Raw genomic sequence first — 72,089 nt, forward strand, 5'->3', positions numbered from 1 at the left:
TTCTGGGATGTGTATTAGAGATTTCCAGTGTTGAGTTTCCGATAGATCTGGTGTCGATAGCGATGAGTGATGTCTGTGTGATAGTAGGTATAGATTGGTTTAGCCAGTTTGGAGCTGTGATTGACTGTGAGTGTTAGATGGTGACCATACGAGACCCTAGTGGGGGAGTACTTACTGTGTATGGTTAGGGGAACAGATTTGGATCAGCTTTCTGCTCTGCCGCCAGGGCGAGGCAAAGTCTACAACAGGGCTGCATGGGCTATTTAACATATGTGATGGATACGAGAGTTGCTACTGAGAGGCCAAGTTATATCTCTGATGTTTCGCTAGTGTGTGAGTTCTCCGATGTTTTCCCTGAGGAATTTCTAGGTGTGCCTCCCGAGAGGCAGGTGGAGTTTCGGATCGACTTGATTCCGGGTGCAGCGTCTATTGCCAAGGCACCTTATCGCCTTGTGCTGCCCGAGATGCAGGAGTTATCCTCGCAGCTCCAGGAGCTTCTAGAGAAGGGTTTTATTAGACCGAGTAGCTCATCGTGGGGAGCGCCGATCCTTTTTGTCAATAAAAAATATGGTTCACACTGAATGTGCATCGACTACCAGGAGTTGAACAAGCTGACGGTTAAGAACCGTTATCCACTACCGAGGATCGACAATTTATTTGATAAGTTGTAAGGGGCATCTTGGTTTTCCAAGATTGATTTGAGATATGGGTATCATCAGATGAGAGTTTAGGAGGAGGATATCCAGAAGATGACCTTTAAGACTCGTTATGGGCACTACGAGTTTGTAGTGATGCCTTTCTCACTCACCAATGCACCGAAAACGTTCATGGATCTCATGAACCGAGTGTGCAGGCCCATGTTGGATAGATCAGTGATCGTGTTCACCGATGACATTTTGGTTTACTCGAGGTCTAGGGAACAACATAGGGAGCATCTTTGGGAGATTTTTGAAGTATTGAGGATGGAGAGGCTTTATGCCAAATTATCCAAGTGTGATTTATGGTTACGAGAGGTCCAGTTCTTAGGACACCTCGTTAACCAAAATGGGATTTTGGTCGATCCGGCCAAGATTGAGGCATTTATGCCATGGGAGGTGTCGGGATCCCCATCTGAGATCAGGAATTTTTTTGGCCTGGCAGGCTACTACCGGAGGTTTATCATAGATTTCTCTAAGACTGTTGTTCCTCTCGCCAGATTGACCAGGAAGGGGGTTACTTTTGTTTGGGAGCCCGAGCAGCAGTCTTAATTCAAGACTCTTCGCCAAAGATTGTGTGAAGCTCTAGTGTTAGTCCTCCCTGAGGGAGTGGAGGGCTTTGTAGTCTATTGTGATGCATCTATATCAGGGATGGGTGTCGTGTTTATGTAGAGGGGACACGTGATAGCATATGCATCAAGGCAGCTGAAGCCTCACGAGACGAGGTATCCCGCCCACAATTTGGAGTTGGGGCGGTGGTCTTCGCCCTCAAGATTTGGCGCCACTATATGTATGGTGTCCGATGTAGCATATACACGGACCATAAGAGCCTAAAGTAGCTTATGGATCAGCCCAAACTAAATATGAGACAAAGGAGGTGGTTGGATGTAGTAAAAGATTATGATTGTGAGATTTTGTATCACCCTGGCGAGGCTAATGAGGTAGCCAATGAGGATGACGGTGATGACTCCAGTCTAAGATACCATCCGAGAGGCCCAAGTGGTGGCCGTGAGACCAGAGAACTGTAAGAGAGAGCGGGCAATCGCGCAGGTTTCTGAGTTTGAGACAGATAGTCGGGGACTTATGACCTTCCGTGGGCGGATATGGGTGCCATATACAGGTGGATCTTAACATATTTTGATGGAAGAGGCCCATAGGTCGAGATTCCCGATCCATCCGGTGGCCACTAATATGTATTTGACTTGAAGATGGAGTATTGGTGGCCCTGTATGAAGAGATATGTAGCATGGGTAGTGGAGAGATACTTGACCTGTCGTCGGGTCAAGGCGTAGCACCAACGTTCTCATGGTCAGTTGCAACCGTTAGAGATTCCTTTGTGGAAGTGGGAACATATTTCTATGGATTTTATTACCAATTTACCGAGGACCGCGTGAGGTGTTGAAGCGATATGGGTGATTGTAGATCAGTTGACGAAGAGTGCTCATTTTTTGTCTATAAGTGACAGCTCTTCTACGGAGATATTGGTCGAGATCTACGTTCGAGAGGTGGTGGCATGGCATGGGGTTCCCACATCGATAGTGTCATATCGGGATGTGCGTTTTACTTCCAGGTTCTAGAAGAAATTTCATACGGAGTTGGGTACCCGGTTGCATTTCAGCAACGCATACCACCCACAAACAGACGGGAAGAGCGAGCCGACGATTAAGACGCTCGAGGACATGCTACATGCATATGTTATGGACTTCGGTGGAAGTTGGGACACTTAATTTCCCTTGGCTGAGTTTTCATACAACAACAGTCATCACTCCAGTATCGGTATGCCTCCCTTTGAGCTTTTATATGGGAGGGGTGTCAGACTCCCATCTATTGGGAGAGGTAGGGCAGAGAGTGATGGGGGACATTGAGATAGTGCTCAAGACAACGGAGCAAATCCAGTAGGTCAGACAGAGGTTACTTACGGCCCATAGTCATCAGAAGAGTTACACAGACCGGCGACGTTCAGAGCTAGAGTTTTAGGTCGGAGATTTTATCCTCCTGAAGGTATCCCCATGGAAAGGGGTGATCCGATTCAAGAAGCGGTGAAAGTTGGGCCCTAGATATATCGTTCCATTCAGAGTGACCGCACGAGTGGGTAAGGTAGCTTATTGATTAGAGCTGCCTGCAGAGTTGATCCAGATTCATAACACCTTCCATGTGTCCCATTTGACGAAGTGTGTAGCTGATGAGATGGCAGTGGTCCCTTTAGAGGACATTCGGGTTGACGATCGCCTAAACTACATTGAGAAGCCAATAACGATCTTGGATAGGAAGGTGAAGGTCTTGAGGAATAAATAGGTGTACTTGGTTCGGGTTCAACGACAACATCAGAAGGGATCCGAGTGGACTTGGGAGTCGGAGTCCGAGATGTAGGAGCAATACCTAGAGTTTTTTCCAGAGGATGACTTCGAGGGCGAAGTCTGATTCTAGTGGGGGAGAATTGTAACATCCCGAATCCCAAGTATGATATTTAATTAATTTATATTCATGTTGTCATAGCAACTTGATGAGTTTGAGGCCCCAACTCGCTGAGAGAGGGTTAAAATGGTCGCGTGACTTTTAGAGTCTACTCGACGAGTTGGAGGACCCCAACTCAACGAGTAGGAGTTGAGTGTGAAAACCCTAATTTTTAGGGTTTGTGCCCTATTTAAAGGACCTTAAGCCTTCATTTCCACCTCCTTTATCACCTTGACACCCTGAGAAAAACCCTAACCGAGCTGTATTCATCTGTAAGAGAGAGATGCTAAGATTTTGTGTTCTAGTGCATTTTTGGAAGGAGATTGAAGAGCAAAGCATTTGGAACGAGAAGAAGGCCTTGGATCCAGTGTTCTTTCAATGCTAGCTATTGTTTAGAGGTAAAAAGCTATCACCTTGATCATTGTTTGGTTAGATCTCTTCACTAGGAAGTTATGGCTATTTTCCATCTTTTCTTTGGGTCCTTAAGTTGTTTGAGCTTACCATGGAGTTGAGACTTCAGATCTGGACAGTGTGAGGTCCCTTGGGCCAAAAGATTCAAGCTTTATCAAGATAGAGGCCAACTTTCATGCATTAAACCCTCTTTAGAGCTTGTTTTGGCATTTTGAGCCCTATATGCCATGCATGGACGTAGAGCTTGCAGCGTTAGGTGACATTTCAGCCTTAGGAAGCTATATCTAGAGTATGAGGCCTTAGTTCTGCTTAAAAACATCTGAATGAGAGAATGGACTAAATGGACTCGACGAGTGAATGAACAAACTCGACGAGTTGGCTAGGGTTTTCCCCGATAGTATGGACGTGTTACAACTCGGCGAGTTGGTGAGACAACTCAACAAGTTGAGTTGGATTTTCTCGATACTTCATAGAAAACGAAGGAACTCGACGAGTCGTATAGATGCACTCGATGAGTTGGGTCAACATGGACTATTGACTCGGGTGTTGACTCCCGTTGACTTTTAGGGATTGGTCAAGACATGAGTTATAGAGACCATGGAGGGGTAAAATGGTCTTTCACCCTTTCTGAGAGTTAGAGAAAAGGGGTTAGCCTAACTTTTTAGTGTTGTGGTTATAAAGTGTTAATTAGAGATGATTATGATATGTAGGTAGAGTCTAGACCGTTCGTGGAATACGAGACCTACTTGTTTACTTACGAGGTGAGACTTCTCACTATATTTACCAGAGTGGTAATACTGTGTGACTGGAGGATCTTATTTGAGTTATCGACCGGAGGGTCTTATGTGCTTATACTGAGTTATGTGATATTATGCATTTTATCTTTGTGATTTATGTTATATATTATTTTGTGCCTTACTAAGTTTGGACCGGAGGGTCCAAACCGAGTTGTGAGACCGAAGGGTCTTCACTGAGATACATGACCACGAGGGTCCAACCCGAGCTGTGAGACCGAAGGGTCCATACCGAGTTGTGAGACTAGAAGGTCCTCACCGAGATGCATGACTGGTGGATCCATGCCGAGCTATAGTCATGAGAGGCTTATTGTTTTTGTATGTGGTATTTTGAGGAACTCATTAAGATTTGTGCTTACAGTGTTGTGTGAAATGTGTTTCAAGTAGGTCAGGATCGCGGGAAAGGCGCCGATTTGATTGTACACACCAGTTAGAGATTATGTTTTTGAGGATTCTTGGATATTATCAAACATTTGTTGTCTTGTGCTTTGACAACTTATACTTTGTGTGGTTTTTTAGAAATGTGATATTGAGTTTTATGTGATTTTAAAAATGAAAATTTTGATTGAAAATCTAGAGTGTTACATTTTTGCTGAATATTTTTCAGTGTTGTAAAAATCTCGATTAGGTCCCAATTAATCTCCGATTAATCCCTAGGCGTTATTAGATCGCTTAGAGAGCGCCTAACGATTAATCCATGCATACAAAATGATGGAAATGATAGAACCCGATGAAATTTTAACACTTTGAAGAAGTTATATCTCAATAGAAACTATTTGAGGTATGATTAGTGTTGTATTTATCATATTAACCTATTTTGTTATGATATTAATGGTATTTATAAACTTTTATATGATATTAGTCATATTTAATTTTTTAAAATCTAACAAATTAGCAATTAATTGTACCCGATTATTCCCCCGATTAATCTCCACCTAACCGATTTATCCATTGACCCAATCCATCAACTAGTTAACGTCGAGTGATTTTTACAACTTTTATATTTTTATTGTTTCAAGAAATAATATAAAAAAAACAATATTTATTTATCTTAAATTCGTTGTACGGATGTTAAATTTCCTTATATGGTTGTTAGATTTTGTAGAATATGACAAGAAAATACATGGTTTTGTGAGAAAAGATGTAATTTTGTAGGTAACATATGCTTAAAAGGATTTCTTAGACAATTTCACTTATGGATATTGGATTTTATAGATGTCATATTCGAAATCCTCACCAACAACTAGAAATCCGTTCTTTTTCCCCCTTAAATGGTAAACACATTTTTGAAGATGACGTCATTACTTCCAAAACGGTTTCCTAATTTCTAAGATACCAGCTGATGACTATTTTAATGTGGGAAGTGATTCGTACACAATAGTTTTTCACCATATACAACAATTCATGTATTATATAGTTATATAATACAACATTTTAAAGCATCAATTGTTGTATATGAAGAAAAGTCACAATAGTTTTTCACCATATACAACAATTCATGTATTATATAGTTATATAATACAACATTTTAAAACATCAATTGTTGTATATGGAGAAAAGTCACAATAGTTTTTCACCATATACAACAATTCATGTATTATATAGTTATATAATACAACATTTTAAAGCATCAATTGTTGTATATGGAGAAAAATTGTTGTGTACTTAGTATAATCTTTAATTTTTATTTAAATCTTGAAAAGTTAATATCATTAAAAAAATCTTATATATTTATTTTTTTCCTGATTAGACCTAAAAAAAACTTTGCAATTTTTTTATTTTTTTCCAAGAAAACACTGAACTTTTTATTTCTTTTTCCCAAAGAACCGTGGGTTAAGATTTTTTTGTTCGGAAAAAACGTTATATTTGACAAAAAAAAGTTTTTTTTGGAAAAATGGCTAAAAAGGTTAAAACTAAAAAATAAAAATGTAAAAATTTTATTATAAAAGAATTTTGAGACTTAACCTTTAACAAAACTATAATAGCATATCTACATACTCCTAAATTTTTTGTTTCCATGTTTAATCAATAATATGGTATATTTCCACTAATTTATTTATTTTTGTTTAAAGTTGTAATACATCTCATCACATCGCGTATCTTCAAAAAGCAACTCCATGTCCAAGCCTTTTACAACCTGGAACTTTGGCAACAAGATGACATATTTGATGGATCTTAAATCCAAGTATTAATTTGTTTTTTTCTTCCCCAAGAAACATAATGGCATCTCACAGTATCAATGTAAAATATAATGATGCGCAGTGCAGTGCATATTTTAACCTTATTAGAATTTGGATCCACAAAAGGTTAAAGTAAAGGCATGTGATGTGAGAGTCTATTTCATTTACATCTTTTTAAGCAACTATATTCCCCCCTTGCCCCCCTTGAGTCCTTGAGTAATCAGTCTTTAATCTATATTTTAAATGCATTAATTAATTAATCACCCTTCATGTAGCAACAACACAACATTAAAACAAGTCATGATCCCGGTTCATCAAAGGCTAGCTTCTTGATTTGATCAATGTACGGAGGTGACTCATCACAAAATCATTTTAGTACTTAGTTTTCTGTTACAAATATTAATCCAATATAAGAATTAATATAACTTGTAAGAATGAATGATCTTTATTATAAAATGTACGTAAACGCTTAGAATATTGATTTGAGTATAACTTTTTTTTTTAATGGTTGGAGAACATATATATAATCATATTGTAAAACTGTATGTGAAATGAAGCAAGATATATAGTTTTAATTCATGTTTATAACAAGATTGAAGCAATTTGGGTAGTGGGTTTTTCTAGCCATGTGAATTCGATGTAGACAAATGGTTTGAGGGAACGTGGGAATGATTGAATCAGATTCAGAATTTCTTCACCCTTGTGAATGGATTTATTTATTGATATAAATCAAATAAAAAAAACAATAATAATAATTAAACCCCTCTCTGCATTCTCTACTTGCAGATTTACATGTGATGCTGTTGGGTTGGTCCTTATTTAAGCAGCTCTTATTCTAATCCTCTAAACCCATCGTCTTCCTCATTTGCTTCATCTCATCTCTGCACATCAAAAATGGCGAAACTTTGCTTTCTCTTGCTAACTGTTATCTACTCTCTATTCCTCCATGTCCATGCACTTACCCCTTCGAGATGGACAAAAGCCCATGCAACCTTTTATGGTGAAGCCGATGCTTCCGGAACAATGGGTATATAATTATATATGCTTCTTCTAACTAGCCAATGATGAAGCAGCCATTATCGATCGGAGATTGTTACTGATCTTAACTTGTTTCTATATATGCAGGTGGTGCTTGCGGATATGGTAACTTGTACTCCACCGGATACGGAACAAGAACGGCGGCATTGAGTACTGCTCTCTTCAACGACGGCGCTGCTTGCGGCCAGTGTTACAAGATCATTTGCGATGTCAAGACGGACCCAAAATGGTGCAAGAAAGGAGTGTCGGTGACAATCACCGCCACCAACTTTTGCCCACCAAACTTCGCTCAGGCCAACGACGCCGGAGGGTGGTGCAACCCACCGCTACAGCATTTCGACATGGCTCAGCCTGCTTGGGAGAAGATCGGGATTTACAGAGGTGGAATCATCCCCGTTATCTACCAAAGGTCCTACGTCTTTCCTTCTTTCTTGATCACTGTATATATACAAAATTACAAACGTAACAACTCCATCTTCTGGCATTTGACTGATTGTTTTTAATCTAATTACCTGTTTGTTTCAGAGTACCATGTAAGAAACACGGCGGAGTTAGATTCGCGATAAACGGGAGAGATTACTTCGAGCTTGTTTTGATAACGAATGTCGGAAATGCCGGAGCTATTAGGTCGGTGAAGGTGAAGGGATCAAAAACCGGGTGGATGCCGATGTCGAGGAATTGGGGAGCTAACTGGCAATCGAATTCATATCTCAATGGCCAATCTATGTCGTTCATGGTAACAACCAACGATGGTATCACCAAAACGTTCACAAACATCGTCCCTTCAAGCTGGACATTTGGTCAAACTTTCTCAAGTCGTTTACAGTTCTGAAAGAAAGAGATGAGAAGACTGTGTGCTTCAGTGTTTATTATGATTTGGATTTTTTTTTTAAGGGGGCAGCGGCGTGCTTTCTCTTTTTATAGAAGCAGCCCGCCGGGTTTTCTTTTTCCGGGCGTTTTCTTTTTATATAATATAATATTATATATAATAAGTATATGGATATGGATTTGAGGAGCGAAAGGTGTTTCCCTAATTCTCTAAGGGGAAACCCTACTAAAGTGTGCTCGTTATACTTGTGTATTCTTCGGTAATTATGTAATAAGAAGCACTTCATTTCTTCTTTCTCTATATATTTTCTTACATGGGTTCAAGTTCTTTGATTAATATGAATATGAGTAAATTACAAAATGAGAAATTAATGACACAAAAACCTTATAATATTTCCAAAATTGGTAGGATCCTAAACTTTTTTTATTATTTTATGGGGGTATAAATCCAACTAACCTAATTCAGCCGGTGGAAATTCCACGTGCAGGGCAGACCAAATGGTTGAATTTTTTTACATAAGATATGGTTAAAATTGGGTTACCTTTTTTTTTTTTTTTTTTTTTTTTCTAATACACAAGGCTCTCAACGAAAATTTGAATTTAGGCAATTAGGCTTAGAGTATTGGGGCACCTCCTTATTTGATTGACGACATAAACAAAAGGTTGCTGGGAAGTGGGAACAAGCTATGTAAATGTTGTCAAACTTGTCAAAGCCCACTAGAAAGCATTTGTTTTTTTTATGCTAATTTAATTTGCGTCAAAGGTTTTATATTAGCATTAATGTTAATTAATTCACATAGTTTGTTAAAAATAACAGTCTATTACATAGCTTTGCCAAAATTAAGTGATTAAAGGTTAAAATGATCACGCTTTTATTTTTATTTATTTATTATTTATAGTATAAACTTATATTTCAAATAGAATTAATGTATTCAATCTTTTAGGCCTTGTTCCTAAGGAGGAATACGGATGGAAATTGAGAGAAAGTGAGGGACACCGAAGGAAAATCATATTCCTAAGTTTCAAATGGAAGGAAAGTGAGTGGAATGAAAAGATTTTGAAGCTATATTTGTCTTTCAAATTTTTCTCTCAAATTGAACGGATTTAAGAAGAAAGTTAGGAAAAGGAAAATCTTTAAATTTATTTTCTTTTTACTTTTATCTCAGGAACAAAAAAACTTAAAATTTCTCTCATTTCCTCCGAATTCAGAAACACGGAATAAAGAAAAATTTTCTTTCTCTCTCTTTCTTTGTATCATTATTTTCCTTCCCTTTTATTTATTGAATTTACCAAAACATAAATTTAAAAAAAAAAAAAAAAAAAAACACCCTCAAGAACAAGACGTTAAAAATTCTATGACAGGTTAGTATTTGATTATGCTTTCTAAAAAATTACAAAATACCTCTACAATGTTAAAAGTTATGTTTTTATACAATTAATTAAAGGTTATATAATTTTTATGTTTTATGCCGGTCGTTGGAATCTTACGTAGCATTAGATATGCTGTGTCGTGATTTATATATAATATTTATAACAAAACATATTATTTGTAAAAGCAAATTATTATGATTCAACCCGATTATTTTGACCATTTTAACCGACACAATCATATAGTGCCACCAGCAAAGAAAATTTCTAGATCGAGCCATTGATGGCCACATAGCATATCTTTCATTCATATTTCAAGAAACCAAAAATCCATTTCAAACGAACAAAAACCATCTAATAAGTTTCAAAATTTATGATGTTTTTGTCTAATATAAAAAAATTGCATACCGATTCTACCCATACATATATTCAAATTACTCCCTTCAACACCTAGTTGATCAAAGGAAACAAAGAATACACCATCCTTCTACCTCCAACACAATTTTTTCTGGGGTTTTCACCTCACATTAAACCCCATGGATTGCCCCTTCCAAAATTGTTGTTCCATTAATATTAAGCAAGTTTTAGTTTATCGTCTATAGACAGGGGCATCAAATTTAACAGAATTATTATGGGTATACCTTCGATAATCAATAAAATAGTCCAATAGGTTTGATTCTTTCTTGAAAAGATAAAACCCGTACAAATCCTTCAACCAATCACCTAATATTTATAATTCCTCTCACATTCAATCGTCTGTGTCAAATAGCCTCAACTCAAAGGATTCTTTTTTCTAATTTCATTTTGTACCATTGTAGTTCTCATATTTCTTATTTACCCATAAATCCATCTCAAATTAATTTTTTTTTTTTTGCATTATTTGCTTGTTTTGTCGACTTGTATTGGTTTGCTACATTAAATTTGAAAGACTTTTTTTTTCTTTTTGTTGTTTTGGGTTTAAGATCTTTGAATGTTTGTTGTAGTGTTACTTTAGTGAATAATAATGTGTTGTATTTTTTTTTTGGAATTGAGAAAAGTTTTAGTTAATGATATTTTTAGGGTCTAAAAGGATTGGAATTTATTTCACTGGCTTTTACTAATTATCAAATTGCTTTTAAGTATAAATTTTGTTTGTGTTAAAAATTGATGCAAGTGTTATCTATTGTTTTTAGAAAAAAAAAAAATTCTTATAGGTTTTATGCAGGTAATGAGGCTTTTTAAACCCATTGAAGCATACATATTTGTATAAAAAAATACATGAAGGCATTTTTTGATTAAGTTTTCAAGTTATTGCTTATATAAATTTTGGTATTATGGATATAAAGAACATCTTGTTTATGTTTTTAATCCCCAACACTCCAAACTGGGGATGAGTTGCAGTTTGAAAGTTATTATGAAGTTAAAGCATTTTTCACTGAATTGAATTAGTACAATGCCATTGTGAGTTCCCCATTACAAGTTCATTACTATTCTATAACATGTATGTCATAGATATTGATGTTGAATCATTGCAAATACAACTTAGGTCTTCACTTTTTGATGGGTTATATCATGAAGTAATACTCCAGTTGATGATGTTGTGCTATAGGTCTTCAGATTTATTTTAGTTTCCGTTTGTATTGATAAAATATTGTTAAATTAATTTATTAGTTTAGTGTTATTTGTTTCTATTTGTAAGTTGTTCAGTTGTAGTTTGCTAGTTCCCGGCTAAGTTGTTTTTTTTTTTCAATTTCTGTCAATCAGAAAACAAAAACAAAATGAATATTGTTCTTATAACAAAAAAGTTTTTTTATATTGCTATTTCATGAAACAATGTCTTACATTCATATATTTTGACTCTATTGTGAAAAAATGGGGCATTTTTATTTCTTTTTGCCCAGGGCATGAGAATTCTATGGACCGGCCTTGTCTATAGATAGATACATAAATCAAGATTAATTTGATGTACCACTATCACCTTAAAGGATCGATGAATCATGACATATGTTATGAGTTCCTTAAAAATAATGGCAACTGTTTCAAAGAGATCAACCGAAGAAGGAATAGACACTGCTAGATCTGCTAGAATTATTCGCTCTTGGGTATAAGCATTGCCCACTACTAGAAAAAACATTTTAATGACAGACGAATTACGATGTACTACAGTTTTACGATAGACAAAAAAACTTTTAATAAAAGTTCTGTCATGATATTTAGAATATAAATAAATTACGATTTTTTGTCTAAACTTACAAAAAACATTTGAATGAAAATGACAAACGACCTTATTTAAAAAAAAAAAAAAAAAAAAAAAAAAAAAAAAAAAACTTTCACTCAAAGTCGTCTTCTTATAATTGATGCCCTTTCTATATATCTAACACTCAACCACAAGAAAATGAAAACGATGAAAACCACCTGCACTTAGGGTTTACTTATTGGAGTTATGATCGAGAAATCAACTCGACATTGCTTGTCACCATTTGACGTACGCCTCCGCACTAAACACAATATTGCTTCAACGATATCTGCCTTTGATTGCTTCAGAAACGAACGACTCCACAACTCTGATGTTGGGCTCACAGGGTCATTGTCATCACCGGTCACGTTGTCACGAAATCGACTGGTGTTTTAGGGTTAATCCACCGGTGTTGTGCCCAAAGCCTCAAGAAATCGAGTCCACCACTTGATTTAGGGTTTATCTATTCCCCTTAGGGATGAGCGTAGGCGGGTACCCGCCTCATTTGGTGAAAACCGGAACCGGCGGTTCCTAGAAAGTTAGAACCGGAACCTCTCTAGGCAGTTCTTAAATGTGTGGAACCAGTCCCGGAACCGGTGGTTCCAGTTCCGGGAGCGGGTAACCCGGTCGCATTAATTTTGTTAAATTTTTTCGACAAAACCGCAATTTAGTTCGATCCAAATCAAATCAATTCGGACCAAAGACGGACAAAATCGGACCAATATATTCTAAACTGGTCTAAGTAACACACATTTATATATATATATATATATATATATATATATATATATATATATATATATATATATATATATATATATATATATATATAAACCGGTTCCGGTGGGTAGCAGTTCCGAAAAACGAGAACCGGAACTGGAACCGCCTAAGGCGGTTTCATAACTTTAGGAACCGGAACCGGAACCGCTTTGCCGGTTTTGGAACTGGACCGGTTCCAAAACCGGCAATTCTGAGGCGGTTCCGGTTCCAAAAGCGGGTACCCGGTTCCGATGCTCGTCCCTAATTCCCCTACATTCAATCCATTACGAAATTGTAACAACCCGATTTTCATAAGATTTTTAAACTTTTATTTTCATAACCTCAACCATAGTAAATATAAAAATCTCAATACATATCCATGTTATTTTAAAAATTTAGAGTATAAAGAGTTAAATGTGAAAGCACTGGAGAATGCATGCCTCGTCATCAAGTAGGGCCCTTGCCCTTATCCATAGAAGTACCTGAAACATACAAACAAATTGTAAGCACAAGTTTAGTGAGTTTCCCAATCATACAAAGCATATAATTATACAATTTGCCATGGAATCCCTCCATGGTCTCCAATGGAATGTCATGGGCTACCCCCATGGTCTTATATCCTTATGTCATGGACTCCCCCCGTAGTCTTGACAAGTGTCATGGGCTCCCCCATGGTGTTCATATAAGCCCATAAATAAATCAAATAACATACCATTTCCCATATAATACAAACATATCATATCAAATAATGGACCGGCCTTGGTGCCTTCGACCCATAAGTGTGGTGAGAAGACTCACCTCAATACTTGTACGGAAGCTGACTAGGTCGAGGTTCCAATATCCGCTCGACACAATCCTAAAACATAAACAATTTCCTTAATTGCAACTCAACGTGCCCCAAACCCCATAAAGGTCAAACTTGGTAAAAAAACCAAGGTCAAAGGTCAAAATCAACGTCCTGAGTTGACCCAACTCGCCGACTGTGTCTCTTCAACTTGTCGAGTTTCCTTAATGTCTGATCAGATCGCAAAATATCCCATCAACTCGTCTAGTTCACCAATGAACTCGCCGAGTTGGCCAGGAATCCAGCCTCTTAATGCATTAAGTTGTTTCCAATGGATCCAAGGACCCCAGACCTTATATCTCTTCAAAAATTATTTCTAAAAGAGTAAAGTTTCCAGCTTTACCCTTAAGAACCATCCAAAAGGGCGTCAAACTCAAACCCTAGGTACCCATTAAGCCCTAAAACTCCCATATCAATGTCCCAAACCACAGATCTAATGTCCCAAGGTAGGCAAAACACGTAAAATTTCCAACTTTACGTCCATGCATGCTAGAAATACCCTCTAAGGGTCATTTATGACCTCATAATGGACATATTGCATGTATGGGACATGGAGACCAATAAAGTTTGCAACTTTAAGCTTAAAGAGGTCATGAAGGGGTCAGATCTAGCTTGACAACCCCTAGAATCCACATCTTTTGGACAACTCAACCAAAACCCCCAAAATCATGCTTAAACTTCAAATAAGGAGATCTAGATGAATACATGACAAGGTGACGACTTTATACCTCAAAAATGTTGCCTTTAAAGAAGAGTTTCTAGATCTAAAGCTCCTCCTTCAAGCTAGATGCTTCCCACCTTCAAGCTCTTTTCAAGAATCACCAAAAACCACTTTTTTAGGCTCACCATACTCAAGATGCAAGATGCAATACGAATCTAGGTTTTCTATGGACAGGGAGGCTGGTATGGAGGCCAGCCAAGAGGGTTTAAGTCCTTTATATAAGGTGCAACACCCGAAAATTAGGGTTCATCTTTGGCAGTCAACTCGTCGAGTTGAGGCTCCCTAACTCATCGAGTTGGATCCTTAAACTCCGCGGCCAAAAAGATTCCGACACAACGAGTTGGAGCTCCCCAACTCGTCGAGTTCCAGCTCAAAACTTTAAAAAAATGTTAATAAATGCATAATATATGGACCAAACGTTACAGAAATTGACTACGATTTAGGGTTTCTAAGTCAAAACATCATATTTCTACACCTTGTATGATTTTCAGATGGCAGAGCATTGGTAGTGTCGTCAATTTCATGCTCACTGGAAAGCTCGAGGGACAAAGAGATGCCAAATGTAATACTCTGGTAACAATTTCTCTATACACAGCAACTATCTCCGCCTCACAACGTTCAATCAATAGTCAATTACACTCAATTTAGATATCTAATGTTTGATTTATGTTTCATATACTCACCTTTATATCAAAACTTAATTAATTTCCATTTTTTATTTCAAAATTCGTTATTGATCCATATCATAATTCGTTCAAGTTAAGCAAATTTGCAATTTTTAGATATGATTTCTCTATACGTTTGAATGAAATCTCTATAACTAATTTTCCTTGTTTGAGAATCCAATTTGATTTTCATTTTCTGATTTTGACAAGCAGGGAAGTAATGATTTACAGCCATATATTGTTCTCATATACTTGTTTTGTTGATTGATTTAGTTAGCTTCTTTCATTTATTGTCATATTCGCTTAATTTGACCCTTTATGTAGCATTTTCATGCTTCTTCCCTTGTGTTATTGATTGAACCAACCTTGTCTTAGAACCTTGTTTAACTCAAATACTCAATTGTCTTTCACTTAGACATATTAGGATGAAATGTTAATGAATGTGTTAGTTTGTAAGAAAACTCATTGGAGATATATTTAGAGCCTGGAGGAAGGAAAACCTAGTTTCTTGATAGTAAAGAACTTCCACATTAAAACCTACTAATAATGCCTTGTAATACTTATATGCCAACCTATGTATCCTTAAGTTCTTTCCATAATCTAAAGCCTAGGAAGCCATGACGCCTCTTTGTATTCCTGTAACAATAAGGTTTCTACTATGAGCAATTAGATGATAATGCCACTAGGCCAACAACTAAAACTTGTCTGTTATAACTTCATTACAACAAGTAGAAATACCATTGGCGATGTCAACTCGTAACATACCAATTACTACTAAATGAACATTAGAAGTCTTTTTGTGATACTTGGTTGTACAAATTACATCATGTTTATAATTTTTTTAATTTAACAATTAAATTTTTATTTATATAAATGTCAAACACATCTTATACACGTATCTTGTATTAAAAACTTAACTTTATTATATCATTCACTAAAACAAATTAACAAATTAACAGAACCAATTTTGAATCACTGCCGAAGATCATCACCTCATTCCTACTTCAAATTTATTCAATTTGACTTTGTATATCCAGTTTTGACTTTTTGCTTCAATTTATAACGAACGATAACAATTTTGATTTCAAGAAAATCATAGACGAAAAATCGGGAGCACACCCAGTTCGAAACTGACAACGTGAAGATGTAAATCCAATTCTCCATTTTTTTTTTTTTTTTCTCAATGGAAAGAAAGTCATGTAAAGATGTGACTTTACCCAAAACTATTTTAACTAAAAAATATCTACTTTTCCAACAAATCAATTATCATCTATAAGAGTTTAAGTTGAATCAACTGGTCGGTGTCACGTTGACAATTCTGAGAGCATTTCTGAAAAAGAAAAAAATATTATTAGCTTTATCGGATCAGAGTGGCATGTCTCCTAATGGGCACTGACCCTAAATTAAGAAATGGTACCTAATGACCTTTACACTATGTTCGGGCTTTGTTACAAAAACTATCCCTAATGACATATTTACCTTTTTTTCAAAATTTTATTAACATCTTACACCATGTAATTGTAATTTCAACATCTGAAAACACCTTTTTAACTACAAACATGAAATACAATCACCATCACATTATGACTTGAAATGAAATAAATTCACCACTAAAGAAGATATTGTCATACCTTCTTGACTAATTTTTACACACGGGTGTACATAACAAACTCCTCGGATCTACTTATTCTTGAAATTCTTGGCTTTTTGCTTGCTTGGTGTATCATTGATATATATTTTTCAAGCCTAAGGAACATATCTACGCATAATAATATAAGTAGGTGTGTTTCGGTTTTATTTCCCATAAGATATTTTAGACATAAGAATGAAACATAGACTAAATACAACATTTAGTGAAACTTTAACTAAATAAAATATTAACAATTTTCACATTTCCTACAATTATAACACATACGTGAACTCTATTATAACACATACGTGAACTCTATTTTGCCAATTTGATTTTGAATGCCTTATCTTGACCAGCTTTATCCTAATTTTGCTTAAAACATGGGAGAATGATTCAAACCCGGAGACTGATTCAAATTACTACCTCCTTTTTCGTATGAAATCCACCACTACACCATCCATCTAAAGAATACTCTCTCTCTCTCTCTCTCTCTCTCTCTCTCTCTCTCTCTTGAACATACTTTCTCCCCATTCCTTTAACCTAACTTCACCTCTATCAAACCCACCATTGTCAGCTACCAGAGAACACTCTCCTACTTACACTCTACTCCTTCATTGTTGACCCAAGTGTAGCTATGTCGCCGAACCAAGAAAAGCTTTACCGACGTTGGTGATTATTGCTTCATTTTTTTTTTTTTCATTTGTCTCTGTATATCAGAAGAGAGATGGAAGTGGGGTTTAATCTTGGAGTTGAAGAGAGGGATTGTTAACATGCATATGATTTTGATCCTATTTTTTCATTTGGATTTATATCTTCTTCTTTTGAGGTTTTAACTTGTGTTTTTTTTTATAATCCACTGCCATTACCAAAGGCCAAAACAATTGAAAACAATGAAGAACATGACATCAAAGAGGCCACTAGAAAAAGAAGGTAAGAAGAGAACCCAAACCTCAAACACTTAGCACCAGAAGTAGCCAAAGCAAACACCTAGGGACAAAATGTTCCACTAATCGGGAGACTGAAAAAAACAGCAATATCACAACATGACCTGCCCACATGTACGGGTAAAATGGTCCAAATCAGAGAGATGCTCCCTTAATCTGATGTTATGTTACTGTTTTCATTCTTAGGCATACCCTTTTTATGTGGAGGCACAAAAGAAAATTAAAGCTGAAATCCATCATTTGTTAAATACCTACCTTTGATATTCAAATGAGTTGATATAGAAAATGATTTTCATGAAATCATACTTTATTTTGTTTAAGTATGATGTTGTAAGAAAACGATATTCATAAAAAAAAAATACTGAAAAATATGTTGTTCAATTAGGGAGAGTACATTGAAATATATATTTTAAGTTGGAAATTTGAAAACTATGTTCAAATTAGAAAAAAGACAATCTGAAATTTTTTTAAACTTAATTGTTCAACTTCACGATGTAGCATGCTATTGGATTATATGGGAAAATTGAAAACTTTTTGATAAAACTCTTAACTAAGTAGGGGTAACGAGAGGGGCCAAACGGTCAACTAGGCCATTTAGGGGCAAATATAAGATAATGCACTTTATAAGAATGAACAATGAAGAAATGTCAATGTGTTAATTGAAGGTCGTGTCTAATGAGTTTATTAAAGATCCTTTCGTAAATAATAGTTAAAAATGTTAATGTGTTAATTTCATATATATTTTTTTTCATGTAAACAAATTTAAAGATACATTGTGTTCTTATCTTAATGTGTTAACTTCATCTTTTTTTCATGTAAACATATTTAAAGATAGACAAATAAACAATGAATTGAAACTAATCGTTGAAACAAGTCATAACAGGTTTCAATTAATAACATTCTCTTGGTCCATCTCTTTGGTATTTAGTTCTTTCAGACTATAAAGTAAAAAACGACAAAGGAAATAGATGATATTAGTAGCTATTAGAAAACGGGGACAAAATTAAAGCTATTACGATGCATGTAATATATTTGTAACCAAAACATGCAAAAAACAGAGATTTCTTTTTTGTGAGAGATTCAAGCACCTATGCTTCCACCTTAATGCAATTACTTACCGAACCAAAATTGTCATCGCCTCCAACCTTCTTAAGGCCTTCGAGTTTTCAGGTTCACTTTATGTTCTAAAAGTAACAGAAACTGATGTGTATGTAACAAAACAAAGAATAAAAGAAAACCAAAACCAAAATCGTGATGTTTTGTGTACCTGATAATCTTCCAGAAGAAAGAGAAAAGGAGTGATTTAGCGCTTGAATCATATCTTAGCTCCTATCTACAAAACATCAAAAGGGAGAGTGTGGTTTAGGGATTTAATTGAGATCAAGACACTCTTTCGACCCATGTGGATAATGGCCTCATCACTTCTATAGAAATTTATCAACTGTTGAACTATACCCACCACTTCTATAGAAATTTAAAAGGTGTCTTGTGAGTCTGAAAAAATGAAAAAGAAAATAAAAAACCTCACACATAACAAGTAATTGATCATATTTTCTTTGGAAATGTGAAAGACGATTCAGAGACAGAATATTGTCTATTTTGCCCTTCGTTCCTATGGAATATCTTGGAATCCCATGATTGCAAATGAACTAGTTGAGAAAGTGAAAAACAGGAGAATAAATGATTCAGTCTCTTTTTTCTTTTTTGGTACTTAGTGGATATTCATCTGATCATCTCCTTATTTATCTGTAATTGAATTGGTTTTCAAACGCTTTTTCCCAGGCTTTATGCTTACAAAAAAAATTATTTAAAAGACTCACAGCAGGATTTCTTCTTTCTTAAGTTCAGCGATGTCTACTTTCTCCTAGAAATCGCTGGCGTCCAAAGGATCTGTATTCCAGACGCTGAAAAAAAAATTACCCGAATCTGTTTAAATTGCTCAAATCATGATAATGTTAGGAGTACCTACTTGCATTTTCCAGCATACAAACGTTCTACTGTTTCCACCATTGCAGTCTTCTTCATCCTCTCTGTTTCTTCGTGAATTCAAAATATCCAGGAACAACCAAGAGAAACCCTAATTGGTTCGATCACACAACGAGAGAAAAACAAGCCGAAAATTAAGAGAGATAAACCGACTACCCATGGATCATACAAAATCCGCGCCTTTCTTTTCTTTTCCACTATTTAGCGTAAGAGTGAGCCCCAGTCCTCAAACAATCTGCAACCTGATACATTCAACCCTTCTAGTAAATTCCTCACAAATGCCATCCTTTAATATTTTTCCAACGGTAAAATAATAAAAAATCCTAAATTTGAATGATTAGTTTTGAATCAATAAACAAATCTTCTTAATAAATAAAGATTTTTTTGTCACTTGTCATATTCTTAGACATTTCACCACATGTCATTTTCTTATAATTTAGGTTTTCTTTTTACATAATCTAGAAAAATTACACATTGGGTTTTTTAAATAAGGAAGTTTTATAAGAGTTGAAAATATTGATTCCTAATTTATAGGGATTAATTTTAAGGAATTGAAATGATTTGGGCAATTTTAAATGAATATAAGTTCAAAGTAGTTAATTAATATCATAGCAAAGGGACATAATTTCCTTTTTTGTTTTTTTCATATATATCATATATGGGCATTAAAAATTTTCTATTTACCTTTTTGACAATTCAGGTTTCTAAATAAGTGAGTTTGCACATACGTCTATTGAATTGTTCATTATAGTATTTTACATTCATTTCTTTCAATAGTTATCTTTATTAGTATATAAAATTATAGATTGAAATACTTACATATTCGTCATTTAAGTTGTATTTAATTCAAAATTTTACCTTAAATGATTAATATTTAAACCTTGATCAAAACCCGTGTAGTACACGGGTCTTACACCTAATGTAGTAATAATGATAGATTGATTGGTGAGATTCTCAATAAGAATTGATTTTTTTGACAAAAAACGTATTACCAAAAAGATTGCAAAAACCAAATTATATGGAAGTAATAACTAGAGAATGGTTGTGAGACCAACTAATCCAATCCATGTTATGATTCTTATGCATATTAAAAATAGAGAGAAAATGTTGTGGAACAATGTCGTGAAATATATTTGTTTTTCTAACTTTAGTAATTCCAAAGACAACGTTGTTTCAAAATTTACATATTATCTGAATGATAGTAATGATAGTAATGATCACTGTGTGGACGTATTTCCATTGCACCACATTTAAATTTAACAAAATTTCCCCACTTAATACGATACGAATTGAAGTTAACGGGATCCAAGTTCCACCGTCGACCAATAAGTTTCCAAATATCAATAAAAATTAAGGGGTAAGTAGTTAAGATATTTTGAGAGTCGACTCTAAATTCTTGGCTTAATAACAACCAGTGATGAGGCCATTATCCACATGGGTCGAAAGAGTTATTGTTTTTTTATGGTGCATTCGAGTTGGATTTTCTTAACAGAGTAAGGTAATAGGTCAATGACATATATTGCATTTGAAAATAAACAAATAACAAGTTTTGATTTATTTCTTTATTATGTCATTATACATTTACATTTATAGTATTGTATTTGAATTTCTTTCTTAACAAGTCGGTATAGTTCACTAAAGCAACCAAACTATAACATTATACATTCAAAAAAAATTATCCGGACATTGCACTTAAAAAAATAAATAGAAAAAAATAAATAGCTCCCTAAATATGATATTCCTACAATTGGATAGACTTTTCAACAAAAAAAAACACAACCACCCGCATCCCATCGTAATCGTATCCCACTACAAAAAAAATTGCCAATTAGTGACGAAAACGAAATGGTCACTAACAGTAGAACGATTCGTCACAAAATGATTTAGTGACGAAATTTACAGTCGTCACTTTTCGTCACTATAGGTCCATCACAAAATCGATTTTGTGACCAAAATTGAATATGATCACTAAATAGTGACTAAAATATACTCATCACTAAATCTGTGACGACCCGTTTCGTCACTGAATATTGTCACTAATTGAAGAAAGTCGTCACTGTTTTATTCATTTAGTGACGACTTTTAATGACCACAAAAATGTCACTTGTTTTCATTACCATATTAATGACCATAGTGACCAAAAAGTGGTCACTAAATATTTACTATTAGAGACCAAAAAAAAGTGGTTACTAATCAGAAAAATACAAGAAAAGACGATACTTACAATGTTGATGTAATTGCTATAAATTAAAAAAAAAAAAAAAATACTTAATTATTTTAGTGATAATGTTTGAATAAAATTACAATAACTAAACCCAATACAATCAATCAAACCTCATATTAGCTTCCAATAAATGTGTTCTATTATCTTGCTCATATTTTCTTTACAAAACATTACTAGAACTAGTGTATTTCATGATTTTAACCACCTACATATAACATTTCCATTCAACTTAATTACAACCAAGTATCCAGGGAGTAAGATACGCATGCTTTATTTCAATATTGTAATAGGAATTGGAAGTTGATTGACTCTCCTTACATCCTTGTATTTAACCTAAAAGTTCATAAGCTAAATGCATTAAAAAACATGGTTGTTGCTCACTTGTTGCCACTTGTACTACAGTCTTCATGGTTGTTGCTCATTGTGTCACATGGGTATCGTTCTTCAGTGCCAGGTGAATCCATGTCAGCATCAACAAGCTGCTTATATGACTAGTAGGGTTATTGGAATCTCTGTAATGATTCATCAAACCATCGTTCTCTTCACCACCAGAATTAATCACTAATTTTACCAGTGATCGATCTCCCTTGTTTGGGGTATGCATGCCTAGCATTGTTGCACGAACATTGCCTTTGTTTTCTTCCTTAAACCCCTTGTTCTTCCCTATAAGATTTTTTTGATTAACCATAAGAGCAATACATCTACATACAATACATATCAGATCAAATACACATGATACAAAAATTCACATACAAACACAAAAAAACTGAGAAAAATCACCTTGAGAAAGTCACTGTTCACGACGAACATGAAGTTTGCTCTGCTTAAATTTGGCGGTCCTATTCACCTTCAACATTGAAAAAAAAACAGGTTAGATCGTAACAAAAAACAAGAAGAACTTCCTGTTTTCCCAAAAAGAAAAAATCAACACGTTTCTGCCGCAACTATCCATCAATCAAACGATACGCATCATAAAATCGAACAATTGAATATAACTCAATAAATGTACCCGCTTTTTCTTGCAAATTTCCTTCGGATTGGAAACCGAAGTCGGGATCGAAGCGTTGGCGATCGAATCGTAAACCATAGCTGATGAATTCTCAAAAAAAAAAAACCCTAGAAAATTCGTTTTGAAAAAACCTCCGAATCAAAAAAACAAGCGAAATTTCTCAAAGAGCAAAGATATCGATTCAAAGAAAACAATGGATATCTAGTATTGAGAGAATGCGAAAAGATTGAATTTTGGTGTAGATAGATAACATAATTCTGCCCTCAAGTTGTCCTTTTATAGTTGCCTATTTACAATTATACCCTTCAGACTAATTTTTAGATGATGGCGACGATGGGTTAATGGATCGTAAAAAGGTCCGACTCGTAATCTTTTTTTATTACTTGGAAAAAGGCTTTTATATAAAAATATATTTATTAAATAAATTGACGACTGATTATTTAATTTGTATAAGAAACAAATATATAATCACTCTTTGAAAAGTATACCATCTTACCCAAAAAAACAAAGCTAATTTAACACATATATTTCTGTCATTTTTTCTTATGGATAATATAATTAAATCAAAAATAGTAAAATAAAGGCATTTTTGTAATTTTACGTTGATAAGTTATAAGCAATTTTCTTATCGATGAAATTAATGAAAAATAAAAATGATGTTTATGACTTTAAAATTGTAAAACAATGATTTCTTTTTCTTTTGTAATTTTCCGGTTACCGTAATGTTATGGCCACAAAATTTCCACAGTTCTAACTCATATCCAATGACCATTACTCTATTGTCGCATTGTTTCTCTGTGTAAAAAAATCATTTGTATTCTTTTTCTGATTATACTAGTGACCACTATTTTCTAGTCACTAATTTTTTACATGTATTGACAACTATTATGTCGTCACCATGTGTACGGATTGAAAACATAAATACAACCCAAGGCTTTTTTTTTCTAACATGTTTCTCTTTTTTTTCAATTTTTTCCAAATATTATCATAATAAATATTTTTGATACAGACCGGTCAATGTAACAAGTTTTTGTAAAATTATGTGTAAAAAAACAAAGTTGTTGTCATTTTCAAAAATAAAAAATATTAATTAAAAATATTTTAATTTTTATTAATTAAAAATTATAATATATATAATCGGTTACCATTGTTTTATGATCACTAATTGTTTTTTAATTGTAATTCATTAGTGACCACTATTGAGTGGTCACTAATTGTTTTTCTCCATTTAAGTAGTTTTCAATAATGAAAGAGTAAGCATGTGGTTGATCACTATTTTTGGTTACTAAACCTTCAATACAGTGACTATTTTTTTTTGTCACTAAGCTTCTAACATAGTGACCATTATTCTTAGTCACTATATTGTTAACATAGTGACCACTATTTTTAGTCACTAACTAGTTGTTATGATATAAAATAAAAGTAATTTAATTTTTTTGTGGTTTAGTGACCGAGTTAGTGACAACCACATACAATTAGTCATTAAATTTGTAGGATTACCAAAATTCAGTGACCATTTAATTTTTGGTGACTAAAAGATGCTTTTAGTGACCAAATTTTAGGTCGTCACTAATAAGGACTTTTCTTGTAGTGTCCTTGCATCCCAAACATGGGATGGAGATGATTCTATATTTCCATCGTCATAGGAGACTCTTGCAGCATGAACTTCCCATTTGAGGATGACAACATGATTGCCTTAGCTTCAACGAGGAGTTTAAAAGTTTAGCAGCCTATCAAGCTGAAAAGAAGCTTCTTGGATTCCAGATTGCTAAATTCAGCTTAAAGATAAAATGCCATAATGGAAAAATAGAAAGATAAAAGCTATATTAAGGAAAAAAAGACCCATATAGTTTGGTTATATTGTGTGCTACAGCCTACAGACATGTTGAATGTATGTTGTGAGTGTTAAGAATATATATATATATATATATATATATATATATATATATATATATTGTAACATCCCGAAATATCAAGAGTAGAGTTGAAGGGCTAAAAGAGTGAATAGGGAAAAAGTGACTCGGAGAGTCCATGTGCGGACTCGGCGAGTAGAGTCGCGATTTGGTCGCGTGTTAAGTGGCCGACTCGGCGAGTCAGTATAATGGACTCGGCGAGTAGGCGCTGAGTGGAGAAAACCCTAATTCTCGGGATTAAGCCTTATATAAAGATCACTATGTTTTCCTCCCAGCCTCTTTATCACCCCTTGAGCCCCAGAAAACCCTAAATCACGGAGAAGCACCATTGTTGAGTGGATTGGAGCTTGGAGAAGTAATGGTTGAAGGAATTTTGGGAAGATTGAAGGCTTGGATCAAGGGGCTTTGCTTGGATTCGAATTGCATTGCAGTTGGGGCATCACTTAGAGGTAATATCTCGTTATTGACCTGTTGTTATGTTGTTTCTTCATTTTGGGGTTTGTAAGAAATTGTCTATGGATGAAATGGGAAGTCTAGAGGTTAGATCTGAGGTTGCTACCTCAGATCTGGAAGGGAGAAGAATCAGAGAGCATGAAAGTCCCTGTGTTGGAGTGTTTAGTGAAGCTTACATGTCCCAAACCCTAGCCCAATGTGCAAATGGATTAGATCTCTTTGGATTCACGTAAAGTTTGCCACTTTACATGATGGATGAGTGGTAGGATACTGGATCTATGTTTTGGAGCAGTTGCATGGCCTGGAATGCTTCGGAATGTATTCAGACTGGTGGTACTCGGCGAGTCACATGGGTGGACCCGACGAGTTGGATGAAGATGGCCTGGAACTCGGCGAGTTGTATGAACAACTCGGCGAGTAAGTTGAAGATAGCCGTAGACTCGGCGAGTCTGTTCTTGGACTCGACGAGTCTTGTCGAAGAGTCCCAAATATTCTTTGGTTGAGTCGAGAATCGGTGAGTTGAGGGATGACTCGGTGAGTCGTGTGCGAGTGGACTCAGAGTTGTTGGACTCGGCGAGTCTCGGGGTGACTCAACGAGTTAGGTCGCAGATTGAGTGAAATTATGATTATGGGAACTCGACGAGTCACAGGGTTGACTCGGCGAGTAGGGTCAGTGAGGGGTTGACTTAGACTGAGGACTTTGGTTTCGACCAAGGGTTGGCCGTTGACTTTTAGGGTTTGGTCAGCGGTGTGGCCTTTGGGCCAAGAGAGAGGTAAAATAGTCTTTTACCCATAAGAGGGTGTTATGAGAGGATTTATTCTAGCCTCGAGAGTTATATTCATGAGAGTATTTGCCTTACGTGTTAGGCGGTGGCGAGTTCGAGATTCAAGTGTGGGGATATCTGCTTTCTGCTTGCCAGGTGAGTCTTCTCACTATACTTTACCTTGAGTAGGTAACCAGAGTTATGTGATCAGAGTATTTGTATGCTATATGTACGTGATGTGTTGTACTGCATTACTTCTATGTGATTTATGTTGTGCATGTTTATAGAGTTGGAACCGGAAGGTTCCCAGAGTTAGAACCCGAGGGTTCACAGAGTTTGGGTGCACGGACCCATAGAGTTATAGCCTCGAGTGGCTAATATGTGTTATGTGTGGTATTTTGGGGAACTCACTAAGCTTCGTGCTTACAGTGTTTTGTGTAATGTTTTTCAGGTTTCTTTCAGTATCACGGGACGGCACCGGCTTGATTGTACACACTAGAGAAAGAGTCATATTTTGGAGGATCCTGGTTTTCTATGCAAGTGAAAATGGAATCATGTTTTGTAAATCGACTATGAATGAGATTTTAAACAAGTGTTTCTAAGAATAAAATGATTATTTTAAATGAAAATTTTGTCTTGAAATTTACGGTGTTACAAGTTGGTATCAGAGCCTTGGTTTGAGGGATTCGGACGCGCCTTCAGGTAAATCTGGACTCAAACTGAGGAAGTAAGAAAAGTTTTTAAAGAAATAATTTTCTAAAAGTGAATAAGAGTTCAAAGAGAAAGCAAGAAAGAGCAGTGTGTACAATCAGCCAGAGCCCGAACGGTGATTTCCCAAAATACCCTTACTTTTGTATTATGAGATATTTATGATGCACTTTATGAGATATTATTGCATGCTAGAGGCAGGCTAGGTATTTCATATGTTAGGACTAGAGTGGCCTGATTTGTGATGCCTTAGCCTAGGACTCGTCGTTATATGTGTCATGCTTTTGAGTATGTGATGTGTGAGAGTATCCAGTTAGAACCCATGGTGGGTAGAGTTACAGAGTTCGGTGGTACTTTCGAGGATGAGCCGGGAAAGTGGAGTTATCATAGAGAGGGAGTCCTATGTATTCTTCAATGCTCGAATGCTGCTTGCTTTGTGCTTTGTGGAACTCTCGATGATGGGAGTCAGCTACCAAGTGAATATGACGATATTCAGGAGGTAGATGGTTGGCATCATTAGGAGCTCTTCAGCAGCTGATAGCAAAGAAGTGGGAGGACAACAGAAGAGCCTAAGGAGTAACCCTATCCAGATGAGTGCGCTTGTATAATAGAGAATTTCGCTGGGGAGCGAGCACGCACGATGGGATTGGTGAAAGAGCAGGTCGAGCAACTATTTAGAAGCTCTGGGATGGTCTGTGTGGAAAGTATGGGTAGATGTGGCAGGTAGTATGGGCCCGTACTACTAAAAGTAGAGGACCCATACTTGATACAGGGAGTATTCTGAAGGTTCTAAGTAGCGGATTGAGGAGTGATGTTATGGTTCGAGTACCATACATCAGAGCAGATTGAGGAGTGATGTTATGGTTTGAGTACCATACATCAGAGCAGATTGAGGAGTGATGTTATGGTTTGAGTACCATACATCAGAGCAGATTGAGGAGTGATGTTATGGTTTGAGTACCATACATCGGAGCGAATCGAGGAGTGATGTTATGGTTCGGGTACCATACATCAGGGCAGATTGAGGAGTGATGTTATGGTTCGGGTACCATACATCAGGGCAGATTGAGGAGTGATATTATGGTTCGGGTACCATACATCAGAGCAGATTGAGGAGTGATGTTATGGTTTGAGTACCATACATCGGAGCGGATCGAGGAGTGATGTTATGGTTAGGGTACCATACATCAGGGCAGATTAAGGAGTGATGTTATGGTTCGGGTACCATACATCAGAGCAGATTGAGGAGTGATGTTATGGTCCGGGTACCATGCATCGGAGCGGATTGGGGAGTGATGTTATGGTTAGGGTACCATACACCGGGGCATATTGAGAAGAGATGTCATGGAATGAGTACCATGGTTCGTAGTGAGTGATGTTTGTGGTTCTCCGGTTATTCGGTCACGAGTAAGTTCGAAGAGGCGTCCCTTGAGGGGGAGATCGAGAGCCCCTCAGAGTATTTTAGTAAGGAGTCAGTGAGAAGGGAGAATTTCGATCTGAGTTGGGCGATCAGTCGATAAAGGAGATGTCACCTCCTATGATCTGGGAGGTACTGATTATGCTCGTGTGAAAAATATGAGAAGCATGATGTTTTGGTTTTGGGTTTAGGGGTAAACACTGCAGGTCATCATTGATGATGATTTCCCACCAGAGTATCAGGTAGCATGTGTGTCGCGAGGCAGTGATCTATCATGAGCAGATAGTCAGTTGGGACTGAGGTAGTCGAGGGCCACGCTATACCTAATTGAGTTTACTCGGGTGTACGGTAGTGGTATCAGCGGGGAGTTCAGTCGAGTTCAGCGGTGCCGAGAGTTTTCTATCCATGGGGTGTTGAATCTGGGAGTGAGTTCCTGTTCTTGGGATGATCCCGGTGTTGGATCGTTGGTTAATGAGTTGGGGTGAGGGGTACAATGATTTTATGGTTCAGTCTATGAGACAGGGATGTTATCGAACAGTTGAGTTGTTTGGTACTAAATTGGTACGAGATTTGGAACGACTAGAGGCAGACGTGACGAGAAGTTCTTGAGGAGTTCACCAGAGGTTCAAAGTATATGAGGTCGATTCATTTCCTTAAGGGGGGGATTATCGGGCGTTGTGTAGCACTTTCCGGGGGCAAGTGTGATTTTGCTGGAGAATATAGTTATGGGTTAGTTGCGTGCTATTTGGTGATGGTTCGAACCCTAAGTAGGGGAGAACCGGGTGTCGTATGTAAGAAAGCAGAGATTTATCAAGAGCAGTTATAAGTGGAGTATAGAGATATGCGGTAAGAAATCATGAGACCAGAGATGTCGGTGGTCGAGGAAAGGGGGTCAGAGCGAGATAATGCGGGAAGTACTTGTTTGAGAAGGATGAATGTCTCCACGACAGGTGTTTATTAATCAGGAATCTGGTATTGGTCAGTGTTGGGGTGAGTAGATGGAGAATGATTGGGCAGCCAACTCCCGGGTCGGTATGCGTATCCTTGTTTGGATTTTGAGCGGCGGAAAAAAAAGGGTTTCGGAGAATTATCAGCGTATTTCGTAGCATTAGCGTTTCTTCGTATTGCAATTGAGAAATTAAATACACCGAAGTTGCAACTTGGGAAAATGAAGATCTAGTTATGGGGTTCAGAGGGAATGTATTATTGCATCTATATGGTGCTTGGGGCAGGAGATCTGTGGTTGTGGCAGGATCTCGTGATGTTCGGTAGGGGTGTTCCGAGGTATCCGGGTATTGATATCTTTATTTCGGAGTTACTCGTGAATCTTGAATTGAGATGACTTGTGGTATATCAGGTATCTATGGATCTAGTGAGAGCCCTTCTAGTATGGGCATCCAGGGAGATTACTTGGGAGAGTGGATCTTCGCAAGGGTGGGCATCTGTTATGACGATTGCCTCCAGAGTCTGTGATGAATATTCGAGACGAGTATGGGTAGCCGCCTATGATAGTCTGTGGAGCACGAGCTAGTGGAGTCAGAGGGTGTTGTGATACTGCGGGGAGCCGTAGTACTCACTAGTCAGAGGGTGTTGTGATACTGCGGGGAGCCGTAGTACTCACTAGTCAGAGGGTGTTGTGATACCGCGGGGAGCCGTAGTGATCACTAGATGGCAAGAGAGTGTGATGATGGAATGTTCTCCGATCAGTGTATGATGTGGAAGAGTTTTGGGCTTGAGTAGCCCTAGTATTGAGTTTTTGGAGCCTGGATGTTGGACCGGGGGGGAGACTGGGGTCCCCGTCTCTGTCGGGGAATGTGGTGAGTTGCGCAAGGGATATGCGCAACAGAAACCAGAGATCAGAGTGGAGACGATCCTCGGTTGGATTGTACTTTCTTGCATAAGGAAAAGAGAATTCCGTGACTTGCGTGTCACGGGGCCGGGATAGTGGTCACGGGGAGGAAGTTAGTGGGATATTTGGATCATGATTTGGGTGACCTTTGGAGGCTCAGCTGTGGAGTCAAAAGCTGACCTGGTGCCCAGTCTCGAAGAGGGATATGAGATGAGCTAGAGCTTATCATGATGATGTCTGAGGACACCTCAGAGGGAGTGAACGATTCAGATGCTCAAAGACATGCTTCGAGCATGTGTATTAGATTTCGGAGGGTGTTGCGGCACGTATTTATCCTTGGTTGATTTATCCTATTTCAACAGCCATCATTAGTGCATTGGTATGCCACCCTTTGTGTTGTTGTATGGGAGGAAGTGTCGGACCCTCATTTGCTGAGGAAAGTGTCGATTCGCGGAAGTGGAAGTTGTAGTGAGAATGGATGATGTGGAGTATGGTGGTCGGACATTGTGCCTGTGACAGTGGTATGGAACGACATCATGATGGGATGTCTGCTGAGGATGCGGAAGGGATTCCGCAGGTGTAGAGCCAAGAGTCTCAGGTTGGATGTAGGGATGGAGTCTGGGACTCCCAGCTTGATTCTGATCAAGGGTCGTGTGCATAGTGGTGGTTTCTCCTAGGGATGTTAGAGATGTCATTAGTGTGATGGGTTTTCCTAACCCGAGAGTGCGAAGGTTGGTGCGGCTTGGGTGCTTGATTGCAAGAAGAGGACTCATGGGAGTTGCTCTGGGATTGAAGAGTGGGCCTTTCTGTCATTATGGATTGGATAGAATGGGATTAGGATCGGGGATCTGATGGTTCATGGCTTCTAACCCTTATGGGTCGAGTGATTGTTGAGATTTGGGACAGCGATGCTTCATGGGAAATTCTCGGATCGTTGAGTGTGGTTATCAGAGGGTACATCCGGTGCCCGGTTCGAGACAGTGGTCAGGACACCGTAAGGAAAGGGAAAGTGTGTTCGAGTTTCGATGGGTATGCCTTGTGAGATCTGGTCCGATTAAGTCCAGGTGGCACGTTGTGGGAGTAATTCTGGAGTTGAGTTGCTGTAGGCTTCGAGGGCGAAGCCTAATTTAAGTGGGGGGAAATTGTAACATCCTGAAATATCAAGAGTAGAGTTGAAGGGCTAAAAGAGTGAATAGGGAAAGAGTGACTCGGCGAGTCCATGTGCGGACTCGGCGAGTAGAGTCGCGATTTGGTCGCGTGTTAAGTGGCCGACTCGGCGAGTCAGTATAATGGACTCGGCGAGTAGGCGCTGAGTGGAGAAAACCCTAATTCTCGGGATTGAGCCTTATATAAAGATCACTATGTTTTCCTCCCAGCCTCTTTATCACCCCTTGAGCCCCAGAAAACCCTAAATCACGGAGAAGCACCATTGTTGAGTGGATTGGAGCTTGGAGAAGTAATGGTTGAAGGAATTTTGGGAAGATTGAAGGCTTGGAGCAAGGGGCTTTGCTTGGATTCGAATTGCATTGCAGTTGGGGCATCACTTAGAGGTAATATCTCGTTATTGACCTGTTGTTATGTTGTTTCTTCATTTTGGGGTTTGTAAGAAATTGTCTATGGATGAAATGGGAAGTCTAGAGGTTAGATCTGAGGTTGCTACCTCAGATCTGGAAGGGAGAAGAATCAGAGAGCATGAAAGTCCCTGTGTTGGAGTGTTTAGTGAAGCTTACATGTCCCAAACCCTAGCCCAATGTGCAAATGGATTAGATCTCTTTGGATTCACGTAAAGTTTGCCACTTTACATGATGGATGAGTGGTAGGATACTGGATCTATGTTTTGGAGCAGTTGCATGGCCTGGAATGCTTCGGAATGTATTCAGACCGGTGGTACTCGGCGAGTCACATGGGTGGACTCGACGAGTTGGATGAAGATGGCCTGGAACTCGGCGAGTTGTATGAACAACTCGACGAGTAAGTTGAAGATAGCCGTAGACTCGGCGAGTCTGTTCTTGGACTCGACGAGTCTTGTCGAAGAGTCCCAAATATTCTCTGGTTGAGTCGAGAATCGGTGAGTCGAGGGATGACTCGGTGAGTCGTGTGCGAGTGGACTCAGAGTTGTTGGACTCGGCGAGTCTCGGGGTGACTCAACGAGTTAGGTCGCAGATTGAGTGAAGTTATGATTATGGGAACTCGACGAGTCACAGGGTTGACTCGGCGAGTAGGGTCAGTCAGGGGTTGACTTAGACTGAGGACTTTGGTTTCGACCAAGGGTTGGCCGTTGACTTTTAGGGTTTGGTCAGCGATGTGGCCTTTGGGCCAAGAGAGAGGTAAAATAGTCTTTTACCCATAAGAGGGTGTTATGAGAGGATTTATTCTAGCCTCGAGAGTTATATTCATGAGAGTATTTGCCTTACATGTTAGGCGGTGGCGAGTTCGAGATTCAAGTGTGGGGATATCTGCTTTCTGCTTGCCAGGTGAGTCTTCTCACTATACTTTACCTTGAGTAGGTAACCAGAGTTATGTGATTAGAGTATTTGTATGCTATATGTACGTGATGTGTTGTACTGCATTTCTTCTATGTGATTTATGTTGTGCATGTTTATAGAGTTGGAACCGGAAGGTTCCCAGAGTTAGAACCCAAGGGTTCACAGAGTTTGGGTGCACGGACCCATAGAGTTATAGCCTCGAGTGGCTAATATGTGTTATGTGTGGTATTTTGGGGAACTCACTAAGCTTCGTGCTTACAGTGTTTTGTGTAATGTTTTTCAGGTTTCTTTCAGTATCACGGGACGGCACCGGCTTGATTGTACACACCAGAGAAAGAGTCATATTTTGGAGGATCCTGGTTTTCTATGCAAGTGAAAATGGAATCATGTTTTGTAAATCGACTATGAATGAGATTTTAAACAAGTGTTTCTAAGAATAAAATGATTATTTTAAATGAAAATTTTGTCTTGAAATTTACGGTGTTACTTATGTTTTGTTTGTTCAAGAAAACCCAACGAACTTAACATTTTATCTAAAAAGCCCAATAAACTTACACTTTCGTTCACTTCTCATTTAGGGTCAACTGGCTAATAAAAGTCAACGAATGACATGGCTGATGACGCGTAATTAAATATCAGAAAATGACTTGTAAGACCAACAAAGTTTCAAAACCGTTTAAAAAACTCCAATCATGTTTTGTTTGTTGAAAAAAACTCAACGAACTTCAACTAGTTGGCAAATGACATGACATTATATTTAATGACATGGAATAAACAAATTAGAATTGCCCTTTATATATCGATTTAGGGCTTGGAGAAGAGAAAAACGAACGGCTTCTGTGTTTGATCTCTTATAGTAGCTACTTCTTATTATTCTTCTAAATCGTTGATGTCCAACTCAAGACCTATAAAGAAGATATTTGACGATGCAAACTCTTGTGGATGTAGACGCCCTTTTCGGATTTGGACATCTAGAACGGAGGATCATCAAGTGAAAAAAAAGTTTAGGGATTGTTAGAACATAGTTCAGTGCTTGTTCGAACAGATGGGTAAATGTAATTAAAAGCTTTATCATGTTCATATTCTATCTATTTGTTTTGTTTCTTACAAAAACAAAAACTTATTGAAATAGACATGATAAAGCTTTCAATTACACTTACCTATCTATTTGAACAAGCCCTAAACATTGCATGATCCTCCATTCTGGATGTCCAAATCCGAAAAGAACGTCTACATCCACAAGAGTTTGCATAATCAAATATCTTCTTTGTAGATCTTGAGTTGGACATCAATGATTGAGAGGAAGAATAAGAAGTAGCTATTATAAGAGATCGAACACATACGCTTTTCTCTTCTCCAAACCCTAAATCGATATATAAAGGGCAATTCTAATTTGTTTATTCAATGTTATTAAATATAATGTTATGTGTGACAACCCGATATTTCAACTCTTTGTAATGGCCTAATAGGTCAAGTATTGTAAACATTTTTTAGTTAATAAAATTAACTTTGATTATAAAATGTCCAAAAAGTTTCTATTTAAATTCTTCTATGTTTAAATATCATTAAACCATGATCGTACGTAAAAAGAACGCCCAAATCCGACTTCGTATATTGAAGTTATGATTTTTCCAATTTCAGCTTAGCAACAGATTGCTAAAAACTCGAATCGGAGATCGAGCGACATTTAGCCGGAATGACCTAAACGAGAATCGAAGGTCTCAACAATGGTATTTCAACGGTAAAAAGTCTGGCAAAAACCGACGTCAGAAAAAGAAGTTATGAATTTTTAAAGAAATTCCTTAATCACGTCATTTTAATAAATAAATAATAAAAATAATTTCGGAATTTGCCAACGGAATCTAAACGAAAGTTGTAGATCGTAGTCTCACCTTCACGGGGATATAAAGAATGTCGAAAACGGAGTTCGTATGAAGGAGATATGAATTTTTGAAGTTTGATAAATAATTTATATATAATTTTTATTAAAAATTCGGTATTATCCGAAGAGGAGTCAGCCTAGGGCCGAGGTACGCGCTGCGTACCCTCGTACGCCCTGCGTACTCGAGGCCACGGCCTCGGATCGTCCACGTCGCCCTATGCGAAGCTACCCGACCCGCCGTCCCATCCGAAATACGTAAGCGATGACGTCGCGTACGCACTGCGTACGCCAGTACGCCCCGCGTACGGAGGCAGTTCAGCCCCCTATAAAAGGGATGCGAGCCTTTCCGAAAAATTTGTTAATTTTCTCTTTTTCTCTCACGATCTTGCCTCGATTTTCGTGCCCGTTCAAACCCGAAGCTCTGGTCTTTTTGCTCAAGTCCCGAGAGTCGATTTTACTCCCGAGATTCCCGAGAATCCCGAGAAAAATCCGTTTCCCGAGACGAAACTCTGCCCGATTTTCGATCTCGTTATCTTCAAGCTTCCAAGTGAGTTCATACCCCTTTATTCAACCTTTGAAATGCTTTTAAATGTTTTAAATACTTTATGGGGGGAATACAAGTTAAACACTTATAGTTATTGCTTCGATCACATGTGATTGCATTAATCACATGTGATTAATAACTAGGAAACCAATGATTTTATCACTGTTCAAACTGTTTTACTTCAAAATGTTTCACAAACTCTTTTACTTATCAAATGCTTTTATTTAAACTTTGTTTTACTACTTATAAATTGCATGCCCATATATGTATAGATATATAAGTAATGTTTAAAGGGCTTAGGAAGGCCATCCGCCCTATTTCCTTTTCGCGCACTGAGATGTGGTCTGGTGGGATTTCGGGTGACCATCCGAGGGTCGTTACAATATTAGTTATATATCATATATACATGTATAGACATAAAAGTACTTCCATATTCATACTTATCAGCACATCATTAGTAAGTTACCATCGGGGTAACACAGGATCATACTACTACAATTTCTAGATCAACGAGTCAGTTCATTCAGGAGTCAATACTTATTACTAAGAGAACATATACAACGATACTAGAACAAGTAACATTATATTACATATACACGAATACGTTAACAATTGTGATCCACTGTATGGGAGCATGTCTTAATTGTCATGACCCGAGTTGTAGCCAGAGTCTCTTGGAGGGAGAGCGTGAGTTTGCGTATAGATCTATACTGGATTGACTATCCTACACCTCGCTGCTAGCTACAGTGGGACCGACAGGTCTGCGGGTGCCAAACATCATACCTTATTTTTTGACTATACATTGTCGTTGTTACCAGTCGATAGTATGGTGCAATTTATCACATGATACCTTAATATAAACCCGGTTTAAGGTAGTTAGTACAGCAGTAGTTCCTATAAAACAAAACTACAGTACTACAATAATTTACCCATTACATTTTGGTGATAACCTCACTTAAACTTTAATGTACAAACTATATTTTGTTAAAAGATAGTTACACTTGGGAAATTACACACTTTTACATCAAACGAGCATACAAAATAGTTAAGCCTTGGTAGAGGGCTACTTTAACAGAAAATATAGGTTTTTCTGAGAGATTCAAACTTTTACAAACACTTACATACATTTACAACTCATACTTGCGACAGGCTCAAACGTTTTGATAACAAACATTGACACTAAAATACTTATGAATTCACCAGCTTAATGCTGATAAACTCTTTCAAAATAACTTGTATTCTCAGGTCATCAGTAGACAGGTACCGATGCTAGCTTTTGAGAAATGGAGCGCATTCAAGACTCATCATATTATTTTGATTTACATTATATTTTTGGTGTCTAAAACTGTACAGAACATGCTTGTATTAAAATTTTATATTTAATGCAATGGATGATGTTGTTTGCTTATTTACATTTACTGTGTTGTGATACTTTACATGACGTCCTCCGCCCCAGAACGTTTCCGCCATTCTTGGCTTTGGGGTGTGACATCATGTCATTTGCCAAGTTGTATATCTAATGAATCTGGTTGCCCCTAATGAAAATTGAACAAAAGCGTAAGTCCGTTGGTTTTTTTCAATAAACAAAACATGATTGAGTTTTTTTGAACGGTTTTAAAACTTCGTTGGTCTTACAAGTCATTTTTAGATATTTAATTAGACGTCGTCAGCCATATCATTCGTTGACTTTCATTAGCCGGTTGATCCTAAATGATAAGTGTAAGTTAGTTGGGTTTTTAGACAAAAGGTTAAGTTCGTTGGTTTTTTTTAACAGACAAAACATAATTGAGGTTTTTTTGAACAGTTTGAAAACTTCGTTGGGCTTATAATTCATTTTTTCATATATATATATATATATATATATATATATATATATATATATATATATATATATATATATATATATATATATAATCATAAACAAAATATTAAATAGCGAAGACAAGAATCATAATTGGTTTTTTCACCCGTAAATGCAATTTCATATTTTATGTATTATAAGTATCATCATGTAAACAAATTGCAAAGTACAATGCTATTTCCCACCATAATTATGGTAATTTATACAGTTTTTTTGGAAAACCATTTAACTTAATAATAAAAAAGAATTGATTAATAGCTTACCTGTGGTGATGTTCTTGATGTAACAGATCTTGATCTTGTGGAATTAAATAATAATAATAATAATAATAAATCATTTGTAGCTATCATAAGATAAAGATTGCATTATATTTTGGGCAATTTTACGGTTTAATTAGTTTAATTTTGTTAAATCAATCAATATAAATTTAAGATATCTTTCTACAATGGGGTTTGATGTGAAAATGTAAAGTATCATTAATGGTTAAAATATATTGCCTTTTATTTGTAACTTTCCCTATAATTTATTTTTAAATGCTCAAATAGTCATATGGATAACACAAGACTATTTATTATTATTATTTTTATTATTATTAGAATGTGATTAGTAGAATGAATTAATATAATAGTTTATGTAATCATATTCAATATATTAATACTTGTAAAATCTTAAAAAAAAAAATAAGGGAGAGAGAGACACAGAGCAAAGGGGAACACCTTAAGTTTGACGTGCATGATTTTTGAAAAACCTTTCTATAATCTCATCAGGCCCCTACGCATTAAAAAATTTAACCAATATAAAACAGATCGTGTTTTCAGACATGCACAACAAACAGTGGAGGATCCAATTAACAAGTAGTCGGGTGTATGGCCTCCACTTAAAAAAATCCCACCATTATGAGTATGCGGTATGGGCTAAAAACGAGAAGCAACCGGGTGATGTGGCACCCCCCCCCCCCCTACTCGTTTTTTCTCGTTATGTTGCATCTTGTGGTAACGAGGACAAGATAAAACAAGAATGATGATTGGTTATCTCATTCATCAACCAATCAAATAATTTTCTCTATTTTCTCTCTCTACCTCTTAACATGATATAACATGTGGAACACCATTTCCCTTTGGTGTTATGGTGGTGTTATGGATGAGGTGGCACCAATTTGGTGTTACATCCAGTTGCCCACACCCAATGCTCTAATATATATATATATATATATATATATATATATATATATATATATATATATATATATATATACACACACACACACTAGCCGTCTACCCGCGCAAAGCGGCAGGCGGCAAATAATTTGATCTCCTTAGAGTTAAAACCATTTTACGTTCACTTCGAGAAATGAATATTAAATGACATCTATTTTTCAAGAGCATTACCATACCATATTAATGGGGTGTTTGGCTAAGCTTTTTTTAAAACAACTTATTAGGTTCCACATCACTATAAGTTAAAAAAATGTTTGGATTAAAATAACTTATTCCAATGGGGAACCTCTAATACATCATTTTTTCATAAGTTACCCTACATTTACTTATTAACTTATAAGCTAATAAACTAATAAGCAATAAGTTTTTTTGCCAAACACTCTCTAAATGGTTATTACTTCCATTTATACATACCCAAACCACTTGTACTGTTTATCGTCCTCTTTTTTTTTTTTTTCGTTTTCCTTAATTCCTTTATTAATTTAATGTCCTACTAAGTAAAATGCTAAAATATATAAATAATAGTTTATACAAATAAACCTTTAGAATATCAGATGTTGTGATTCAAAAGTCGATAAATAAGCCTTTGAGAATGCCAAACTACTCAGGTGTCAACTTGTTCATTGTGATTTTAAACCATGTTTGGTCACAAATTAAAACAATTTCAACGATGGTATGTAATTCAAGGATTCATATTGATTTAGGTTCTCGAAACCTTAAAATATTGAATAAAATCTATATAGAACCTTATAATAAGGACAATAATCACCGTAATCAGGAAGTCCATGTGATGAAACTTGATATTATAAGGACCAATGATGAAAAAGGTTTCATTTTTAGACTAAACAAGATGAAAAATATACAAACTACCTTAATCATGTCAAATCTTGTGTTTAACCGTTCTTTATTGCAAAAGTAAGATGCCAAAATATACAAACTAATGATAATACAATGTTCTAACTGACCCTCTTGGTTGAGTTCTTTGAACCTGCAAAGCCAACACATTAAAGAAACATAGTAAAAACCTTTTTAGGAACAAACCTGGTATAATAAAACCTTCACCCAATATATTTATAAGATAAAAATACAAAAAGTTAAAAATGATGAAATCAATTACAAGTAAGGATTAAATTAAAAACTTGTTAAGAAAGAGCCATCTACAAGACGGATATTTGAATCAACATGTATTTTTTGATGGTTTCAAATTTTGAATTATCCGAAATTCAGGGAAGGAGATAGAATTTGTTGAGAAATATATGCATTTAAAACACAGGTTAAAATTTAATATTATTTTATTGATGACTACTTGTATTATCAGCTTAATGATTTGAACGTCTTTAAAAAATAATATTATTATATTCAATATATTTTTAGAAATAGTGGGATTTCTTTTATAAGATAGTAAAGTACTATTAGCTTAATGATTTACTATTTTATTTTTATTGTTAATAGTTAGTCCCCACTTTAAAGTACCTGGTCCCCATTATCACCCAACATTTATTTCTCTCTTTTCTGTTTTTCTCTCTTTTTTGACCTAGCGACCAATTGCAAGAACTCAAGAAGCCCAACAATATAAACCATTAGCACAAATAACTGAACAACTGAACAAATCATCGGAATCTGGCACAACCACCGTCATCAAAAATTTAGCACAAACGCACATCACAACACCGATATCGACCTACTAATGCAGTAACGCCAGCCACCGCCTAAGTCTTAACGCCGCTCACCACTGTCTAAATGTTACCATAAAACACCAGACACTATCGTCGCTGTAAAGTTTGTAAGTTAATTCGACCGATTGCTTTTGATTTTGTGTTCCATTTTTAGAATATGTTCCATTTTCAGAATGTGTTCCAATGAAATGGGTTTACTTTTTTTGATGTTTATAAACTATGAACTGATTCAAAATGTTGTGAAGTTATTCGAAAATCATAATGTGTATGAACTAATTCACAATGCTATTTGATACTGTGAAATATGATTTTTATGATTTTTGGTGGTATTAACTTATACAGAATGTTGTACTTTGAAATCAGATTTGTCTAATTTGTGTAATGGTTTTGTATGAATCGATTGAAAATGTTATTAAGAATGTTCTGAAAAAGATATTTAAATAGAAAAATATCAACAGAATGACCATTGATGCATCCTAAGTACCTGTGACGGTATGCAAGAAACCTTTGGAGATGGATTCAACAAATGGATTATCCATAGAGCTGATTAACGCCCTTTTTAGATCTATTATTGACCCACTTAATCAGAATCATGATAGTGTTTGGATAGGAAAAAAAGATGGTGTTTATTGCTTATTGTTTATTCCCACCACAATAAGTTTAAGCTAAATTTAAGTGTTTTGATAGGAATCCTTAAAAATCAGCTTATTGTGGTGGGGATAAGCTAAATAAGCTGATTTTAATAAGCATTCCTCCACTGCTTAAAGCTTATTGCTTATTGTCACCACAAACACTTTTGCAAAAACTATTTTTTCACACCGCAATAAGCTAATAAGCTATAAATTGATTTATCCAAACACCCTCTAAATGGGTATAAAGGGGGGGGGGGGGGGAGGGGGAGGGGGTTAACTACTTTACGTTTAATAGGCTATGTTCAATTTTCATTTGCTTCTTCTCCATCTTGAATTAGGTTTGTTTAATTTTGAAAGTCCATATCCGATTTCATCTTCCACTTCTTAGCATTCATCAACCATCTTTAGTAAAGTTTTAATGTTATTCAACTTTTTATTACTTGATTTTTTTTTCATTAATTTGTATGTTTTTAATGTTATTACTTGAATTTTTTTTTCATTAACTCGTAGGGTCGATGGTCAACACGGTCAATGGTCAATTGTACACCCCACTTAACTTAGGGATGAGCTTTAGAACCGGATCGGTTCAGAACCGGAACCGGTTTTCCTATATTATAATAACTGGGAACTTGACCGCCAGTTCTAGTACCGGTTCCGGTCCGGTTTTTCGGTTATTTTTCAAAGTAGAACCGGTTGAAATACTATAGATTATATGCTATCTTCCAGAGCTTGTAAATTATTCAATATTTAACCAAATTATGACTTTTAACATTCTAAATTGAAATACAAACACTAAATTACATGATGAAAAAGAATCAAGTAATTTCGACTTCATATGAGTAAGTTATACACATTTTAAAAGCGGGGACAGATTCCAAAAAAATAAAAAATGTTGAAACAGAAAAAACGCAGCATTGATATGTTGTCTTTCGGAATCTATAACTGATTCAATATCTAACCAAAATATGTATTTTTATAGTCTAAAATGAACTACAAACACCAAATTACATGCTGAAAAAAAATTAAGTAATTAGGACGTCATATGAATGAGTTATACACATTTAAAAAATGGGACAGATTTCAAAAAAACAAAAAAAATTGCTGAAATAAAAAAACCATAGCATCGATATGTTTTCTTTCGGAGCATGTTTCGAATTCAATATCTAACCAAAACATATGTTTGTACCGTCAAAAATGAATTACAAATTCCAAATTACATGTTGGAAAAAAAATCAAATAATTCCGACTTCATATGAGTGAATTATGTGCATTTTAAAAAATGAAAAAAAATGTCAAACCGGGACCGGTTTTTATAAAAATGGAGAACCGGTAACCGCCTATTACCAATTCCGGTTCCGGCGGTTCTAATGCTCATCCCTAACTTAACTTCTGGGCTGGATCCACCATTGACAACAAATTAGTGTCTTAGAATGATATAAAGCAAAATCCAATATAAAAGTTTAATATGAAGAGCATACCCAGCAAAATGAATGAATGCTCACATCTCATCATTTTGTATAAAATCAAAAAGGGAAAATGGTGAGCAATTGAAAGAATACTATGATCAACTGAAATATGTCAAACTTACCTCACATCCCATAACAATGAAAATCAAGAACCTAATTACATATGGAAAACATGGAGCCTTATTAGTTAAAACATTTCATCAAACAGGTTGTAGGCATGATCAAAACTCCACAGTTTAAGCTTGTAATCTTTACCTAGTAGATATATAAAAATAGCACACAAACAGAGAGTTTTTGACTTAACATTTCAATTCATAATAGAGTTGAATAATACGGTATGAAATCATAAGGGATGAAAAGATAGAAAATTAGTTAAATGAAAAATGATTGAAGGAAAATATGTACCGTTAAAATTAGAGAGAAACATACCTTTTTAGTATAGACGATGGAATTGCCTGACGTCACTCAATTCATAGCTAAGTGAGCAAAAATTCCAATCATCGTATGTAAAAAAAAAAGGAGAAATTAACAGAAGGTGATGCTGAGAACATCTAATCAAAGTCAGCATAATTATAAATAAGATGTTCTATGTGAGAACTGGATACATACGCTTATTCATCTTCATACTGATATCTTTTTCTTTCTCTTGTCATTAGGGTTTCTTGTTCTTAGTCTCAACCTTATGTTCTTAATTTGTAAATCATGAGGTGTGTAGATTAGGTGGGTGATTTGTAGTGAGGTTCTTTGTATAGAGAAGAATGTTATATGTATCGGGGTTTTGATTTGTAAGTATTCTTGAATACCTTTTGGTTCTTAATAAATAAGAGTTGTTGAAGTTGTATATTCATGTGTTCGTGTTTCTTTTGAAGGAGACCTCGTGGCGACTAGAGTATCATTAGAGGACAATCTTGTTAATCCTTTTACAAATGTGATGTGTAAGATCAAGCACTTCGAGTATGCTAAGAGCATAGAGATGAGAGCTAATATTTGTTTTAGTAGCTACTTGATATCTGAAACAACTGTAACAATGATAAATTGTAATTGATTTTGGTGATAAATAATAATGATTGATTTATGAGTTAGTAAACTACCATCTTCGATTGTTTATTATTTTGTTTCATTTTGCAAGTTTAGAATCCACTTCCTGAGTATTAAGTTACTCAAAATCTCAACAATCGGTCATACTCTTGGGAGTGAGTATACGATTAAACAATGTCATGGTATTGGTTGATGGCTAATGGGGATTATATATGGTATGAAGATGAAACTAACACTCATGAGTACTTAAATTTTGATTTAGGTATTGGAAAACCCACACTTAAAAAGATTACTTCATAGATTCAATCAGGAGTAATTCTAAGAAGATACACTACTAGAAAAACAGCTTTTTACGATGCGAAATTAATGACACACACTGATAGAGGACGCGCATTTGTGGGTGACCTAAAAATTAATGTCAGCTTTCCAAAATTTGAAGGATAGAGGACACACATTTTTGTGCGCCCTAAAATTAGTGTCCAACAAAAAAAAAACACGGAGGGCACCTATCATGAAAAGTGTATCGTGTAAATTTGTAGTTTTATATTTTTTTTTAGAAAGGCGCGTTCTCCGTTGTTTTAATAATCTATGGTGGGAAATGAAATCCCAAAAAATTAAACAGCCGCCTGATTCATCTCCTTCTTCTCCTTCTAAAATCCTCAAACAAAAAACCCTAATAATCCTTTTGAAGCAGTCCTCTTCCTCTACCTCTGCATTCTCTCTCTCTCTCTCTCTCTCTCTCTCTGGAAAACCCTAATCACCCTTCTGGTTTTCTGAACCAGGTTCATCCGCTTGCCTCCGCTCCTATCGGACCACCAGAGTCCCCTACCGGATCGCTAAAACAATAATCACTGATGCACCACTTCACCACCTTTCACTCTCTAAATGTGTGACTGCTCAACGTAACGGCCTTCTAGGGTTCGTTATCCCGCTCCCTTAATGTCTGCGATCAACAATGGAGATGATGGCCACCACTACTACTCCATTACTCACATGTCGATCTGTCTGCATACACATACCACCACAACGTAAAATCGTTTCAAAATACTCTAGCTAAACACGCCCCTTCCTCTATTCTCATTCCATGCTTGTGAACAGCGAAGGCTGAAGCAACGAAAACCTTGTATCTTTGTCTTAATTTTTTCATGGTGGTTGACAAGGTTTTCCTTGTGTATCAATTACCACTATTTTCGCCATCATCTGACCTTCACTTGGTTCTAACGAAAAGGAAAAAAGCGAGGTTTGTGTATTTGTAAACCCGATGTGGAGATTTTTGGGTCCGATTTTTAGGGATTACCATATCACTCATCTCTCCTCTACGCCATGTCGCCGACCCTCGCTCCTCCCGTCAACGATACCCATCTGTCATGCTCCTTCTTGGTTCAGTCCCAAAAGGTACATTCTTTATGTTTCTTCTTTGTTCGTATTTTCACTTCTTGATCAACCGAGAAGAATACAAATCAAAGTAAATTTATTGAACACTGGGAATGGATTGGAACAATTCTTCTTTGAATTATAATAATGAATCAAAATAATCAGATGATTAAAATGAGTATGCTAAATACTTGATAATTGTTTTATGTATATTTACGATGTTTTAGTTAGTAAATATTGAAAATGGTTATATAAGTAATTTGACTTCTACAAACCCTACAACCTCTCAGGTTCAAAATGAAGATGTTGTTGATACTACAGAGAAGCTTAGGGCCCAAAACTTTTCACCTTCTGTTACATCTTTTGCTAGTGATGACATGGCAATGAGACAACGGCCACATCAGAAGAAGTATAAGTTGGGAATTGGCCGAGTTAATGTGTCCCATTCTCATAAACCTGGTAACTGGGAGCACACAAAGGCTACAGATCAAGAAACATGTGACAGTTGGCGAAAAAGGTGTTCTTTCATGAAGGTCAACTTAAGATCTGCAAAGTAAGATATCTACTGTCAGTTACTTATGAGATAGGAAAAATCATAATCTAAATATCTTTTTACATCCTATTTTCAACTGTCATTTACTTCTAGGAGAGGTAGATGATGCATCATACTATTATAAAAATTGCTTGGAGTCTGAGGAGATCATTTGCTTGGATAGGAGAATCACAACTGAAGCTGCAGAAGGACTGCAAAAGGCACATGTAACTAACTACATGCTTCATGTAGCTTTGATGCATGTTTTGCCTTTGAAAATAATTTCCCAAATTGCCCTTGGCAGAAAGTCTCAAATTATCTGAAGCTGGATGCAGAGATTCTTGAACAGAAAACGCATGAGTCAGCAACCAATGCATTGGGAACTATCACCGATGCTTTGTCAATAATCTCCTATTCAGAGATACTACTTAATATGAAAGGAGAGGCTCTTCTCATGGTATGTGAATGTGATTCATAATCTTTGTTAGTTTAATAATTGAAATTGACTGATTTGCCCCTACCTATTACACAGATGGGGAAGAATAAAGAGGTAGTTCAACTGTGTGAGAAAACCCTAGATACATCGGGTACTTAGAATTCAACCAATTTTTTTCACTACTTTCCCTTTACTTTTGAATTTTAACCGATTGTATGATATTTATAAATCAAGGAGGGGAACTTTGGTGGTGAAGATAATGTTAGGGTTACCACCATGAACAAGCATGGGAAGCATGATTTGGATATTCCAGTCATTTTCAACCCAAGAAATGATCTTCCATTTATTAATGTCCCTAAGTTCATCATGTTTTTTAAGTTCACTTCTTTTGGAAAAAACAAAGGATTTGGTAGTGGAAAGAACCCGAGAAGTGAAAACTCTAAAGGAAAAAGTTACTCAGTTATCAAAGGAGAAAGAGCATATCGGGTCCTTACTAAAGAGTGCTTTATCAAGAAGAATGTCATCCGATCTTTCTTCAAAAACCAATGAGTTGTTTAAAGTCACAGAAAACGGATTAAAAGAATCCGGAATTAATTACAAGCTCAATAATCAAACCCACAATGAAACTATTACATAGGATGATGAAATATATAATTTGGTTAGTATATCATCATCATCATTAATTTCACAAAATCTTTTTTTAGCTAAAATAATTATCTTGTATACACAGGCTGGTGCTCTTGAGAACAACATAAAACATCTCATTTTGAGATAATCGAACTCCAGCATACTGTTCATGAACTAAGATATTTTTTTTATTTTTATTTTTGATAGTGACATCATGTCTGATTGTAGCTATAACTTTGGTGTGTTATTTGTAATCAAGGGCAGAGTCAAGTTTACTTAAGGAACATGTTGAAGCTCAAAGGAAGGAGCTTTTGCAAAGGAAACAAGAGGTGGAAGAAGTTGAAGAAAAGGAGAGAATAGCAAATGAAAATTTAAGTATGTTTTCTATAATTGTGTGATTGAGGATCAAAATTTTTAAAAAGTTGATGATATTGTTTTGTGGTGTAGGTTTAAGGGCTTATGATAGATATTGCTGCAGCTGAATAGGAAATTGCTAGAAGGAAAGTAGCAGCACAACAGGAAGCTGCATCAGGGAAACGTGTTGAACATGAGTATGTATCACAAGTATGCTTAAAAAATCTTGATTTGATTATATCATTATGATCTATGACTCAATAAATTGAATATACAAAAAAAAACGTAAAGAATTAGAAGAAGCAAAGCAAGTTGTGATGGAAATTGGAATCAGAGAAGAAGATAAATTTGAAAGAGGAAACAGCAGCTGCTGTAATGGCAGCAAGAGATGCAGTTGAGACATCATTAAAATTAGCAGACACACGGGCTACTCGATTGAGGGAGAGAATTGAAGAGTTGACTAGTCAACTTGAAAAACTTGATACACAAAAAAATTCCACCAATAAAAATAGGCCACGATACGTATGCTGGCCTTGGGAATGGCTCGGGTTGGACCCTGTGGAAGCGGGACCCACTCGCCAGCCGGACATGCATCAGAATGGTGCAAATGAAGTGGAGCTTTCCGAACCTCTTCTCTGAGGGCATTTTTGTCCTTTTGGTTAGTATTTCTTTTTTCTCTATACACTCGAAATGAATAGATTTTATGATTTTTTTTAGTTTACTGTATAGAAGATATGAATTTAGACAATTCATATGATTTTTGGTGATTTTTTTTTCCTTTTGTAAATGAATTTGAATTGAATTTATTGTGGGGTTTATTCTTTTGTGATTTGTTAACGGTGAGATCAAGAGCGAATATCTTTCAGATTGTAAACCTGTCAAGAATCAACAAAGAAAGATTAGAAAAATAGGGTTTTGGAAATAAAAAAGTTTCTCACATTTCTTGTTTTTTGGTGGATTAATAATTCCATTAAAATGTAACATTCCTGATTCCTCAACATTAATTTGTTAAATTTATTATCTGTACTCAAAAATAATACAAACATCATTTATGTCATCATAGGTTGGAAGCTGCAATGCAAAGGTTAACAAATCTTTGCTCAGTGTTGAATGACATTGAGCTTATTTGTGTTCTAAATCATGTCTTTGTGCCCCGTTTCTTCCCTCCGCACGTTCGATAAACCCAAAAACGATCAACAAACGGGGTCCGCAATCGAAGCTGTCTGCAAGATAAACAGAATGTGTATTTGAATGGTACCATAATCCACATGGGAAGAGAAAATTTCAATCAAAAGTGACAAAAAACATTACAAATTGTTGAAGCATGAAAATCCTCCTTTGTTCGGTGTTCCTTCTCTCTCTCTCTCTCTCACTAGTAGTTTTTGTCCCATTATAGGATCCTCCTTTCATTTCCTCCGTATTACAACATTGTACTTTAATTTCTCTTTTTGTTACAACATTGTATTAAATAAAAAAACTACTCAATCATAGCAATGTCTGTTACAAAAGGTTTGATCTCAATGTCTTGTGAACCACTTGTTCATTTTGTAATGCAGATCTTAGTGTTGGAGATGGAGAAGGAGAAGGCTTCAAGTTTTTAGAATTTGGATTATGTTGTAGATTTGGAAACAGAAAAAGATAAGGATGTGTGAAGAGTACCAAATGAAATTGCTGGATGATGATGAATCATTAGAGCTTTTAAGTCAACATGTGTTTGGATCCAAAAGTCTGATGGAAGGTTATGAGGAGCTTGCAAAACAAGTATTGCAGTATTGTGATGGAAATTCATTGGCTCTTTCTGTTTCACCAAACGATAAAGTGATGATGCATCCATTGTTGATGATGCCTTCTTTCTGTTTCACCAAACAATAAATTGATGATGCATCCATTGCTTCAAGAGATGGGGAGAACAATAGTCCATCAAGAAGCACCAAAGGACCCGACAAAATGAAGTAGAGTCTGGTGTAATAAGGATTCTTATGATGTTCTACAAAAAGGAAAGGTGAGATTCATCCTATTTGTATGTTGAAGCTTATATTCCTTTCACACCCTTCTATTTTGGTAGAGATTGCATTTATACACCTGCTTTTTGTATAGGGTTCTAAAACAGTGGAAGGTGTAGCACTTAACATGCAAATGTTAACCCAAGAGAACTACTCATTCAAGATAATACATGTAAAAGAAAGTTGTATGAAGATTCTAAAAGATCATAATCGTTGATTCCTTTTTATATATCTGTGGGTACATTTTTGTATTTACTCTAGAAAAGAACCAAGTAAAGGTATAAATCCATCATTTGGATATTTGACTTGGGTACAAGGTTTTTTCTTCATTTGTCCAACTAATAGACATTTTAGCAATGGTCAAAATATCTCATTATATTGTCCATGTAGAATCACGAGGTTAACTTCCAACCCACATGGAAATTAACAATCTTGCTATTGAAGAAGCTAAATAAACCCTATAAGAAATAGGAAAAGAAGAGAAAGTGAGTATACTTACTCAAGAGATCTAACACCACTAAAATAGAATTTGTACCATTCAATTTTGGTACCTTCTATTAAGTCCATAGTGATTTTCTAAACTTTTAAAAGCAAGGGTGTTGATCATAATAATAACCCAACTTACCGAACTTGTTAAAATTTTGTTCCTTTGACTCACTTCACATTGTTTTACCATGTCATTTATATCCTTTCCCATTCCCACTCAAAATATTTCTGAAGCAATTCATTGATACTTAATTATGAAAGGGTTTGACTTCATGACTTTATGATGGTTTCTTTTTTAATATATATATATATATATATATATATATATATATATATATATATATATATATGTTGCTATTGTTTTTTTTAATCAATTCATTTGGTATATTGTAGCAGCTATACAAAGAGCTTTTGGTTGCACAGGAGGAAGCCCATTTGGCTCATTAACAACTTACCTTTTCAATGGTAATAGTTGAGAAATTTTGAATACTAGCAACATACAATAACACTCTTAACATACGACTCATGTAATGCCATGTAGGATGAAGACTCTGAAGCATTGGCAAAGTTATCAATAGACATCCAAGAAATCACATTTGAGATTCAACAATATATATATTATCATATGTATCTTTTTAATAGGAATAGGTCCAAGGGAAACTAATGTTGAATCATCAAATCAAGCAAATGTTGATCTTCTAATGTTGTTCTTTTACATGTGATTGGAATTGGACCTAAAGTTAGTTGCTGATATAGGAATAGTGGGTGCTCTAAATGCAGGAAAAAACATGTTTTTAAGTGTTATTAGTGTTGACATGTAGTGTTGTTTGACATATAATGTTAGGTAACTTGTTTGACATGTGATATTTTTTTGAAATGAATTATCATTCTTATGTATGGCATTTTAGTTTAGATTATGATAATTTCAATCTGTTGTTTAATTTGAAAATTAGTAATTCTATCAAAAATAAATTATTTTTAAAACATTTAAAATTATGACACGCAAATGCGTGTCGTATTCCTTGATGACAGGGACTTCCTTGATACGCATTGTGCGTATCATAAACATGTGCGTCATAAAGTTACGACACGCAAATGCGTGTCGTCTTTCTTTATAACATGGCCTTCCTTGATACGCATTGCGTGTCATAACTGTGCGTCATAAAAGCGTGTCATAAATGCGTGTCGTCTATAGATGACGCGTAAAAGCGTGCCGTCTATCATTATGACAGGGCCTTCCTTGACACGCATTTGCGCTTCGTCTGAACGGTTTACGACGCGCATTGTGCGTCATAAAAGGTTGTTTTTCTAGTAGTGATAATATCTTATATTCTTCAAGCAGAGACGCATAAGTTATAATTTATAATTTTGTTGTGCATTGATATTACATAAATGCAACCATAACTATATGTTATAAAATGTATATACATGTACAACACGATGAGTCAATTATGATTATGTAGCCAAAGTTTATTCGTTCATTTTTCCTAAATAGGAAAAGAGATATCTTGGGCTCCTTAGAGATTTGATGTTGACATTATAGTGTTGGCTCAACCTGGACTAAAATTGATTTGTTCAATTCTACAATCTAATAAGGTCATCATAAATAAAAAACCAGGAAACATAATCTTGAACCATGAGATAGATTCATATCCATGTCTTAGGTTCATATGATATCTTGTAAAAAGAATGAATAACTTATAACTTATCTAAGGGTTCTCTCTAAGAATATGATTCAGAGTTCGACAGTTGCTAAGGAAGCATGCTTCGCTGATTAGATAGGATCTTATGACTAATAGTAGTTGATGACTTATCCAAGTGGGAGAATATGAGAATAATGTCCAATAGCATAACTAATTGGTAAGACTTTAATAACAAGGTCCATTTGAGGTTAACCTCAATGGTCCAAATAGTATGTATATCTATATAACATATATATGTTTTAGGTTTGAGGCATATAATATGATCAGGAAGCAATAACGTTTAATTAAGGTTATTACCCATTTACTTCTCATGTTACCACAAGAACAATCGAGTGAGAGAATGAAAGAGAATGCATAAATGTTGTGAACTGATATGACGGTGCATAATCTTCGGTAACTGTGTTCTACATAATCCGACAACACCAAAGTTAACAAAAAGTGCAGTATTTTGTGAACATGTTAGAAACTTCGTTACATTTTTATGTCGTTTTTTCATTTACGTGAAGTAAATGATTACCACAAGGTTTTATTTAAACAAATGTATATTTCGTATGTATTCTGTGTAGAAATAGTATAATTTAATGATATTATTTGTACTAAAAAACAATAATGGTATTTTTTTTTGAGCATTTTGAAAACTTCATTACTTTTTAAGTCATAACACTAAAATTTAATAACTAGATAATCTGATGGTTACCTAAAAGAGCTGGTTCAATAGTATTTTGTGCATTAAAAAAACAACAGTTTTTTTTGTAAATTTTGAAAACTTTGTTGCCTTTTCAGATCATTTTCTATTGTGAAATTACATGTAATTGGTGCTAAATGACAATAGAAATAAAAAATGATTGTTTATAACCGACTAAATTGCAATAAAGTAGACTATATACATATGATATATAAATTATAAAATTGGGTAACATGCTATATTTCATTTCAAAATAAAATTTATACCAAAATACGGGTATAAGATTCATTGGTTGCACTTGCATCTATCTAATTAATTTGTAATTTGAGTTAGTGCAAAGTTCTTAGGCTTTGTGGTATGGATTGGGCTTGACTACGCGTAGTGCATACGTGGCAAGGCCACTTAGGCATGAACACCGCCCCAGGTGTGCATAGGTGGCATGTGGCGTGGGGCTGGCTATAGACGAAGACGATAGACATGATTGATGCAACATTTTTTACCGTTCCTTTTTCTTTCTTTTGGTATGTCGGAAGTTTGGAGCCTCTCCGATATTTAATGATATTTTGCAGGGTAAAGCACCAAACATGTCGTTCGTTGTGAATAAACATCAATATAATTATAGATATTACTTTGGTGATGAGATATATCCAGAGTACCCTACGTTTGTCAAGTTGTACTCATTTCCGACTGATGAAAAACGAAAATTGTTCAAGTTAGCACAACAATTGGCAAGGAATGATGTGGAAGGGGCGTTTGGGGTCCTTAAACAAAAGTGACACATTATCAAACATCCGGCACGGTCATGGGATAGGGCGAAAGTGACGAAGGTGTTGACTGCTTGTATTATTTTACATAACATGATAATTGAAGAAGAGGATAGGGCTATTTATATGTATAATCCGGAAGATATTCTTAACTCACCTGAAGTAATACAAGTCGGTGACCCTGCATACTTCACACGACTTTTAGAAATACAAAATAGTGAAACACATCATAGTTTACGCTATGATTTGACTGAGCATATATGGCAAAGACAATTCCAATAACATGGTAGCAATAACGACGACGGGGATGACGACAATGATGACGAGGAGGAGGACGACGAGTAATATTTTCTATGTTTTTTAGTAATTTAGGTTTTAAATGATTATGTTTTTTAAGTAATGTAGATTTTAAATTTCTGGTTTTTAAATTAATGTAAAATGCTTTTAATTAATATTTATGTTTTTAGTTTTGTTTAATAATTATTTTTTAACTTATTCTAATATAAAAAAAAATGATGTGGAGTGGTGACCATTTCCAAGAGTTAGTGGGTTGGTAATAGGTTGGTAGTAGAACTACATGGCGATGAGGTGACATCATTTTTTCGATAGGTTGAGTATGACCATACTCCTTAGCCTTATGATAATCTTACTATTTTATGACAGTTTGCTTTGGTTAGCAATATCTTATGTCGATTAGGTGACTAATATGATGATGCTATCATAATGTCAATACTTTTAAGTTTGGTATTTTGGACTAGTAAAGTGTTTAGGAGACACATTTATTTCTTAAGTATTTGAATTTAACTTTATTGACTTGTATTGTTTTTTACAAGTTAATAAATTACATAGTATATATATATATATATATATATATATATATATATATATATATATATATATATATATATATATATATATATATATATATATATATATATATATATATATATATATATATATATATAAATTTAGCATCATATTCATAAGTTGGGGTTTTTTAATGTTAACGAAGACGAGTGAGGGATATACCAAATTTCTAAATAGGATGAGATTCACTTCCTTGTATCTCAGTATCTATTATGCATGGGAACATGAACAAGGATTGCTACAAGAAAACAATTGAGATACATTGTCATCTCAATAAAGTAATTGTTAACATGGATACTCTAAACAATAAATTTTAAAAAATATTATAACAATGCAACTGTCAATTTTGCCTCCTTCAACCTCCCCCATGCTCGTCTCTACATATAGAAGGTTTTGTGTTCGAGTTCTGATGGTTTCAATTAGGAGTCGGTCATAAAATGGTATATGATGTACTTCGGTGAACTATGTATTGAAAAGAACACAAAAATCCATAATGAAAAAAGTTAATAGCTAAACCTTCAAAAAAAATTAAAAAAATAAAATAAAACAAAAGTAAAATTTGGTTACAGTAACCCTAAATAACAAATGAGAAATCAAATACTCTCTTATTTTTTTTGTCTTCTTACCATCTTACACACACTAAATAGCAAATAAGAAATCAAATACCTTTTTATTTTTTTCTTCTTATCATCTTTCTATATATTTAAGATCATGACATTTATTATATTTAATAAAATTAATAATATTTTTCATCGTTTAAAATTTTAAAAATTATAAGAGGAATGAATATATTTAACTTCTCATAGCAAATACAATCAAAGACATGTACATTTTGGATTTGGGGCTATATTTTATTTTAGACCCAAATTTGGTATCTTGGCCCAAATGCCGAAATCTTAATTAAGCATCTCGCCTTGAAGAAAGAAAGCAACACAGTTCGATCCACGGTGAAGAACCAGGTCCAGGTATCGATTGGGATTTGGGTGTCGTTAAACAAATCGGAGGGAATCTTGTTGCTAGGTTAGCCGTTAATTTCCGATTCCAATTTAGTTCAAATGACCACCCTAAACACCGACCCTGCCGCCGATCAAGAATCGCTAGTCCCGGCAGTTGTTAAAGACAACTTGGTAGCCATTGATGGTGAAGGAGACGATGGAGAAAAAGAGCTGCATGAGCTTTTGTTGCCTAACGTCAATGATCTCCCCCTCTCTCCTCCTTCTGCAATTGAATTCAATTTCGTCACTTACTTCGCTCCTGGTATGTAATTTCACCAACCAATGCCTTTAATTTCGTTAATTTGATTCACGGGTCCTTCTCCTTCCGCCCTAGAAATAACAACCTATGATTCTACAGAGTATAATCTAGTTTTATTTTCATATTCGAATTCAAGAGAAACTTTTTGATACATATAATTACTTCTATCAAATTTGAAGTTAAACGTTAGCTAATTTAATCTGAATGCTCAAATACTCAAATGCGCGTATCAAATTTGAAGTTTTTGACTATAAAGTGTCAAATGTTGATCAAATTACTCTTATCCCTTTTTCTAACATTGTGTTTGGTTACATTCTTGTGTTTTGATTAGATTTTATGAAGCCGGAGCATGATCAATATATTTATCGACATGCAAATGGGTATGAATCTTCAAAATAGATGATAAGATTTGAATTATTGATTCAGAAACTACAACTAACTGAAAGTTGTTTATACTTTATAACATTGACATCAACAGTTTCCCTTTCTTGTTTTCTGAAAAAAAGGTTATGTGTTATTGGATTAGCTTCTGGTCATGTGGCATTCAAGGATGAAGGAGGAATCACTTCAGTGGATTTCAATGTTGGAAAATCTAACAGAAGTGAGATCAAGGTCACTGGGAAACGCAAAAGGGTATATCCGTCATTCAACCTTTTCTCATTCCTTTTTCTAGCTAAGATTTTTCTTAAATCAACTATTTTGGTTTCTTCTTTACAGAATGCACAACATTTCGAGTCCAACACAGCCTTATGTAAAGTATGCACCAACAATGGTTTCTATATTGTGAGGTAACTTAGTTTTATTCATTAAAGATTTAATCTTTTGTGTTGAATCCTGAAATTATTTTTTGGGGATTTTAAAGTGGGAAATTATATTTGACAGATGTTGTATAAAAGGCTCTTTGTTGGAAGTAAATGAGAGGTTAATAAAGCAACCAGAGTTGCTGAATTCATCTGTAAGTTTACTCTATACATTGATAAATCTTTTACATACAAAAAATAAAAAGATAAAAACTTGATTTCAAGATTCTTATTTAAATTCAATCACCTTAATTTTGCTCAAATGCAGGCAGATAGAGAAGGATACATTGCTATTCTTATGCCAAAACCAACCGAATGGATCAAGGCTAAAGATTCATTCATAACCTTAGATGAATACAAGAAGCTTAGACAGTTTTAAGTTTTTAACATTTCCAAATCTTTAACTATTGTACCCTTATGATTCTTTAATAAAGATTAGAATTACAATAAATATGCTTTCTATATGTAACAAATTTGCTACCTTTTTCTTTTTTTATCACTTTTCTTTACAATTTCAAGATTCGTAGCATTTCAATTCTGTGATGTGGGCATTATTTTATCTACTAAGAGTCGCCTTGATCTATTAACATTAAGCAAACATAAGTAAATATGATCTTCAAGCTCTTCCTTTTGTTCCAAGAAGCAACTATCATGAACCCTAAATTCCCTCATCACTTCCTCCAACAAATCAAACTTTCTTCCAACACATTTTCGAGCAATCACCTTTCCAAATTCAACTTCATCATGTAATCTTCCAACAAGCCAACACATTGTATCAAGATCTTTAATCAATGTGTAAATACCTTTTGCTGCAACATCCATTTGTGATCCAACCCTTTTGAGCTCACTTGTTTTGAGCCCTTTTTTAGTCTTGAATAGGCCTAAGAAACACGCGATTAAACCCGGGGATGCTAATGTCACAACTAAACCATGGCATGCGAGAACTATCAGTGTGATGGCTAAAACCGTATATGAAGCTATGAGAGCAAAGCCTCCACATTTTTTCAAACATATGAGAACCTTTCTCTTTCTTGTAATCCTTGTGTGGTTTGTTGTTAACTTGTTTAATAAGAGTTTATGATTGATGTGTATTTTGGGAAACTTTTCTGGGGTGAAATCGGATAAAGGGTTCACCATGGATGAATATGAAGCGAGTTCTTCGTATACTTTTGTGCTACTTGGGACCCTTTGAGCTAGCTTGATGAGCCTTTTGACTTTATGATGGTTGGTGTTGACTTGATTGATGGATTCGAGAAGTTCTTCACATATGATCCATGCTTGTAATCCAGATTCAAAGAAATCAAGGAGTAGATGATGGAGATTGAAGGTTTTGGCAAGTTTGGCTATGGCTTCAGTTTGTGGTTCGAGAAAGATGTCACATAGATGGATGTAATGAGTGTGAATGGATGATGAAGAGGATCCATTATCGAATGTTATGTGGTTTTGAACTTTATCGCAAATATCTAGGTATGATTGTGTTCTAAATGCCTTCATGTATTCCTCGTTAACATCCAATATCTCTTTGCCAAAACTTCCTGGGGATTGTTTAATATTCATGTGTTTACCTGAAAGAAAAATGAAACGTGTCTACTTTAAATAAATGAGAGTTTTGGATCATATGGCGAATAGAACCATGGATTGTGTATTCTTGAAGTTTTATGAAATTAAACACTTGAAAAGAATTAAAGGTCACAAAAGAAAAATTAAAGATTGATGATGATGAAGACATGGAAATTAACATACCTCTGAACCTCATGAAAGAAAACTTAATCCCGGAAAACTTCATATTCTCCGATAGCCTGGGAACATATTTAATTTGGAAATTAAAAGAATTTAAAGCTTGCACTCGAAGGCCATCATTTGTATTTATAAGCTAACAACAAGAAACCAGTTCCTGAGGTGTTAGCTTAATCACACGTTTGCTTCTATCCCACGTTACCCACCACTGGGAGGAGAGAGAGAGAGAGAGAGAGAGAGAGAGAGAGAGAGAGAGAGAGAGAGATAACAAACCTTAACATCATGGGCAAAACGGAGTTTTTAGAAGTTGTCCAACTACAATATATATATATATATATATATATATATATATATATATATATATATATATATATATATATATATATATATAACCAATGCACAACTTTTTTCCAAGTGTTTTTATTGATTAGTATGAATTAACTATCAAGACAAGTTTGATATTCAAAGATTCACAGCATCACTATTCATGCTAAATTAGTTTAAAATGTCTAATGATTTGTTATTGTTATTCATTATACATATATGATGTATTAACATGACAAAAATCCATATTCAACTTTATGAATCATCATTGTATAACTTGCATATCTAATTGTGAATATTAGGGATAATTATCGAAGGAAACATGTCCGTTTGATTACAACCACTAATTTTTTTAGCATCTTCCCGAAAAAGTCTCAGTACCATACCAAGAAGAGGGGCACGTGGCTTAACTTGTTATTTTCTTGGATACATATGCAGGTTATTGTCCCTTGGAGAGTTTCTTTTTCTAGAAAAAAAATCTGTTTTTAAGGATAATCCTCTTACAAAAAGACATGTTTTAGTTATGTAATGTTAAAGTCTTACTTTTTTCCGTAAATCATGAATATGATGATGTTAAGGTTCGGTATAAGCATTAATTAAGCAAAGAAAATGAAGCTTGTCCAAAAGTAAACCAACATCTTGGAATGTTGCAAAAAAATATTATCGGATTGTTAAGTACAATGATTATCCTATCCTATCCAATAGGTATACTATAAAGCAATTCAATTAATATTGATTTAAACAAAATACAAGTTTTGGACCCTTTCTCAATAATGTATACAACTCTATCCGAGTTTTCCCACATGAAATAAACTTATACATATAAAATCGATTCACATGTATTTTATACGTGTACGTGAACGTATGTTTATATATAATTCTGTTCCTATGTTTCATCTTAGTGAGAGGTAGCGTAAGATGTAAGCAAACGTGTAAAAGAAACAAACAACTTTCCACCTGTTTTTTTGTTGGCAAGCCTATAAATGCACACGATGGCTTTCAAGTGCAAGCTTTATTAATTTTGTTGAAATCTGTTTGCATGCTCAGCTCCATGCTGAAGAACATGATTGTCCCCAAGTTCAAATTTCCCTTTAAATTCACAAGTAAGTTCCCATACGTAATATGTTTCATCACCATCGTCGACGATTTAATTTATGTGCATCTTGTGTTCGAAAATGCATGTGCATGGTAATTTATACATGTATTACAATTTTGTGTATAGGCTAAATCTACAATACTATAGCAATATTAATTCCTAAAAGTTAGCACTTTAAATAAGCGGAATTTGGTCACCTATTCTTTAATATTTAACATAAACACATACGGGTTTTGATCTACAATTACATAAAGTTTACCATGATTGGCTCTTTCAGGTAGAAACAAGAAACAATTTGCGAGTAGCTTTGTCAGTGAGACGGATGTTAGCAAAGAGTATCTGGAGGCATTTAGGACGAAATCATACATGGAGATTTGCGACAAACTGGAAAGCTACATAGGCTTCGAAAATGAATCATATTCATCTTCATCCTCTATTCGTGATCATTATATTCATCAATGTGACATATTAGCTGAACCACAAAAGGAAGCCATGGCTAACCTAGCCAATACCTATGATATCGATCACTGCCTACTCCTTGAGTACTTCTTCGATGCTGGTTCAGAATCATGGAAGATATGCGAAAAACTTCTGCACTCTATCCATCAAGAAAATGTTAATCGTCTTAGCATCGCAAGGATCATAAAGCTTGCCGAAAACGTTCCAAAAAGTGGTCAACGCACTAGAATATACAAAGAACTCGCTTTGTATTCGTCTTTGGAGAACCCTCTATCGGATTTCAGCCTAGAAATGTTCCCCAAAATCAACAACCACCTTAAACTCTTGCTGAAGAGGTTAACCACAAATCAGGTAAGGTTAAAAAGAAAGCGAGCACTCATCATGTGTATGAAAAAAGCCATGGGTTGTGCTCTTGTAGCTTCGTATACAGTGTTAGTAGTTGCACTGCTTGTTCTTGCATTTCATGGATTGATTGGGATCGTAGTATCTGCAGGGTTGATCTCTTGTTTTTTGGGTTTAACTAGGAAGGCAAACGCAACCAAGAAAGGTCTCAAAACGAGCGAGCTTAAGAGGGTTGGTTTGTTACTGGATGTGGCTGCGAAAGGGATTTACACATTGATCAAGGACTTTGATACAATAGGTTCGCTTGTACGAAAACTACACAATGAAGTCGAATTCGGGAGGACAATGGCTAGTAAATGTGTTGAAAACCTAAAGTCCGATGTGTTGGAGGAAGTACTGATGAGGGAGTTTGGAGTCCATGAGAGTCGCTTCATGGAACAAATGGAAGAACTTAAGGATCATATTTACTTGTGTTTGCTCAATGTTAATAGATCAAGAAGGCTCGTGGTGAAAGAGATAATGCCTGTATTTGCAAAGGTATTTGAAGATCTTTAATTAGAGGATGGTTGATGATGATCGTAATATATACCTGCTCCTCTTATATATAATAAAAAAGTTTGGATTATCTTTTTGATATTGGGCACATTTAATCCCTATAATTTTGAAATACATAGAAAAGGTCCCTGTGAGGGTTTTTTTGTACAGAAATAATCTCTATGTTTAAGATTTCTATATGTTGGTAAGTTTGTACTTTTGGTCCTCTATATAGAAAATAAATTACAAATATTTTCACCCTAACATATAGAAAAGGTTATTATAATGATTTTTTTATAGAAATTATCCAGACGTTTAAAAAAAATATACAATAATAGTCTTTACCTAATAGAAAATTTTCAAATTACTCCCCCCCACCCCGCAATATATTTCAATGTTTAGTCCCTATAATTTTTTGTTTTTGCACACCTTTAGCCACATGATGTTTTGTTTATATACAGGTTTTGTTCATCTAAAAAATATACGACTTTTGTTTATCCTTCAGATTCAAGTTTCATATTTCATCTACATACTGAAAATGTCTTTTTAAGGGTAAAGTTTCCAAATTTATCCGTTAATAGCCTTCCTTAATAGGTTTAACTCAAACCTTAGTTCTTTAAGACCTATATCTTGATAAATAAATTAAAAAAAAAAAAGCCATAATACTACAAACTAAATCATAAAAACTGAGATCTGGACCCTAGACACTATATAAACACGTAAAGTCTTTGACTTTCCTTCCATGCATGGTCTTTAGGGGCTTAAAAGGCCAAAATGACACCTTAAAGCTTGCATGGGGCCTCAATGGCCATAAAGTTTGCACCTTTATGCCATGAAGGCCCTCCATAATTCCAGATCTGATGATATATTCACTTGGGACGTCCATTTCCCAAGGGTCATGCACTTAGACCAAAAACTCGATAAAAGTGAAGATGAAGAGATCTAAGCATACTATAGACAAGATAGGAGCTTTATACCTCTAATGAACCAGAAATGAAACTAGACTTCTGGATCTAGTCTTCTCCAACACTTCCTTGCTCCTTCTTCAAGTTTCTTCTTCTTCAAAACCACAAGAATGCACCAAAAATGGCTCAAAGCTCTCAAAAGTGTATTAGGGTTCTATGGCTAGGGTTTGGGCTGATGGAGGTTGCAAATGAGGCCAACCTTTGGAGGTTAAGGTGTTTAAATAAGGTGTTAAACCCTGAAAATTAGGGTTTCATTCTGGCATCCCTACTCGTCGAGTTGAGTCCCTCAACTCATCGAGTAGAATTTAAGTTCCGCGTCCAAATTTCATTCCTACTCGACGAGTTTGGGGTCTCCAACTCATCAAGTTCATGTATAAAAATGAATAAATTGATTTAAAATACATACCAAGAACCGAGCGTGAAACATCCCAAAGAAATGACCCAATTTTTTTTTTTTTTAATAATTACTAAAAACACCATAATAAAATCATAAGGTAAACTCGTACGACAATATCTCACAACAATAATAAAGTGTTATAAGTGAACTGAATCAAAAATGTATTAGTCACATCTATGAAAAACATAACAACTCCCAGGACAAATGATATTGTGGTGTGTGTGTGCGATGCCATCAACTCGAGCTCTTCCCTTTGCTTGCGGAACTACCTGAAACCAAAACTGAAACTGTAAGCACGAAGCTTAGTGAGCTCCCCCAAACTACCACATACCAAATAATACATATAATCACATACTGGGCCTTGCCCACTGCATCGGACCGAAGTCCGGAAACTGCATCGAACCAAAGTCCGGAACTACCCAGGGCCTTGCCCTCTGCATCGGATCGGGATCTGGAACTATTGAGGCCTTGCCTCCTGCATCGGACCAAAGTCCGTAACTACTGCATCGGACCGAAGTCCGGAACTGACTGCATCGGACAGAAGTCCGGAACATACTGTACATAGCATCACATAAGCATATCAACTAACATGAGTACATATATAGCATACTACATCGGGATGTAACCCGGAACACATAACACCAAATACTGTCCGAGCCACGAAGGCATCAGACATACTAAAATCTGCATCGAACCGAAGTCCGGATACTACTGCTAGTTAAACGGGCCGGCATTGTGGCCTTAGACCCGTTCCTATTGAAGGGAAAACTCACCTCGTGATCTGGCTGCTGAGTGTGTGGCTCCGGGAACTATCTGTTGCTGCTCCGGTATCTCCCCGGCTACAAATCCACAATTACACTCAATCAAATTATTAATAATTGTATTGGGGTAAATGACTCCTTTACCCCTGGCTAAAGTCAACTCTCTTGGTCAAAGTCAACTTTACAGTTGACCTGACTCGCCGAGTTGGGCCGCCAACTCGCCGAGTCCCTACTCTCATTTCTCACCCTACTCGCTGCTACTCGTCGAGTATGGCATCAACTCGACGAGTTCCCTTTCGAATCTAAAACTTCAGGCAATCTGCTTCAGACTCGTCGAGCCGTATGAACAACTCGACGAGTTGTTCTTCGAGCTAAGAAGATTGCCATGGACTCGCCGAGTTGTATGAACAACTTGCCGAGTCCCTCCATTACTGAGTCTAACCACAACTCACTGAGTCCACTCCATCACTCACTGGTCTCACTCGACATCACTCAAAAAGGGAAAAATCGGGGACTCGCGGCTCGACTCGCCGAGTCGTTCTTCCGACTCGCCGAGTCGCTTGCATGCAGCAACTCAAAACTTGATTCTGCTTGATTCCAGTGCATAAAACTTATAGATCTGGACTCCCTTAACCCGATTAGCACGTAAAGATTCTATCTTTACGTGCCCATATGCATTCATGAAGATAAAATAGCTCAAAAAGCATAATAAAGGCTAGATCTAGGGTTTCCATGCAAAGTATCTTCATAAAGGCAATAGATCTGGGCTCTGAAACTTCTCAATGAATAGATCTAAGGATATCTCGACTTATTAGGGCATTCATACAATCATAAGGCTTGGGAAAAGCATCAACTAGATCTAGAAGAGTTCTAATGGAGGTTTAAAGCATAAAACAAGAGGGAAATCCGAAGAATACCTCAAATAACTCTGATTTGCCCTTGGATCTTTGCACTACACCTCTTTTCCTTGCTCCTTTCTTCTTCTCCTTCTTCAAGCCTTCACAAATCACACAAGAACACTTAGATCACTCAAGGATGGATTAGGGTTTTCTCACAGCGTTCTGAGGGTGAAGGAGGCGAGAATGGGGGCTATAAGGTGGATTAAATAGTGAGCAACCCGAAGATTTAGGGTTTCAACCTGGCAGGCCGACTCGCCGAGTCCCGAATATGGACTCGCCGAGTCGCCAATCTATACGCTGATCAACAACGCGACCCTACTCGACGAGTCGGGACATAGACTCGCCGAGTTCCTCCATTAACTTCAAAAATAAATACTAAAAACCACATACCAGGGACGGGTCGTTACAGAGCGTTACAAATCTTGCCCACTTATTTTAGACTTCATCCTCAAAGTCTGCTGCATCTGGAAAGAGCTCTGAGTAGTGCTCCCTCATCCCGTCCTCCGGCTCCCACGTCTATTCTAAGCACTTGTGGTGTCGTCATTGCACATTTACCAACTCTACCCTCTTGTTCCTCAAATCCTTCGTCTTCCCGTCGAGGATGGCTACCGGTCGCTCAATGTAGTTCAGTGTCACACCCCCCAAACCGATAAAACGGTGGAAACGTCTGGGGGCGGACGACGTCATGTACAATATCATAACAATTGAATAATATAGGTCAAAGAAAACACAACCATCATAATTATAATTGAAAATTTTACATGATTTGTATGTGTTACATGTTTCAAAAATCAATTACAATATGATGATATAAGACATGAATGACGTATTAGCATTTCATCTTCAAAAGCTAGTCGTTACCTGTCTTAGTGATTCCTGATAATACAAGTAGTTTTGAAAAAGTGTCAACAATTATGTTGGTGAGTTCATAAGCATTTTGTATGAGAAATATGTGTCTTTGTTCCTTGAAAATGGTAGTGTGTTCTTCCAGATCATCCAATATTTTCTTTTATATGTAATATAGTCTTAAAATGCTCCAAGACCAAAATGTACAAGTTTTTTCCATACTTAAAATAGTAATATTTGTTTTATACTTATCTAAAACCATTTGAATGTATGTTTCCGTAAATGTAAATTGTATTGTACTGGAAAATAATGTTATGTAGTTTTATCTGTGTAAAACCCTTTGAATGTATGTTTCCAGAATATAAATTGTATTGTACTTGAAAATCGTGTAATGTAGTTTTATCGTTAAGTAAGACCAGTTGAAGATATGTACATATTCGTAAACTAAATGTATTCTTAATACCCAATTGTGAGTTATTATAACCATACTTAATGACTAATGGCCTGTTACGACGTTCTTCAGGTGTCGGAATGGTACGACATTTGTCACCCCATACCTACCAGTCCAACTATAGCTAACAGTTTAGATGCGGGATTATCAGTCTTATATAGATCTATACTCAAGAGTCACGCTCTCCCTCCAAGAAACTCTGGGTATAATACAGGACTTTTGTTGGTACTTAGGTAAGTACTTTGAAGATAGTGTCTCACAAAGTTATATTAACAGTTTACGTATAACGGTTTACGTATAGTGTAGTGAAATCTTTTTTTTTGTAATATTTGTAAATATTACCTCTTCATAGTGTTTACAAATTGTGAAAAATAATTATTCTTTTAAATAATTATTTTCTATGCCCCCAACAAGGTAAAATAGCGTGTATGTTCCATTAACTATACACATTGAAGTTTAGATAAATGTTTCGTTGAAATAATGAACCCTTTGTATGCTATTATTAAATTTTCCATGATAATAAAATGAAATGACTTAATTATATATGTTCGTTTATATAATTATACCATTTTTGTTCGACATGTTACAAAAGAGTTAAAGTTTGATAGTAATGAAATGTGTATCCATATGTACAATTATTTTTTGTAAACATATAAATGTAACGGTTCATATTTTAACACAAGTTTTCTTGTGTTTTACTTGTATCCCCCCCCCCCCCCTCTTAAAAACATGGAAAAATCGTAAAAACTGTAGGGGTATGAACTCACATCGGGTGTGTTCCTGGTTGGATAACGAAATGAGTGGCGATGTTCTTCGAGTTAGAACACATGTATATAGTTGTATCCTAATTTGTTTTAACAATGATACCGTGTATAAATTAGATAACTATCAATAAAGTGTTATATAAATACTAAGTGATAGAAGGAAACTTACCAATTAATTCCTAAGAATTGATTTTCCTAGGAAAGTGTTAAAGATGTTCTAGGAAACTATTGAAGATATGAAGTTGTTCTTGAGTATGGTTTAAATATGCTCTTGAATATTGTAAGATGCAGTATGAGTTTTGAGAGAAAATGAGGAGTGTTTTGGGACGTAAATGAGAGAAGTGGGGGGGGGAGTTTTCGGTTGTACATATATATAAGAGGCGTAGGATGACGTGATAGGTTCATTGGGATGTGTATTTTATCCCTTTGGAAGGTGTATCACCGCTTAGAATTTGTGACTTCGGCTTATCTTCCACCCGAGAACCCTTGATTTCGGTCAAAAAGTCTAACCGAGAACTAGGGTCTTTGGCCTAGAGATTCTCGATCATGGAAGGGCTCTCGGTGGGATCGTTTTCGGTCAAGGCTTGGATCTCGATCAAGGCTTAAGGGATTTCGGTCCTTAATTGTTCCACAAAAAGGTGATTTCGGTTTTGATGGTTTTTGATTCCAAAAACCGAAAACCCTTAAAATAAGGTATAATTCATTATTTATTTTAAACTATTTAATTATTTGACTTATGTTTAACTTATTTGACTTTGATTTGACTCGTTTGACTTTTATTGACCCAAAATAACCGGTTGTTACATTATCACCCCGTTAAAGGGAATTTCGTCCCGAAATTATTTCTAAAGTGGTTACTTCATGAACGAGGGAAGAGATACGGGTATTTTTGTTTCATCCGGTCTTCTCGTTCCCAAGTGAATTCAGGCCCTCGCTTGACGTTCCAGCAAACCTTCACTGTTGGTATACGACTTTGTCTCGTTCTCTGGATTTCCCTGTCCATGATTTCCACCAGCTCCTCTACGAAGTATAGAATCTCGTTTATCTCGATTTCATCGAGTGGAATTACAAGAGTCTCATCGGGAAGACACTTCTTTAGATTAGACACTTGAAAAGTAGTGTGTATGTTGCTGAGTTCTTGTGGTAGTTTAAGTTTGTAAGCCACCGGGCCGATTCTAGCAAGAATCTCGAATGGTCTGATGTACCTTTGATTTAATTTTCCACGTTTTTCGAAACGTATCATTCATTTTCGGGGTGAGACCTTTAACAGAACGCGGTCGCCAACCTGGAACTCCAAGGGCGTTCATCGTCTATCCGCATAACTCTTTTGTCGGTTCCTAGATGCTTTTAGTGGTTCCCGAATCTGAATAATCTTCTTTGTAGTTTCTCGTATTATCTCAGGACCGGCGAGAGTGCTGTCAGGAAGTTGTCCTTTTGCTAGTTGTGTGTCACCCACTTCAGCCCAGCACAGAGGTATCACAACTAGCAATTTTTAAGCTAGGAAATTATGTTCTCATGTAAACATCAACTATTGTAAGGCTTGTATTAACACGTTAAAAAAATTTACATTATGGGTACTAATGAACCATGTATTGTTATAATACAAAGCATATATGTCTCTCTATCTCTCCCAAATCTCTCTATGTATCTCAAAACTCTCTCATATCTCTCTCAACTTTTTATAAACATTCGTACCATCCCAATGACGTCACTCGCCTCCGGACGTTTCCACTGTTCTGGTCTGGGGGTGTGATAGATTGATATCAGAGCAATGTTTATAGTGAACTAGTATATCAAACTATACAATATATACAACTATAAATACAATGGGACTAAAACCCTCTAGCTAAAAGTATACATACTTGCTAGGACCGTATCATAACAAGGACAAAACCAAAGAACTTAAAGGTTGAACGCTACAGTAAAACCTGTACAGTTATGTAATCATATATGGGATAAATATAGTCTGATTAACTTTATTTATTTGAGATATGACCAACATGTGTTTGGGAGTGATTGTGGTGTTGCAAAAAATCTAAAACTTCCCAAATCATTATCCAAAAGTTTTAAAGAGCCAAACGTAAACAATTAAAATACTATAGGGGTATTTTTGAACCTATTTACGCATACTCTCCTTACACGTTTCTCACCCTCATGCAGACAATGTGGTCGGATTTCATCATCCTGAAGATCCACTCATACAGGAAGGTAACTCAACTCAAATTTTATTAAATAGTTGAATTATCCTCGGTTCTGAAATTTGCCCCACTCAAACTCCTACACATAAAGATCTCCTTTAGTAACCCCTTTCATGCTCATAACCCTTTAAGGGTCAACTTTGGTCAAATTTAAAGTCAAGGTCAACACCCTGGTCAAAGTCAACGTCTTGGTCAAAGTCAATGTTCCGAGTTGACTCAACTTGCCAAGTTGAACAATTAACTCGTCGGGTTCCATAAATCATAAAATTCAGAACCCGCGATCCAACTCGTCGAGTTCCTCCTATCCATGGCATTGAGACTTTCCCATTCTACTTGATTCATCCTTTAACTCGTTGAGTTTTTCCCTTTATAGAATCGGGACATTTCGACCCAACTCGTCAAGTTCCTCTATGGAGTCAATGAGTTCTTCAGTCTGTTGAGCCATCTTAATAGATTAATTCCTATCCTTCAAATCCAAGTTCCATACTTCATCTACATACTGAAAATGTCCTTTTAAGGGTAAAATTTCCAACTTTACCCATTAACCACCTTCCTTAATGGGTTTAGCTCAAACACTAGTTCTTTAAGACCTAGATCTTGATCAAAAAGCCATAATACTACAAACTAAAGCATAAAAATTGAGATCTGGACCCTAGACATTATATGAACACGTAAAGTCCTTGACTTTCCTCCCATGCATGGCCTTTAGGGGCTTAAAAGGCCAAAATGAAACCTTACAGCTTTCATGTGGCCTCAATGGACATAAATTTTCACATTTATGCCATGAAGGCCCTCCATGGTTCCAGATCTGATGATATACTCACTTAGGACGTCCATTTCCCAAGGGTCATTCTTCTTGGACATAAAACTTAATAAAAGTGAAGATGAAGAGATCTAATCATACCTTAAACAAGATAGGAGCTTTATACCTCTAATGAACCAGAAATAAAACTAGACTTTTGGATCTAGTCTTCTCCAACACTTCCTTGCCCCTTCTTCAAGTTTGTTCTTCTTCAAAACCACAAGATTGCACCAAAATAGCTCAAAGCTCTCAAAAGTGCATTAGGGTTTCGTGTCTAGGGTTTGGGACGATGGAGGATGCAAATAAGGCCAACCTTTGGAGGTTAAGGTGTTTAAATAGGGTGCTAAACCCTAAAAATTAGGGCTTCATTCTAGCAGCCCTACTCGTCAAGTTGATTCCCTTAACTCGTCGAGTAGAATTTAAGTTCCACATCCAAATTCCATTCCTACTCGACGAGTTTAGGGCCTACAACTCGTCGATTTCCTATACAAAAATGAATAAATTTATTTAAAATACATACCAGGAACCGGGCGTTACAGGGTTCATCGGTGATAGTTGGTTTATGGTGGTTGTGAGTCAGTAGGTGGTGGTGATAGGTGGTGGTGAAGGGTGATATGTGGTCGAGGAGTGGTGGTTATGATGAGTGGTGGATAGGTCGGTGGTGGTGGTATTGATGGGTGGGTGATGTCGGGTAGTGGTGGCATATGGTGATGTTTGGTAGTTGTGGTAGAAATGGGTAGTGATGGTGGTAGTTGGTGATGATGTGGGTAAGTGGTAGTTGGTGGTTGTGGTGGTAGTGATGGCGGTGACGAGCAGTGGTGATGGATGGTGGAGGATGGTGGTGATGTGTGGTGGGTGGATGGGTGGTAGTGGGTAGTAGTAATGAGTGGTTGTGGTGATGGTTTTGGTGGATGATGGGTGGTAGCGAGTGGTGGTGATGGCGGATGGTGGTGATGGATAGTGGTGGGCAGGTGGTGGTGTTGGTTGTGGTTTTGGTTTTGCTAGATGATGGGTAGTGGAAGCGGGTGATGGTGATGGATGGTGGTGAGTGGTGGTTGGTAGTAGTGGTGGGTGCTGGTAATGATGATTGTGTTGGGTTATGAGCATTCTAACACTCCTAAGTGTACATGCAACCCTAAATACCTTGGATCTATGTTTTCTCTATTATACATGCAAATATATACATCCAAGGTATTATCCTAATCTAGCATACAATATATCAATATAACAAGATAGAATACATACCTTGTTGTTGCTTGTGTTCCTTGAAACCTTGTGAGCCTAGCACCTCAAGTGGTGATGCCTCAAATGGTTCACACAACACCAAATACACTTGGAATAACTTGAGAGAAACTAGAACACTTCATGAAATCGGTTAGCCCTCTCTAGTATAATCTAGTCACCGATTTTGGGAAGAATAATATCTTTATATAGTGTTACAATTAGGGTAAACCCTAATTGTCATGACTTTCCATTTCCTTGGATCCATGGGTTCAAATACACCATGGAGCATCCATGGAGCATCATATGAGTTTTGGCCCAACTAGATAATCCATGGAGCATTAGCCCACTATATAAGTATGGATGATTTACACAATCAACCCATATATTTAATTAGTCTTCTTTTGATCACTTAATTAATCCTAGATTAATTCTTGATCAATACTAATTAAATAATCTTATTATTCTTATTATTAATATACTAGAACTTATAATATATTAATAACCATAAGTGTCTTATTTCTCTCATTATAGTCTATCCAAGTGCATGATGCCATGCAACCCAAATGGACCATGCCGGGTCGGGTCAAGTCTTACCAATTATAGTTATGGACTTAGACATTAATCCAACAGTCTCCCACTTGGATAAGTCTAAAACTATTATTGCGTATGACTTCAGGAACCAACTAGCAATCGTAGCTCTCAAAAGCTTCTGTCGAACTCTGACCTTGTAGATGAACTCTGATCTTTGTCAACGACTTGTCCATTAGATAAGGGATCATATATTCCTCCATTCTAGATATCATATGGACTGAGACATGGATTATAATCATTCTCTCTGTCCATTAGTTGTTTCCCGATTTCCGATTTATGACGACTGACTAATTGAACAAATCAAATCAGTCCTGGCCCGGCCGAGCACTTCCATTTGTCATCATCAAATCATCGAGGGGCCCACAGATATCGCTTTCATCCCGAAGGTAAAAGGAATGGATAAACTTCGACTCATATGGCTTGTTCTACTACTTGTTGAATCATACACAAAGGCACGTTTTATAGCACCGAGTTACCAAATGCAGTTTCGTGCAATCAATGTACAACCAACTCATAGTAACAACTCATATCTCTAGGTTTGAAGAATATAAGATATTATCGTCTCATGATCACTCGTGATAAAATCCATGAAGTGATTCCAATGAGCGCGGGTTGAATCCAATACTCAGAACTTATGAGCACTCATGAGTGTTGTAGCCCTTTGTCCAACATCTTAGACCTCTACAAGCCAACCCATGACAGTCTTAATTCATATCTACTTCCAACATATGACCGACTGTGGATGGTTTGAATAACTTAGTCATTTCGGAAGAATAACCTAGTTTATTCGGGAAGTCAAAACATGCAAAGTGAAACACAATAATAATTGAATCCAATATGGTCTCAGAACTTATGAATATAAATAAAACTCCTTTTATTTATCACCATATGATTACACATTATTCATTGTATATTGTTTCAGCTATCAACATTATTCTTGAATTTAAAACAATAGTTGTCCCATGCTCCAAGCATGCACACTATGTTTTCTAAACAATAGTCATGCCATACACCAAGTATGCATAATATGTTTGTCTATGATCTTTATTTTGTGAACTAGATCAAATGAACATAACTTCAATGATTCTCTTTTCACACTTCCAAATCCTTACTGCAAATGCAAGAATTCCAAATTCATGTCATTTACTGAAATCTGTTAGATTCTAAACTTATATGCAACGATCCTCTTGTAATGATTATGCACAAAGTCAGAAAGACTTAACAACAATCATTACAGAGCATTCCAAAGGAGATCAAGTCCTTGGAACCATCCTTCTTGCATTAAGTTTCCTTAATCTTACACAGATTGAAAATTCTGACTTTGAAACATTTCCAGATTCCATTTCGACTATCACTTCTGAACAAAAGTTGCCTCCTTACAGATTATGTCAATATGGTCCTTCCAGAATTATCACTATACTTCCAATTGTCCTTGAGAAACCAATCTTTGGTAAACCTTAGATTGTCCTCGACAATTGTTTAATCCTTTTTAGTCATATCCAGTTCTAAACCTTTTCCATTCTTAACGCCCCAGGCATTTGGAAAATTTTAGAAAGGATGAATATAGCACATGTAGTTGGTCCTATATCCGAAGCATATGGGACACGATTCATGATGTCTCACATAAAGACTAAACCAGTCTTTTGCTATAACATTTCCATTTCAATTTGCCAAGTTCTCATAATTCAGATTATGAAAAGGGATGCCGTAATCATAATCGAATTTAAGAACGCAAATAATGGACCCATATACAGAATTTCCTTATGTTGAGCCATTCCAACATGAAATTCATATATATCCCTGACTAAATGATTAAAACCTCATGATCTAAGCTTATAGATTTGAGATGAAGTATAATTTCCTCTCCCTTAATTATAGCAAAACAACTTTTTTTTTCAATTGAAACCTTTTGTTTTCTATAATTAACATTGCTAGCTTGCAATACTTATCGTAATTATCATGCTCCCACTAACATAATGATTATTAGCATAACACTTATGCTCCCACTAGCTTTGACATGTACTCAGAAAGCTTGACTTCTAGAAATCAATACTTTATTGACTTTCTGACCAAAGTTCAGATTTCTGATACTAGATTGTTTTGATAAAACTTTATCAAAAAACATACACCTTCCCTTAGATAGCTCATGGGTGTGTCAAAACAATTTTAAGAACTATGAAAAGGGATGCCGTAATCATAGTCTTGATCGTTTTGACCTTTGCCATTTCTCACAAGTCCAAGTTAGTGTGCCGGTAAACCACACACGCTCCACTAACGACTTTGAGAATGCAAATATCACAATTGCTATCTAACTAAAATCTACTTAGTCAAAGTGTTTCCTCACCATCATTTTCATGAATCGGAGAGAAACCTTATGACACTTAGATTTAATGGTGTATGAGTTCCTACCCATATGAATTTGTCAAAACCATAATCACAAGACAAGGATAATGACAAATCCAAAACCATATGGATTGAACTCAATCTTAATTTCTTGCCACCTGGCAGCTCAAGGGCCTACCATTGCTTCCAAGTTGTTGTGCAACACATTGAGAACTCTAAGAACTCATATGCAAAGCCAACTTTAACTAGAATGGGCACAGAATATGTCAACACGATAGGTTATAAACCTTAAGTCGTGTGCTAGTGAAGAACTTCAGGTTTTATTCTTGATTAGTTCTTGAGAATTTCAAGACCTTTAAGACTCCCACTGTCCTCTTGACCTATAAGACTCCCTTGTCAAACATCCAAGAGATAGCGTGGATTCTAATCAAGACAAACACTTCACACAATTGGCCTAAGTTGGTCTTTGTTTTATCCAAAACATCACAACTTACCAATTTCGAATGTACAAGAGTAGAAAACTTTTACTCTTACATTTGTCAAGTGTTTTAAACCTTCTTTAAGACATGTCACTCAAATTACAATCTTGGAGTATGACTCTAAGACTTGTATTAGAACGAAGTATGACTCATCTTCTTGATTTAACCATTTCAACAATTTCAAGATCCCTTCTTCTTAGTCATAAGAATGAACTAAGACTTCCTTAGAGAACTAATTTTGATATGGTTTCTTAATCATTAAGATGATCACAAAAACGATACTAAAGTACTCTCCCATCTTTTCAGATTTGAGAAACTTTT

General features: G+C 35.9%; 4 protein-coding genes and 2 long non-coding RNA genes across 12 annotated transcripts; 3 read left to right on the top strand and 3 right to left on the bottom strand.

Annotated features, from left to right (window-relative positions):
* The first annotated feature begins 7,371 nt into the window (after positions 1-7,371).
* LOC145008166 (expansin-A11-like) lies at positions 7,372-8,701 on the top strand. The gene is made up of 3 exons (XM_078966787.1): positions 7,372-7,561; positions 7,660-7,981; positions 8,098-8,701. Exons 1-3 carry the CDS (start codon positions 7,429-7,431, stop codon positions 8,402-8,404), a joined length of 762 nt encoding a protein of 253 aa, XP_078822913.1. The 5' UTR covers positions 7,372-7,428; the 3' UTR covers positions 8,405-8,701.
* Positions 8,702-15,870: 7,169 nt separating this feature from the next.
* LOC145012880 (uncharacterized) lies at positions 15,871-19,681 on the bottom strand. 6 transcript variants are annotated; one of them, XR_013664701.1, is made up of 5 exons: positions 19,516-19,681; positions 19,367-19,450; positions 18,814-18,879; positions 16,604-18,730; positions 15,871-16,302 (listed from the first exon to the last, which is right to left on the bottom strand). It is a non-coding gene; the product is annotated as an uncharacterized LOC145012880 (long non-coding RNA). The 6 variants fall into 6 exon arrangements; XR_013664705.1 differs by lacking the exon at positions 15,871-16,302 and having other exon boundaries at positions 16,309-17,650; positions 18,665-18,730; XR_013664703.1 differs by lacking the exon at positions 15,871-16,302 and having other exon boundaries at positions 16,309-18,484; positions 18,665-18,730.
* A 2,109-nt stretch (positions 19,682-21,790) lies between these two features.
* LOC145011689 (uncharacterized) lies at positions 21,791-23,016 on the bottom strand. 2 transcript variants are annotated; one of them, XR_013664226.1, is made up of 3 exons: positions 22,766-23,016; positions 22,537-22,603; positions 21,791-22,419 (listed from the first exon to the last, which is right to left on the bottom strand). It is a non-coding gene; the product is annotated as an uncharacterized LOC145011689 (long non-coding RNA). The 2 variants fall into 2 exon arrangements; XR_013664225.1 differs by having other exon boundaries at positions 21,791-22,603.
* A 30,401-nt stretch (positions 23,017-53,417) lies between these two features.
* Positions 53,418-55,068, top strand: LOC145013364 (Single hybrid motif superfamily protein). Its single transcript, XM_078972158.1, has 6 exons — positions 53,418-53,759; positions 54,088-54,136; positions 54,263-54,389; positions 54,474-54,544; positions 54,639-54,711; positions 54,825-55,068. The coding sequence occupies exons 1-6, from the start codon at positions 53,558-53,560 to the stop codon at positions 54,933-54,935; spliced, it is 633 nt and encodes a 210-aa protein (XP_078828284.1). The 5' UTR covers positions 53,418-53,557; the 3' UTR covers positions 54,936-55,068.
* On the bottom strand, positions 54,972-56,572 carry LOC145013363 (UPF0496 protein At1g20180-like). The gene is made up of 2 exons (XM_078972157.1): positions 56,300-56,572; positions 54,972-56,121 (listed from the first exon to the last, which is right to left on the bottom strand). The coding sequence occupies exons 1-2, from the start codon at positions 56,340-56,342 to the stop codon at positions 55,088-55,090; spliced, it is 1,077 nt and encodes a 358-aa protein (XP_078828283.1). The 5' UTR covers positions 56,343-56,572; the 3' UTR covers positions 54,972-55,087.
* Positions 56,573-57,661: 1,089 nt separating this feature from the next.
* Positions 57,662-59,069, top strand: LOC145009527 (UPF0496 protein At1g20180-like). Its single transcript, XM_078968209.1, has 2 exons — positions 57,662-57,720; positions 57,991-59,069. The coding sequence occupies exons 1-2, from the start codon at positions 57,669-57,671 to the stop codon at positions 59,067-59,069; spliced, it is 1,131 nt and encodes a 376-aa protein (XP_078824335.1). The 5' UTR covers positions 57,662-57,668.
* Positions 59,070-72,089: the final 13,020 nt, after the last annotated feature.

This window comes from Lactuca saligna, chromosome 8 (assembly GCF_052625555.1).
Source record: "Lactuca saligna cultivar CGN05327 chromosome 8, ASM5262555v1, whole genome shotgun sequence".
NCBI classification, from domain to species: Eukaryota; Viridiplantae; Streptophyta; class Magnoliopsida; order Asterales; family Asteraceae; genus Lactuca; species Lactuca saligna.

What these genes read in the sequence shown, in the direction of transcription:
- LOC145013364 (XM_078972158.1), top strand. Translation starts at nt 53,558, where the DNA reads ATGACCACCCTAAACACCGACCCTGCCGCCGATCAAGAATCGCTAGTC. An exon ending in CGTCACTTACTTCGCTCCTG is followed by an intron (nt 53,760 to 54,087) that starts GTATGTAATTTC and finishes TGTTTTGATTAG; the next exon opens with ATTTTATGAAGCCGGAGCAT. An exon ending in ATTTATCGACATGCAAATGG is followed by an intron (nt 54,137 to 54,262) that starts GTATGAATCTTC and finishes TCTGAAAAAAAG; the next exon opens with GTTATGTGTTATTGGATTAG.
- LOC145013363 (XM_078972157.1), bottom strand. Translation starts at nt 56,342, where the DNA reads ATGAAGTTTTCCGGGATTAAGTTTTCTTTCATGAGGTTCAGAG. An exon ending in TTCTTTCATGAGGTTCAGAG is followed by an intron (nt 56,122 to 56,299) that starts GTATGTTAATTT and finishes TTTTTCTTTCAG; the next exon opens with GTAAACACATGAATATTAAA.
- LOC145009527 (XM_078968209.1), top strand. Translation starts at nt 57,669, where the DNA reads ATGCTGAAGAACATGATTGTCCCCAAGTTCAAATTTCCCTTTAAATTC. An exon ending in ATTTCCCTTTAAATTCACAA is followed by an intron (nt 57,721 to 57,990) that starts GTAAGTTCCCAT and finishes TGGCTCTTTCAG; the next exon opens with GTAGAAACAAGAAACAATTT.
- LOC145008166 (XM_078966787.1), top strand. Translation starts at nt 7,429, where the DNA reads ATGGCGAAACTTTGCTTTCTCTTGCTAACTGTTATCTACTCTCTATTC. An exon ending in CGATGCTTCCGGAACAATGG is followed by an intron (nt 7,562 to 7,659) that starts GTATATAATTAT and finishes CTATATATGCAG; the next exon opens with GTGGTGCTTGCGGATATGGT. An exon ending in ATCCCCGTTATCTACCAAAG is followed by an intron (nt 7,982 to 8,097) that starts GTCCTACGTCTT and finishes TGTTTGTTTCAG; the next exon opens with AGTACCATGTAAGAAACACG.